This window comes from Hemiscyllium ocellatum, chromosome 32 (genome assembly GCF_020745735.1).
Source record: "Hemiscyllium ocellatum isolate sHemOce1 chromosome 32, sHemOce1.pat.X.cur, whole genome shotgun sequence".
In the NCBI taxonomy this organism is placed as follows: domain Eukaryota; kingdom Metazoa; phylum Chordata; class Chondrichthyes; order Orectolobiformes; family Hemiscylliidae; genus Hemiscyllium; species Hemiscyllium ocellatum.
In genome coordinates, this window is record NC_083432.1 from 12908642 (window position 1) to 12980730 (window position 72089).

A 72089-nucleotide genomic window follows, 5' to 3' on the forward strand; every position below is an offset into this window, starting at 1 on the left:
AACATTTCTGAGTACATTGACGTCTGGAGCAGCTGACAACTCAATGCCTTTAAATAGTGCCCAGGCCCCTGAGAGGGTCAAATGTCCCACTGCTATCCAGTCTGTGGCTGAGATTTGATCTTTCCACCTAGCTGTTGTAGATCCCTCTAATCTGTTGACAGATCACTCTTTCCAGAAGTTTGCTCCTTATCTCCTGTAGCCAATTTGCTGAGACCAAAATCTTTGACAAAATGACGTTCACATATTGATTTGCTTGGGTTCCTCCTGATAACAGCAGCCTGTCACTGACTGATATCAGGTTTCTTGAGGTGCCTTGTAGAAACATCTCCAATTTAAAGGCAGCATCTATTTATTTACTGTTTGCCTGCTCTGCTGCTCACATCCAGATATTGCCACTTTCCTTCATTGTCAACTGCAAAAAAACAGGAAATAAACTCAAATCTAATGAGGATTTCAGACCTTCCAGAATTGTTTTGGAGTTTTCAGGGAATTAAACTAAATCTCCTGAGCACTCTAGGAAACACAATTTACTGCTGTTTATTAGATGAACCCATTTATTCTATTGCTAATGTACAGTGGGCCAAATCCTCCAAATTCTGTATTCTCCAAACCTGCACTGAACCCAGGAGGTGTGTGTCAGCTCATGGCTGCTGTCAGGTTAAAACACCCAGTGAGCTAATTTCTCTGCCTGGGACTCCCCGTAACTACCTCAATCCCCAGACTCAGTGGCTCGGGACAGACATGCCGGACTAACCCAGGTATTCATGCCCAGGGAATGGCTAACATGCTTAATAACCAGACAAACTTAGTGAATACTGCAACTGAACCAAGTGTTATAGTCAACACCCAATCAACTCCCTGACCCAGCCCTCACTCTCCCACACCCCTGACCCAATCCTCACTCTCCCACACCCCTGACCCGATATGACCTGCTTACAATCTTTCTCAACAGTCTCCAGATCTGGCTGACCCCCAGGTAGCACCCATTCCCATCTATCCATTCATTCATCCATCCCCGATCCTCTCACACTCTTCCACCCACTCACTTTCACTCTCACTCACTTACCTATTCTACCTCTCATTCACTCACTCACTCACCTACTCACTCTCACTCAATCACCCACTCACTCATTCATCCACTCATTCACTCCACTCTCACTCATTCACCCATTCTCTCACTCACTCACTGACTCACTTTCACTCACTCACTCACCCATTCACTAATCCCTGACTCACTCGCACTCAGTCATTCACTTACTCATGTATTCATCCATTCACTTCCACGCCCTTACACACTCCCATCCATTCACCCACCCATTCTCACACATTCACTCACCCATCTACTAACTCACTGACTCACTCACACTTACTCACTCATTCACTAATTCAACTGTTCATTCATTCACCCCCATGTGCTCACACACTTCCAACCCACTCAATCACCTATCCTCTCAGCCACAAACCCACCCAACTCATCCTCTCATTAACCCAACCACTCACTCATAAACCCACCCACTCATACATCCATCCCCTTACCTACTCGGTCTCATTTACTTAGCCACTCACTCTCATTACCTCTCACACCCATGTACTCAACTTTCACCTATCCTGTCACCAAATACTCACACAATTGTCCATTCACCTGAGACATTTGAAATTCAATGAGAGGACAACTAATATTGTAAAAAGCCATGTATGTCCTCTCTTTCCCACGTTCTCCTGAACTTGAGGGTCTTCCATGGGAATTGCTGCACGGATCCCTTGGCCCTGCAGCTGGGATGATGAGGCTCAGCTGAAACAACTGAAAATGGCCAACATCAACGCGACTTGGTTAATATCACGGATGAAGCCTCCAAGAAATCAGCCAGGGTTGGCAACCTTGAACTACATAGAACATAGAACATAGAAGGATACAGCGCAGTACAGGCCCTTCGGCCCTCGATGTTGCGCCGACCGAATCCTACCTAACCTATACTAGCCCAATAACTTCCAAATGCCTATCCAATGCCCGCTTAAATGACCATAAAGAAGGAGAGTTCACCACTGATACGGGCAGGGCATTCCATGAACTCACAACCCGCTGTGTGAAGAATCTACCCCTAACATCTGTCCTATACCTACCACCCCTTAACTGTTCTGGAAAAGATCTTTGAGTTTAACTTGATTCTATCCAGCCTTTTAAAACGCCTCCTTATATTTGACCCTCTCTACCCAGGTGATGAGCCCAGCACTAAATAGTCGTGTGAGCTATATTTAGCCTCTTGCACAACATCAACTTTGTACAGTGAACCTCAGAGCCTCTCTGAGTTATGTTGACAAATGCAGACCTTAGTGAATACTCCTTGCCTTTTTAATAATCATGCAACCATTTTCTGATTTGGAGAATTTCCAATTTACAAACAATTGGAGATTCTAATTGTTGTTGTTTACTCATGGGATGAGGCCATAATTGGCTAGACCAGCATTTATTGTCCATCCCTAATTGCCTAGAGGGCAGTTAAGAGTCAACCACGTTGCTATGAGTCTGCCGTCACATGTAGACCAGACAAAGAAAGGATGGTAGTTTCCATACCTAAAGGACATTTGTGAACTAAATGGGTTTTTCCAACAGTCAGCAATGGATGGATGTTTATAATTAAACTCTTAATTCCAGGCTTGTATTGTATTAAATTCCACCAGTGGATTCAAACCCAGGTCCCCAGAACATTGCCTGAAATTTTGGATCACTTCCCCAATTGGGACTATTTTTGCTGGGAAACATTTTTAGAAATGATTTTGATCATCTCATGTCGCTGATATCTCAGAAAGGTGCAAAATTCAGCATTTTAGTGCTCAGTAGCTGTTCCTCCTCAGTTATCCACCATTTCTGTGGACTTCTACCTGTGCTGGATTTCATTCTAATGACCGTGATAGCATATAGGCAGGGAACCTTCACTGAAATATGTTGATGGGCAGATTAGCCAGTGTGTAATGCAGATTTGATGCCAGCTCTGCTACTTTTATACACTAATTCAAATCATGGCAGAGCAGGATGCTATCTTTCCCACTGTTGTCCAAGTCAGCATGCATTTTGGAGCTCAACACTTCAGTTAACACATCACTTGAACACATAGAAGGCTATGGGCCAAGTGCAGGAGAATGGGATTAGAAAAGTTACATGTTTGCTTTTGATCAGTAAAGCACTGATGAGCCAAAGGGCATTTATCTGTATTGTAGACCACCTTGACTCTATGACACACAGAGCTGAAATATGATCAGCAGCAAGACGGATCCACAAAAGTTATGTGGAAGAATTAAACTCTTCTCATCTCAGTTGCTGTTCGGTTTCTATTTGGTATATTCACACCATCCACATTTAAAATGCTGTTGAAATGGAGGTGACCTGTTTGCAAAGCCACACCCTGCACAATTGCCTTGACTGTGATGGAGGGGCCATGCCCTGTCCCATCAGTAAAGTATCCAAATATTCACCTGGGTGAAGTCAAACCCTTAGATAAAATCACTTTGTCAAGATGACCATGGCTAGGGGTGAAATACTCAGCTACATCCAAATGACAATTGAAATTAAAATCAAACATCCTGGTGAAACTCAACTGATTTGGCAGCATCTTTGGAGAGAAAAACAGAGTTTTGAGTCTGATATGATTCTTTTTCTTACCTAAATTGAACAAATGCCTTAATAAAATAATAATAAAACTATTCAGGAACATATTTGGTTCACTGAGCATTTAGTGAGAGACTATCTTATAACAAGTTAACTCTTTGACTCCCTGTGCTCTTAATTTTTCTGCATAATGGGACAAATGACAGAGATACTGCAGGAAAAAGACCCTGATGTATTCCTTGTCCTGCTGTGTTTCTCTATCCAATCTTTTGAACCCTGACTGCTGGTTTTGACTGTTCAAGTGCCACAGAGATGTTAAAAATGTTCGATCCAGTGCTGTTGTGTCCAGCAACACAGATAAATATTTAACAACATTTTTAAACTGCTATGATGCTCAAAATGCTGAAACCACAAATTTCAACATTAAACTGGAGAAGTCAGCAAACTTCACAAGCTCACTCTTTCATTTTTCTAGATTCCAAGTTATGTAATCTCTCCTCCTACTCTGGTTTGTGTCTATGTAAATGAGAGAGAATTGGAGGATTTTATTTTTTTTTACTTAGACTGTGTTTTATGCAAAAGAAATTTTGCTTTTTACAAATTCAGGGGAATTTGTCTGATCATGTATGCATTAGGGCAGCATGATGGCTCAGTAGTTAGCACTGTTGTCTCACAGCATCAGGGACCCAGATTTGATTCCAGCCTTGGGTGGCTGTCTGTGTGGACAATCTCTCTCTGCTTGGATTTCCTTCGGGGGCTCCAGTTTCCTCCCACAGTCCAAAAATATGCAAGCTAGGTGGATTAGCCATGGGAGATGCAAGGTTACAGGGATGGGAAGGGTCTGGGTGAAATGCTCTTCAGAGGATCGGTGTGGATTCGATGAGCCGAATGGCCTGCTTTCACACTATAGCGATTCTATGTATGGTCACAACGTGTAACTAGTTAAACACTCATGGAATTTATGGGTATTTTATTCTGTTACAAAAACCTTTTGTAGTCAAATGTGGAGAGGGCAAATACCCCTCCTGACCTGGTCCCAACATCTCCTTTGCAGAGAGGTGAATGTTGCCACACATGAGCGATTGAAGGATTAAAAAGATCCAATTTAAACCACACCTGACGCACAATGAAGAATGAATAGTTATGAACCAAATTATAGATCTTTTAGAAATAAAATAAGCACCAGAAAGCTAACCATCCTGTCGTTTTACACTGAACCCAATCCAACATCTCATACCTCTCCAAATCCTCCCTCACAAGAAACATAGCAAGTTGTCACTTGGAACCATTTCAACTGCCTGTTTCAGCCATCCTCTCCAGAGATGTATATTACCCACTCCCCTACCCCAGGGTTGATGATGTATATTACCTAATCGCTAACCCAGGGATGAGGATGTATATTACCCACCCTCTTACCCCAGGGATGATGATGTATATTACCCACTCCCCTACCTGAGGAATGATGATGAATATTACCCACTCCCCTATCCCAGGGATGATGTTATATATTACCCACCCGTGTATCACAGGGATGTGATGTATATTACCCACAACACTACCCCAGGGATGATGATATCTCTTATACACTCCCCTACCCCAGAAATGATGATGTACATTACCCACTCTCCTACCCCAGGGATGATGATGTATATTACCCACTCCTCTACTCCAGGGATGATGATGTATATTACCCACTCTCCTGCCTAAGTGATAATGATGTAAATTACCATTCCCCTGTCCCAGGGATGATGATGTATATTATCCTCTATCCTACCCCCAGGGATGATGATGTATATTACTCAACCCCTAGCCCCAGATGAAGATGTATATTACCCACTCCCCTACCCCAGGAATGATGATGTATATTGCCTACTCCCCTAATCCAGGATAGATGTGTTGTCCCAGTCGAAATGGTGGTTTCTTTCATCCGTGTGTAGGGCTACGAGGGAGAGAGGGTCATGTCTTTTTGTGGCTAGCTGGTGTTCGTGTAGCCTGGAGGCTAACTTTCTTCCTGTTTGTGGCAGTCCTTGCATGGAATTTTGTAGATGATGTTGGTTTTGTCCATGGGTTGTACTGGGTCTTTTAAGTTTGTTAGTTTTCGTTTGAGAGTGTTGGTGGGTTTGTGTGCCAGAAACCCTAACCACTTTACCATACATCAAAGAAGTTTCAGAAATGACAGCCAGACTACTAAGACTCCCCAGAATCCTAGTAGCACACAAACCCACCAACACTACGTAGGACAATCTATCCTGGGACAGGCCAGAGAATTCCTAGAGGCCTGGCACTCCAACCACAATGCCATAAACAAACACATAGATCTAGATGCCATCTATCAACCCCTCAAAAACAAACAGGAAATGTCATCACCACAAACCCCAGGAACCCCAGGAGAAAGATATAAATAGAAACCAGGAAACAACAGCTTTGCTTCACTTGGAGATCGCCACTGATGATGTTACCTAGCCAGGTAATGAAACGTCTGGATATCAAACCTACAGCTCAGTGAGCAAACCTACACCCTAAACCTCAACCTGAGCTACAAACCTTCATAAACCTTGCAAAAATGTAATGTATATTACCAACTCTCCTACATCAGGGATGATGATGCATATTACCCACTCTCCTACCCCAGGGATGATGATATATATTATCCACTCTCTTACACCAAAGATGGTGATGTATATTACCCACTACCCTACTCCTGGGGTGATAATGTCGGTTACCCACTATTCTACCCCAGGGATGATGATATATATTACCCATTCCCCAACCCAAGGGATGATGATGCATATTACCCACTCCCCTACCCCAGGGATGATGATGTATATTACCCACTCGTTACTCCAGGGATGATGATGTATATTACCTATTCTCCTACCTCAGGGATGACGATTATATTACCCACATCCCCTATCCAGGGATGTGATTTATATTATCCACTCTCCTACACCAGGGATGATGATGTATATTACTCACTCTCCTACCCCAGGGATGATGATGTATATTACCCACTATCCTACCCCAGGCATGATGATGTCCATTACCCACTGTTCTACCACAGGGATGATGATGTATATTACCCAGCCTGCTACCCCATGTATGATGATGTATATTACCCACTCCCCAACTCCAGGAATGATTATGTTCATTACCAAGCCTGCTACCCCACGTATGATAATGTATATTACCCACTCCCCTAACCCAGGGATGATGACGTAAATTACCCAACCTCCTACCCCCGGGATGTGATGTATATTACCCACAACACTACCCCAAGGATGATGATGCATATTTCCCACTCCCCTGTCCTAGGGATGATGATGTACATTACCCTCTATTCTACCCCAAGGAATGATGATGTATATTACCCAGCCCCCTATCCCAGGGATGATGATGTATATTACCCACTCCCCTACCCCAGGAATGATGGTGTATATTACCCACTCTCCTACCCCACATATGATGATGTGTATTACCCACTCCCCTACCCCAAAGGATGATGATGTACATTACCCACTATCCTACCACCAGGGATGATGAAGTATATTACCTACTCTCTTACCCCAGGGACGATGATGTATATTACCCATTCTCCTACCTCAGGGATGACAATGTATATTAACCACTCGTTACTCCAGGGATGATGATGTATATTACCCATTCTCCGACCTCAGGGATGACGACGTATATTACCCATATCCCCTATCCCAAGGATGTGATGAATATTACTTATTCTCCTACACCATGGATGATGATGCATATTACCCACTCTCCTACCCCAGGGATGATGATATATATTACCAACTCCTCTACCCCAGAGATGTTATGTATATTACTCACTCTCTTACACCAGGGATGATGATGCATATTACCCACTCTCCTACCCCAGGGATGATGATGCATATTACCCACTCTCCTACCCCAGGGATGATGATATATATTACCAACTCCCCTACCCCAGGGATATGATGTATATTATCCACTCTCTTACACCAAAGATGATGAGATATATTACCCACTACCTACCCCAGGGATGATGATGTCTATTACCCACTGTTCTACCCCAGGGATGATGATGTATATTACCTATTCCCCAACCCAAAGGATGATGATGATGTATATTACCCACTCCCCTACCCCAGGGAAGATGATGTATATTACCCACTCGTTACCCCAGGGATGATGATATATATTACACACTCTCCTACACCAGGGATGATGATGTATATTACCCTCTCCAATGCCCCAGAAATGATGATGTATATTTCCCAGCCTGCTACCCCCATATGATGATGTATATTACCCACTCCCATGCCCCAGGAATGACGATGTTGATTAACCATTGTGCTACCCCACGTATGATGATGTATATAACCCACTCCCCTAACCCAGGAATGGTGATATAAATTACCCACCCTCCTACCCCAGGGGTGATAATGGATATTACCTACTCCCCTATCGCAGGGATGATGTTATATATTACCCACCCGTCTATCACCAGAATGTGATGTATATTATCCACAACAGTACTCCAGGGATGATGATACATATTACCCATTCCCCTGACCCAGGGATGATGATATCTCTTATGCACTCCCTACCCCAGGAATGATGATGTACATTACCCACTCCCCAAACACAGGGTTGATAATGTATATTACCCATTCTCCTACCCCAGCGATGATGATGTATATTACCCACTCCCCTGTCCCAGGATGATGATGTATATTACTCTCTATCCTACTCCCAGGGATGATGATGTGTATTACCCACCCCCCTAGCCCCGAAATGATGATGTATATTACCCACACCCCTACCCCAGGAATGATGATGTATATTATCCACTCCCCTACCCTGAAGGATGATGTTGTATATTACCCACTATCCAACCACAAGGGATGATGATGTATATTACCCACTCCCCTACCATCAGGGATGTTGATGTATGTTACCCACTCTCTTACCCCCAGAAAGATGATGCACATTACCCACCCTCCTACGCCAGGGGTGATGATGTATAATACCCACCCTCCTACACCTGGGATGATGATGCATATTACCCACTACCCTACCCCAGGGATGATGACGTATATTACCCATTCTCCTACCTCAGGGATGACGATGTACATTACCCACTTGGTACTCCAGGGATGATGAGGTATTTTACTCACTCTCCTAGACCAGGGATGATGATGCATATTACCCACTCTCTTACACCAAAGATGACGATGTATATTACCCATTACCCTACCCCAGGGATGATGATGTCTATTACCAACTGCTCTACACCTGGGATGATGATATATATTACCCATTCCCCTGACCCAGGGATGATGATATCTCTTTTGCACTCCCTACCCCAGGGATGATGATGTATATTACCCACTCGTTGGCCCAGGGATGATGATGCATATTACCCACTCCCCTACACCAGGCATAATGATGTATATTACACACTCTCTTACACCAAAGATGATGATGTATATTACCCACTACCCTACCCCAGGGATGCTGATGTCTATTATCCACTGTTCCACGCCAGGGATGATGCTGTATATTACCCTCTCCCATGCCCCAGGAATGGTGATGTACATTTCCCAGCCTACTACCCCACATATGATGATGTATATTACCCACTCCCATACCCCAGGATTGACGATGTTCATTAACCACTGTGCTACCCCACGTATGATGATGTATATTACTCACTCCCCTAACCCAGGGATGATGAAGTAAATTACCCACCCTCCTACCCCAAGGTGATGATGTACATTACGTACTCCCCTATCGCAGGGATGATGTTATATATTACCCACCCGCCTATCACCCGAATGTGATGTACATTATCCACAACACTACTCCAGGGATGATGATACATATTACCCACTCCCCTAACCCAGGGATGATGATATCTCTTATGCACTCCCTACCCCAGGAATGATGATGTACATTACCCACTCTCCTATCCCAGCGATGATGATGTATATTATCCTCCCGTCCCAAGGATAATGATGCATATTACTCTCTATCCTACCCCCAGGGATGATGATGTATATTACCCATCCCCCTAGCCCCAGAATGATGATGTATATTACCCACACCCCTACCCCAGGAATAATGATGTATATTACCCACACCCCTACCCCAGGAATAATGATGTATATTACCCACTTCCCTACCCCACATATGATGATGTATATTGCCCACTCCCCTCCCCCGAGGGACGATGATGTATATTACCCACTCCCCTACCCCGAATGATGATGTTGTATATTACCCACTATCCAACCACCAGGGATGATGATGTATATTACCCACTCCCCTACCCCACATATGATGACGTATATTACCAACTCCCCTACCCCGAGGGATGTTGATGTATATTACCCACTCTCTTACCCCCAGAAAGATGATGTACATTACCCACCCTCCTACGCCAGAGGTGATGATGTATAATACCCACCCTTCTACTCCTGGGATGATGATGCATATTACCCACTCCCCTACCCCAGGGATGATTACGTATATTACCCACTCGTAACCCCAGGGATGATGATGTATATTACCCATTCTCCTGCCTCAGGGATGACGATGTATATTACCCACATCCCCTATCCCAGGGATGTGATGTATTTTATTCACTCTCCTACACCATGGATGATGATGTATATTACCCACTCTCCTACCCCAGGGATGATGATGTATATTACCCACTACACTACCCCAGGGATGATGATGTCTATTACCAACTGCTCTACCCCAGGGATGATGATGTATATTACCCATTCCCCAACCCAAGGGATGGTGATGCATATTACCCACTCCCCTACCCCAGGGATGATGATGTATATTACCCATTCTCCTAACCCAGGGATGACGATCTATATTACCCACATACCCTATCCCAGGGATGTGTTATTATATTCACGAGGTAAAAACAATGACTGCAGATGCTAGAAACCAGATTCTGGATTAGTGGTGCTGGAAGAGCACAACAGTTCAGGCAGCATCCAAGGAGCTGCAAAATCGATGTTTCTGGCAAAAGCCCTTCATCAGGAATCCTGATGAAGGGCTTTTGCCCGAAACGTCAATTTCGCAGCTCCTTGGATGCTGCCTGAACTGCTGTGATCTTCCAGCACCACTAATCCAGAATGTGATATATATTACCCACTCTCCTAACCCAGGGATGTGATGTATATTACCCACCCTCCTACACCAGGGATGATGATATATATTACGCACACCCCAAACACAAGGTTGATAATGCATATTACCCATTATCCTACCACCAGGGATGATGAAGTATATTACCTACTCCCTTACCCCGGGGATGATGATGTATATTACCCACTCCCCTCCCCCGAGGGATGATGATGTATATTACCTACTCCATTACCCCGAGGGATGATGATGTATATTACCCACTCCCCTCCCCCGAGGGATGATGATGTATATTACCCACTCTCTTACCCCAGGAAAGATGATGTACATTACCCCCCCTCCTACACCAGGGGTGATGTGTATTTTTCACACTCCCCTACTTTAGAGATGATGATGTGTATTACTCAGTCGCTACCTCAGGGATGATAATATATTCATTCCCCAACCCAAGGGATGGTGATGCATATTACCCACTATCCAACCCCAGGGATGATGATGTATATTACCCACTCGTTACCCCAGCGATGATGATGTATATTACCAATTCTACCTCAGGGATGATGATGTATATTACCCATATCCCCTATCCCAGGGATGTGATGTATATTACCCACTCTCCTAACCCAGGGATGATGATGTATATTACCCACTCTCTTACCCCAGGAAAGATGATGTACATTACCCACCCTCCTACAGCAAAGATGATGATGTATATTGCCTACTACCCTAAGCCTGGGATGATGATGTCTATTACCCACTACTATCCTACCCCAAGGATGATGATAGATAATACCCATTCCCCAACCCAAGGGGAATATATTTGCCACTCCTCTACACCAGGGATGATGATGTATATTACCCACTCTCCTACCCCAGGCATGATGATATATATTATCAACTCCCCTAACCCAGTGATGTGATGTATATTACACATTTTCCTACACCAGGAATGATAATGCATATTACCCACTCTCCTACAACAGGCATGATGATGTATATTATCCACACTCCTACCCCTGGGATAGTGATATATATTATCCACTCTCTTACACCAAAGATGATGATGTATATTACCCACTACCCTACCCCAGGGATGCTGATATCTATTACCCACTATTCTACCCCAGGGATGATGATGTATATTACCGACTCCCCTACCCCAGGAATGATAATGTATATTAGCCACTCCCCTACCCCAGGAATGATGATGTTCTTACCCACTCCCCTATCCCACGGATGATGATGCAAATTACTGATCCTCCTACCCCCGGGTTGATAACATTGATTATGCACTCCCCTACCCCAGGGATGATGATGCATATTACCCTTTCCCCTACCCCAGGGATGATGATGTATATTAACCACTCTCCTACCCCAGGGATGATGATGTATATTAACCACTCTCCTACCCCAGGGATGATGATGTGTATTACCCAATCTCTTACACCAAAGATGATGATGTATATTACTCACTACCTTATCCTAGGGATGATGATGAATATTATCCACTCTCCTACACTAGGGATGGAGATGTATATTACTCACTCTCCTATCCCCGGGGATGGTGATGTACATTACCCACCCTCCTACCCCAGGGACGATTGCCGGCATTGTAAAGTTTTCCTTGTACTCATGAAACCCTATGCAAATGATAATAAAACCTCATTCTACATCCTCAGCTCGCCTTCTGCCCAGGAAGGAGTTCAGTCTCTAACATTTCCTCATCATTGACAATTCAGGTACCAGTGCAATGAATGATTTCGGAGCGATACTTTGTAATTAGTCTCATTTATTACTGTGTCTAATTTTGTTTCTTTCCTCATGTAAACACTGGCTGCTAGACACTTTCATCAACAGTAATAAGATCATTGTCACCAATTGCACTGTGATCATCAGTATTCACTTCAACTATTGGCTTTAAAACAAAATCAATATACACCAGAACACCAGGCAAAACAGCTGCACTGACACCTTCTAAACAAAAGTGTTCCAGTCGGGGAACACTTCAGACTCCGATCCTGGGGTATGCATTCTCCAAGGCAACCTTCAGGATATACAACAACGCAGAATCGCCAAGCAGAAACGGATAACTAAGTTCCGTACTCATGAAGGTGGCCTCAACTGTGATCTTGGTTCATGTCGCGCTACATGTAACCCCATCATACTGTTCTGTATCTGTAAAATCTTCCTTATTGTCCTATTTTGACACCATCGCCTTGATAACTTGTTATGATCACTTTACTTTAGTTGGTTTGAACAGTTTTGGGTTACTTGTTACTTTGGTTAGATCCTTGACATGTGACTCTTATAGCTATCGTTATTCCAGTAATTTGATTTGTCTCCAGCACCACCTTATTTTTAATTTTTTGTAATCATCTCTCTGTCTTAATTAATCAGATTACAGATCATCCCTTCACTTGCTATTCAGCTGTTAACATTTTACTCACGTTGTCTGACATTCTTGATCACCTGCAGAGACTTATTACTGATCCTGTCCGTGCTCCACTCACACTATTTGCCTGATCTTTTGACCTTTCTGATTATAAATTCTGTGCCTGTGTGTCTTCTTCTCACTTCATCTGATGAAGGGGCAGCACTCCAAAAGCTTGTGATTTCAAATAAACCTGTTGGACTATAACTTGATGGTGCGTGACTTAAGACCATAAGACCATAAGACATAGGAGTGGAAGTAAGGCCATTCGGCCCATCGAGTCCACTCCGCCATTCAATCATGGCTGATGGGCATTTCAACTCCACTTACCCGCATTCTCCCCGTAGCCCTTAATTCCTCGAGACAGCAAGAATCTATCAATCTCTGCCTTGAAGACATCTAGCGTCCTGGCCTCCACTGCACTCTGCGGCAATTAATTCCACAGGCACACCACTCTCTGGCTGAAGAAATGTCTCCGCATTTCTGTTCTGAATTGACCCCCTCTAATTTTAAGGCTGTGTCCATGGGTCCTAGTCTCCTCGCCTAATGGAAACAATTACCTAGCATCCACCCTTTCCAAGCCATGTATCATCTTGTATGTCTCTATTAAGTCTCCCCTTAATCTTCTAAACTCCAATGAATTCAATCCCGGGATCCTCAGCCGTTTCTCATATGTTAGACCTACCATTCCAGGGATCATCCGTGTGAATCTCCGCTGGACACGTTCCAGTGCCATTATGTCTTTCCTGAGGTGTAGGGACCAAAACTGGACACAGTACTCCAAATGGAGCCTAACCAGAACTTTATAAAGTCTCAGTAGCACAACGGTGCTTTTATATTCCAACCCTCTTGAGATAAGTGACAACATTGCATTCGCTTTCTTAATCATGGACTCAATCTGCATGTTTACCTTTAGAGAATCCTCGACTAGCACTCCCAGATCCCTTTGTACTTTGGCTTTACGAATTTTCTCACCATTTAGAAAGTAGTCTATGCTTTTATTCTTTTTTCCAAAGTGCAAGACCTCACATTTGCTCATGTTGAATTCCATCAGCCATTTCCTAGACCACTCTCCCAAACTGTCTAGATCCTTCTGCAGCCTCCCCACTTCCTCAGTACTACCTGTCTGTCCACCTAACTTCATATCATTGGCAAACTTTGCTAGAATGCCCCCAGTCCCTTCATTCAGATCATTAATATATAATGCGAACAGCTATGGCCCCAACACTGAACCCTGTGGGACACCGCTTGTCACCGGCTGCCATTCCGAAAAAGAACCTTTTATCCTAACTCTCTGCCTTCCGTCAGACAGCCAATCCTCAATCCATCCCAGTAGCTCATCTCGAACACCATGGGCCCTCACCTTGCTCAGCAGCCTCCCGTGTGGCACCTTATCAAAGGCCTTTTGGAAGTCTAGATAGATCACATCCACTGGGTTTCCCTGGTCTAACCTACTTGTAACCTCTTCAAAGAATTCCAACAGGTTTGTCAGGCATGACCTCCCCTTATTAAATCCATGTTGACTTGTTCTAATCAGACTCTGCTCTTCTAAGAATTTAGAAACCTCATCCTTAATGATGGATTCTAGAATTTTACCAACAACCGAGTTAGGCTAATTGGCCTATAATTTTCCATCTTTTGTCTTGATCCTTTCTTGAACAAGGGGGTTACAACAGCGATCTTCCAATCCTCCGGGACTTTCCCTGACTCCAGTGACTCTTGAAAGATCTCAACCAATGCCTCCGCTATTTCCTCAGCCACCTCTCTCAGAACTCTTGGATGTTTCCCATCGGGGCCAGGAGATTTATCAATTTTAAGACTTTTTAGCTTTTCTAGCACTATCTCTTTTGTAATGGCAACCATACTCAACTCAGCCCCCTGACTCCCTTTAATTGTTGGGATATTATTCATGTCTTCCACTGTGAAAACTGAAGCAAAGTACTTGTTAAGTTCTCCTGCTATTTCCTTATCTCCCTTCACTAGGCTTCCTGCATCAGTTTGAAGTGGTCCAATGTCTACTTTTGCCTGTCATTTGTTTCTTATGTATTGAAAGAAACTTTTACTATCATTTCTAATATTATTGGCTAGCCTACCTTCATATTTAATCCTCTCCTTCCTTATTACTCTCTTTATTATCCTCTGTTTGTTTTTGTAGCCTTCCCAATCTTCTGATTTCCCACTGTTCTTGGCCACTTTATAGGATCTCTCTTTTTCTTTAATACATTTCCTAACTTCCTTTGTCAGCCATGGTTGTCTAATCCCTCCCCGGATAATCTTTCTTTTCTTGGGGATGAACCTCTGTACAGTATTCTCAATTATACCCACAAACTCATGCCATTTTTGCTCTACTATCTTCCCCGCTAGTCTCTGTTTCCAGTCTATTTTTGTCAGTTCCTCTCTCATGCCCTCATAATTACCTTTATTTAACCGTATCACCATTACATCTGATTTTGCCTTCTCTCTTTCAAACTCCAGACTGAACTCTACCATATTATGATCGCTGCTTCCAAGGGTTCCCTTACTTTAAGATCTTTTATAAAGTCTGGTTCATTGCAAAGCATTAGGTCCAGAATAGCCTGCTCCCTTGTGGGCTCCATGACAAGCTGTTCCAAAAAGCCATCCTGTAAGCATTCCATGAATTCCCTTTCTTTGGATCCACTGGCAACATTATTTACCCAGCCCACCTGCATATTGAAGTCTCCCATGATCACTGTGACCTTGCCTTTCTGACATGCCTTCTCTATTTCCCGGTACAAGTTGCGCCCCTGGTCCTGACCACTGTTAGGAGGTCTGTACACAACTCCAACTATGGTTTTTTTGCCTTTGTGGTTCCTCAGATCCACCCACACAGACTCCACATCATCTGACGCTATGTCATTCAGTGCCATAGATTTAATTTTGTTCTTAACTAACAAGGCAACCCCACCCCCTCTGCCGACCTCCCTGTCTTTTCGATAAGTTGAAAATCCTTGGAGATTTAACTGCCAGTCCTGACCCCCCTGTAACCAAGTCTCTGTGATGCCTACCACATCATAATCATTCACTATGATCTGTGCCATTAGTTCATCTGCTTTGTAATGAATGCTACGAGCATTCAGGTAAAGTGCCTTAATGTTAACTTCCTTATCATTAGAGATATTGGAAGTCATAAGATGTCCTAAGTTATCCTTCCTTTTTTCTGCATTCCCAGTCTGCCTCAACTTTAAATCCGGCTGGACACATGCTATCCTGCTGCTTATCTTTCCATTTAATGCCATACTCCCTGTCGCTTTCACTTTCCCTTCCCATCAACTCAGAAGTTTAAAGTCCTACTGACCACCCTATTTATCCTCTTCGCTAGAACATTGGTACCTGATTGGTTCAGGTGGAGACCATCCCAATGGTACAGATCCCTCCTGTTCCAAAACTGATGCCAATGCCCCATGATGTGGAATCCCTCTTTCCCACACCAATCTCTTAGCCACATGTTTACTTGCCTAATTTTCTTGTCCCTATGCCAATTGGCACGTGGCTCGGGCAGTAATCCGGAGGTTATGACCCTTGAGGACCTGTTCTTCAATTTCCTGTCTAGTGCTTCGTAATCCCCAAACAGGTCCTCCACCCTAGTCTTGCCTATGTTGTTAGTACCAACATGGACCACAACAACTGGATCCTCCCCCTCCCATTCTAACATCCTTTCAAGCCAGTCGGAGATGTCCCGCACCCTGGCACCGGGCAGGCAACACACCATGCGAGACTCCCGATCTGGCTTGCAAAGGATACTGTCTGTCCCCCTAATTATAGAATCCCCTATAACCACTAGTTGTCTATTAGCTCCCCCCTCTTGAATGGCCTTCTGCACCATGGTGCCTTGGTCAGTTGGCTCATCCTGTCCAGAGCCCGTTTCCTCATCCGAACAGGGAGCAAGAATCTCGTACCTGTTGGACAAGGTCATGGGCTGAGGCCCCTCCACTCCTGCACTCAGGTTCCTCCTACCTGCCTCACTTACAGTCACACTCTGATGTGCCTGATCACTAGCTGAATGTGAATTACTTAATCTCCCAGGTGTGACTGCCTCCTGAAACAAAGCGTCCAGGTAACTCTCCCCCTCCCGGATGTGCTGCAATGTTTGAAGCTCAGATTCCAGATCATCAACTTCCAGCAACCAACACTTGCCGCCTTCCTGATTTATATTCTCACTGCTTTCCTTCCTGGCTGCCCCTCTGGTAGCCGTCACTTCCCCTGCTGCTCCCGCTCTTTCTGTGAAGAGAGAGAAAAAAAAACACCGCTGCCCGCTACAGGTAAGTAATTTTAAAACAAACTGTCTTACCTTAGCTGTAATCTTCTGGGTTCGTTTTTACTCAGCCGCTGCTCCCACTCAAATCTGACTTCTGACCTCTTTAAAAAAAGGATAAAGTTGCCCTAGTCCTAGCAGATCATAAGGCTGCTCTCAGCTGTTGTGAGGGTTACCTCAGCTGTTGTGAGAATTGACGTCACTTTACATTGAAAATGAGCTGTCCAACCAACTGAGCTAACCAGCCCCCTAACATCTTTACAAGACCAGCAATAGCAACCATTGCAATACCAACATCAGCAGCTTATACCTGAGACACCCATCAGCTGCTACCTGCACCAATTTTCCAGCTTATTCAATGATGCAGCATGGTAGCCCAATGGAGAATCAATGGATGCCACTGTTTAAAAAGGGCAGTATTCAAAAGATGTGGAATTATAGACCGGTTAGCTTAACTTCTGCAGTGGGGAGGATACTTTAGTCTATTATCAAGGAAGAAATAGCAAGGCATCTAGATAGAAATTGTCCATTGGGCAGATGCAGAATGGGTTCATGAAAGACAGGTCATGCTTAACTAATCTTTTGAAATTCAGTGAAGATATCGCTAACATGGTGGACAACAGGGGACAAATGGGTATGGTGTACCTAGATTTCCTAGAAGCCTTCGACAAGGTGCTGCATTAGAATCTGCTGCATAAGATAAGGTGTTATGGGTAAAGTATTAGCATGGATAGAGCATTGGTTGACTTACAGAAAGCAAAAAATGTGGATAAATGAGTGCTATTCTAGTTGGCAATCAGTAACTAATTGGGTGCCTCAGGGATCAGTGTTGGGACTGCAATTATTCACAAGTTATATAGATTATTTGGAGTTGGGGATCACGTGTAATGTGTCAAAGTTTGCAGATGACACTAAGATGAGTGGCAGAGCAAAGCGTGCAGAGGACAGGGAAACTTTGCAAAGAAACATAGTTACTTTGAGTTGGCAAAGGTTCAGCAGATGGAATACAATGATAGTAAATGTGAAGTCATCCATTTTGGTAGGAGTAACAGTAAAAAGGATTATTACTTGAACAGTAAAAAGTTGCAGCATACTGCTATATATGGGACCTGGGTGTCTTTGTGCATGAATCACAGAGGGTTGGTCTGCAGGTACAGCAGGTAATTAGGAAGGCAAGTGGAATTTTGTCCCCTCATCGCTAAAGGGATTGAGTTTAAAAACAGGGAGGTTATGTTACAGCTGTACAGGGTGCTGGTGAGGCCACACCTGGAGTACTGAGTGCAGTTTTGGTTTCCTTACTTGAGAAAGAATGTACTGGCACTAGAGGGGATGCAGAGGAGGTTCACTGGGTTTATTGCAGAGTTGAGAGGTTTGGCTTATGAGGAGGGACTGAGTAGACTGGGAATATGTTCATTGGAATTTAGAAGAATGAGGGGAGATCTTTTGAAACAAATAAAATTATGAAAGGAATGGATAAGATACACGTAGTCAGGATGTTTCCACTAGCAGGTGAAACTCAAAATTAGGAGGAGCAGATTTAGGACTGAAGTGAGAATGAACTTCTTCACCCAGCGGCTTGTGAATCCATGGAATTTCCTGCCCAATTAAGTAGTTGACGCTACTTCAGTAAATGGTTTTAAAGATAAGATAGATTTTTTTTGGAATGATAAAGGAATTAAGAGTTACGGTAAGGGCGGGTGAGTGAAGGTCATGGAAAGATCAGCCATGATCTTATTGAATGGCGGAGCAGGCTCGAAGGACCAGACAGTTTATTCCGTTTCTAGCTCTTATGTTCTAAAAGTAGGGAGGTTTTGATAAAACTAGATAAGGCACTTATCAGACCACAACTGCAATACTGTGGTCAGTTTTGTGCCCTTTTTGTCAGGAATTATATCCTGATATTGGAGGCAGTCCAGAGAAGGTTCACTGGATTGATCTCAGGCACAAAGGAATTGTCTTATGAGGAGAGGTTGAGTAGGCCTGTATTCATTGGAATATAAAAGATTGAGAGGTGACGTTATTGAAAATTACAAGATCCTTAGAGTGGGTGACTCAATCTGAAATATAAACTCTGCTTTCTCTCCAAACATGCAGCCAAACCTACTGAGTTTCTCCAGTAATTTGTGTTTTTGGATATGATTCTTCGAGTACTTGACAGAGTAGATGTGGCAAGATAGTTTCCTCTTGTTGGAAAGTCATAGATAAGAGGGCACAATCTCAGAATAAGAGTTCATACATTTAAGGGTTTTATAAGGGGGAAACAAATTTCAAAGTCACAGAAGATTAACATAGGATAGAAATATCAACAGAAGATCAGCTTGGGTCTTATGTTAATGATTTGATGTGACTAGATGCTGGAACATTCCCGGGTATGAGTGTAGTTAAGGCTAGGATCAAATGGTGATATCTGAAACATTGCAGCTGAGACTGATGATATTCTTGAGATCCAGGCATGTATTAGCCTGCTGCCACTCAGCCGAGACTCAAACAGGAAGCATGGCATTTGACCTGACATTGAATGATAGTTGTTCCAGGTGGAGTTGGACTCAGTGCTTTCTTGTGAAGAAACACAGAAATTGGAGGAGGAAAAGGAAAACATAATCAAAGCTTTGTCACAGTATAATCTTGTGTGACATTAAATACATGATTTCTCCTGTTCTGTAATGTTACCAAAATTAGACAGAAGTACAAGTGGGTGTAGGTGCCAGCAGGAGATGAGTACAGAATGTTCGTTTCTGTCTATAACATTGGCCAAATACACTGAACAAAGATTGGTGAAACAAACAAGAATAAACCATTTTCGCTTGGAAACAAAACAGCAGTTTGTAACTGGGTGATGATTTTAGAGTTGCTCAGAGAGGGGAACCTGCAGGAGAATTATGAAGTAACAGCATGAAGTAATGGCAGCTGGTGGAACTTAAACTGAATTAAAGAATCTGAAACTGAAAGCAAGTCTCAATAATCATTTACCAGTTGTTGATTGTCACAAAAACACATCTGCTTAACTATTGTCCTGCAGGGAAGGAAATATGGCATCCTTTTCTACTCTGGCCTATGGTGTGACTTCAAAATAGAATGCAACAATGCAGAAGTGAGCTTTATTTATGGAATAAATATTGCCTCCCGGCACCAGGGACCCGGGTTCAATTCCACCCTCAAGCAACTAGCTGTGTAGAGTTTGCACATTCTCCCTGCGTCTGCGTCATTTTCCTCCAGTGCTCCAGTTTCCTCCCATGGTCCAAAGATGTGCAGATTAGATGGATTGGTCATGCCAAATTTCCCATAGTGTCCATGGATGTGCAGGTTAGGAGGATTAGCTATGGGAAATGTTGGGATACAAGGATAGAGTAGAGGAGTGGGTCTGGGTGGGATGCTCTTCAGGGGGTTAGTGTTGACCCGATGAGCTGAATGGCCTGCTTCCACATTATAGGTTTTCTATTATTCTAAGAAATGTAGTTTAACTAATAATCCAGAGCCCCAAGCTGCAGATATGCGTACAAAATACCACCATAATAGTGTTAGCAATCCTCCCTGCCTTTGTCTAATGCCCCTGTGATTGGTATGATACCTGGCGAAGGGGGAGGTGATGTATATAAATCACAACCAACTGGGACAAAAAAACCAAGTGTCTATAGAAAGGGAAGGATGCAGTGGGTGAGGGTGGATTATACTGAGTCTGTAACATGGAGTTCAACTCCATGTTACACATTTAAGGACTGGCATGAGGTTTGTTTATAGTAAACAAACTATATTGTAACTTTCTTAATAGAACAGAATGGAGAAAAAACTGCAGGATGATGCTCTAAATTAGATTAAATATTAAGTTGATACGTTAACTTTGTAATAAACAATTTAAATCAATGGCTGTTTGGAAACCGAGAAGTTAGCAGAGATGTGATTCTTACCTCATTGATCATGTGAATACTGAGGAGCAGATAATTAGTTTTCTAAGATAGCCAAAAACATGGTGAGGCTGCTAAAAGGGAACTGTCCAAACACAGGGCCTCACAAGGCAATCTCAGCTTATCTGGAGCCGATCATGCAGGTTGCAAGCATTGAGCTGGGTACAAAGAACTGAGTCCCGACAGAACTGTTAGCTCAGGTTGATACGGTCTGGATTAGAGTGGTGCTGGAGAGGCACAGCAGGTCAGGCAGCATCCGAGGAGCAGGAAAATCGGCATTTCACCCAAAAACCCTTCATCAGGAATGGAATTGATACAGTCTGGTTTACCACTGTACTAGGAGACCAGAAAGAGAAATCTGATCATTCCCTCTATTAGATGAGCTCATGCAACCTGGTACTTGGGGACGTGTGAGTATCAGTCTTACCGAGTGTGAGTTTATGTTCAAGCAGCGAATAAAGTTGCAAACTGTAATTTGTGAGTCTTGGGTTATTGGTACCCAGAGTTAATGATCAATGTGGATGAGTTGTAGCTGCCCTCTGGGCAATTAGGGATAGCCAATGCAGGGTTAGCCAATAACACATCCCATGAATGTTTTTTTTTAAAAACTTGCTTTGAAAACAGCTGGACATATCAGACGAAGCGAGAATGCAAAGTAGCAATAAGCAGGAGGTTAAGACTTGAATAAGAACTCAAGCCTTGAGGAGTAGCTAGGCATGAATGAGAAGTATGGAGGCTGTTACTAAGATGTGCAGGCTAGCGGCTTGTAAAGATTTGTATGGCCTGTTAGGCATTTAAATACTTCATCAGTGAAATAACTCCACAGAAGCAAATATCCTGTCACCCAGTCGACCTTTATTTACATGTGAAATGTCCTTGACATTCATCCTGCACCCTCAGAGCCAACTCTCAAAGTGAGCAGAACCTCTGATATTTCTGTTTATTTCATTTGTTTTTCTTTCTTTTCCTCAGAGTGAACAGGATGTCCGACACTCCTGTTCTTTTTTTCTCCCCACCCCCACACTACCACCTAATTGCGGTAGTGCTTATATTTTCCCCAGCACCCATGTTGTGTGTGTGTGCAGGTGTGAGACACAGTGAAAGACATAAAGGTGCACGAATCTTTATTCAAATTTCCACCACCAGGAAGAAAGGAAACACCCAAGTGGCCAGTGACAAGCAGTGCCCTTCACATCAAAGGGCAATGCTGTGTGATCAAACAGAGGAGGGAGGGCAGGGATTAAATCAAAATAGAGTTGGAGGGGGAAAATGATGCACTCTACTCCCTGCGGTGCCCGCCTCTCCCTGAACAACTCCAGGGTGTTGGTGGACACCGCATGCTCCTTCTCCAAGGACACCCAGACTCTAACATAACCACGGAAGAGGGGCAGGCAGTCAGCCCTAACGACCCCCTCCACGGCCTGCTGCCTGGGCAGTTTTATGGCCAGTTTGGCCAGGCCCAGGAGCAGACCCACGAGGAGGTCTTCAGACCTGCCCTCCCTCCTGCGTACCGGTACCCGAAGATCAGGAGTATGGGACTGAAGTGCAACCAAAAGCAGAGGAGGAGGTTTTTAAGAAAATCAAAAAGGGAGTGCAAACGTCCACACCCAACATACACATGGTCCACGGACTCCACAGCACCACAGGGTATTCCTGTTTACTTGTTTTATTAAACAAATTACAAAACAGTTTACAAAAAACATTTACAGCTGTACAAGAGACAGCAATTTTACAAGGGAGAGGAGCAGCAAAGCTAGGTCCCAAACCCTACCGTTCAACCATTTTACAGGGAGATGGGGACAAACCTCAAATCCCAGTTCCACATATGACAAGACAGTGACAATGACATGTGTACATTAGACAATACTGTTACATACAAAAGTGCAGACAATACAGACCCAGCAAGCCCCCGTCCCTCCCAACTTCTGACCACTCTAAGGCAGCCCATTCCGACCCACCTTCCGGCTCTCGGTACACCCCATGCCCCTTCCAGTTCTTGGTCCGCCCCGACACATTTCGACCACCTCTAGGACAGCCCGCCCCGATACCCGCCTGGGGTGACAGCGGTCAGGACGGCCTACCCACCTTCCAGCTTCACTAACCACCCTCAGATCCTTCAGACGACCTCTGGGGCAGCCCGCCCTAGTACCTGCCCGGGGTGACAGCGCGGAGGATGGCTACCCACCTTCTGGCTCTCGGTCTGCCCCTACATACCATTGGGCTCTCACTCACCCCAATGCGCCATCCGGCCAGTGGGCTATCCTTGCACACCTTCCGGCCACCTCTAGGACAGCTCGTCCCCTTCCCTGGGACGAAAGCGTGCAGGTTAGCCCACAAGCCTTCCGGATCTCAGCCCGCCCCTATACACCTTCTGGTACTCTACTGCCCTGACACCTTTCGGCCACCTCTAGGGCAGCCCGTCCCGATTACCCCTTCTCGGGACGACAGTGCTCAGAACGGCCTACCCATCATCTGGCTCTCGGGGCGACTAGCATCAGGGTGGCCTACCCACCCTCTGGCTCTCAGGGTGACAGCTTTCAGGACAACCCATGAGCCTCCCAGCTCACAGCAAGACCTGCCAGACCCAGGGACATGCAAGACAGTGCAGGTAATAGACCCAGGAAACACCACAATACAGTTAGTTACCAAAATAAAACACAGCGTCCTTTCTGGTATGGTACACAGTCCAAATCGATACAGTCTTCAAAATATAGAATCCATTTCCAGGAAGAGTCCACTCCAGTATACAATGTGTATTGTCAGAAATAGAGTCCCCTCCAAACTGCAGAGTCTGTTGCTAAAAACAGAGGGCAGAATCCAAGGGCAGAGTCCACTCCTGAAGGCAGCAAATGCACACACCACAGCACACAGGTGTTCAGTCTCCATAGAGTCCTTGGAAAATGAGGACCACTCACAGGAACATTACATTGTACAAGTGCAGTTAACTCACAGGGGTTCAGTCCACTCTTAAAGGAAAGGAGTTCACCCAAACTCCAGGATACAGCAAGTGCTCACCTCCTAGCACACACACAGATGTTCAATCTTCAGAGGCCCAGTCCCAGGGCTAGGCCTCCCCACAGGAACAGCTCCTCTGGTGAAATGTATGTCTTCCACAAAGACTCAGTCCAACCACCAATAAAGAGTGAAGACACATACAAAAAAAAAACAAAGAAAACTAGAGTCCAAGGGTTAAGCCCTACCACAAAATTAACATTATCCTTTTCTCAAAAAAGGGTAAAAAAGAGCAACACACAGGCTATAACCGGTCAGTGAAACAACAATCCCCTAATGAGAACTGAGCTACACCTGAAACACATTATGTGCATCAGGAGTTTAACAATCATCCTCACCAAGAGGAATGCCAGTTAACAAACTGGCTAAATAATTCAGCCAGTTCAGTAATTGGGTTTCCACCTCCAAATAAAAAAGAGAAGCAGAAACTAACTGTAACACCAGTCAACCTAGAGTCAGTCCCCATTGAGGACACTCTGAATCTCCTGTTTTTATTTATTTTAATTTTTTTTCCTTACCCCCACACTCCTACCTAACTGCGGTAGTGCTTATTTTTTCCCCAAGCACCCCTGTTGTGTGCGTGAAGGTGTGAGATACAGTGAGAGACACAAGGTGCACGAATCTTTATTCAATTTCCACCACCAGGAAGAGAGGAAAACACCCGAGTGGACAGTGACAAGCAGTGCCCTTCACAAAAGGGCAATGCTGTGTGATCAAACACTGAAGGGGAGGGGAGGGCAGGGATTAAATCAAAATAGAGTTGGAGGGGGAAATAATGCACTCCACTCCCTACGATGCCCACCTCTCCCTGAACAACCTCCAGGGTGTTGGTGGAGACTGAGTGCTCCTTCTCCAAGGATACCCGGGCTCTAATGTAACCGCAGAAGAGAGGCAGGCAGTCGGCCCTCACGACCCCCTCCACAGCCCGCTGCCTGGACCTGTTTATGGCCAGTTTGGCCGGGCCCAGGTGCAGACCCACGAGGAGGTCTTCAGACCTGCCCTCCCTCCTCTGTACCGGGTGCCTGAAGATCAGGAGCGTGGGACTGAAGTGCAACCAAAAGCAGAGGAGGAGATTTTTGAGAAAAATCAAGAAAAGGGAGTGTAAACACCCACACCCAATATACACATGGTCCATGGACCCCACAGCACCACAGAACAGGCAGTTGGGCTAGGAGTCCGTGAACCACCGCAATCTGCGGTTGCAGGGGGGGCAGCTGCATGTAGCGCCCTCCACCCCAGATCCCCGAGAGAAAATGAGGGAGGGCTCCCGCGTAGAGAGCCCTCCACTGGGGATCCCCACTGTCCGGTGGCAAATGGGCACGCCAAGGCGTGTCCGGACGGTGGATGAGGGAGAAGAGGTGGACGGTGTGCAGCAGCAGTCTATACAGGGCCCGCCTTTTTAACCCCAAAAAGGGCACAAAAAAAAAATTAAAATTCCAGAGGCGGCTCCAGTTGTGGGGCACAGGCTCCCGCGGGAAGTACGGGACCTTGGGGCCAATGTGAAATTCCATCCGGGCTGGGGTGAGCGCGGACGGGATCCCACCGCACACCTGAGCGCCCTCCAACTGGTGCACTACGTCGGGGCTGAGCACCGCTGTATTAAGGCGTCGGATGATGGTGGCCACGTACCGGATGTCTACCGCTGCCCTGCTCGCTATGTCCTGTGGCAGCGTCCAGCCCAGGCCCCGGCACCCAGCACGTCCCCGACCCTGCTCACCCTCGCTGCCACGGCCCTCCCCTCCGACAGCCACTCGAACCCACGAGCACGGAGGTGCGGATTCCTGAGCAACGGCTCCCTGACGACAGCCACGACTCCTGCCGGAGGGTAGGCGCGACGCGATTCGACCATGTTCCAGACAGTGATCAAGTCCTGGTAAAAGACAGGCAGCACCTTGAGGGCGACCTCCAAACCGTCACGGTCGACGAACAGGAGTTGCATGTCGTAGTTGAGGTTACGCACCTGGCGGAAAAAAAAATGCCAGTGCCTCCTCCTAGGTGGTGCGCTCGATGTGAAGGTATCGCTGCAAGGTCTGAAGGCGGAAGGTCGCGACCTGGGTGCGGACGCACACCAGCGACTGACCGCCCTCCTCAATAAGGAGACTCAGAACCTGCGCAGCGACCCAGTGCATCTTTTTGTCCCAGAAGAAGTCGACCAACGTTCACTGGATGTCAGCAACAAAGCCAGGAGGAGGGACCAAAGTGACCAGTCGGTACCACAGCATGGCGGCCACCAGCTGGTTTATGACCAGCACTCGGCTCCTGTAAGATAGCACTCGGAGCAGTCCTGTCCAGTGGCCTAGGCGAGCCGAGATTTTGGCCTCCAGCTCCTGCCAGTTGGCCGGCCAGGATTCCTCGGTCGGGCTGAGGTAGACCCCCAGGTAGAGGGGATGGGTGGTACTCCAGCTGAACCCCTGAAACTCCTCCGGCAGGGAGTCCACCCGCCACGGACCCACCAGTAGCCCAGAACATTTGACCCAGTTGATCCTGGTGGAAGAAGCTGCCGAGTACACGGCCTGGCACTCGCGCACCCTCCCCAGGTCAGCCGGGTCGGTGAAAGTGAGGAGCACGTCGTCCGCGTAGGCCGAGAGGACCACCCCCGTGCCCGCGCCGCGCAGAACCAGCCCCGACAACCTCCTCCGCAAGAGGCGCAGGAAAGGCTCCACGCACAGGGAATACAGCTGGCCGGACAGGGGGCAGCCTTGACGCACTCCTCTCCCGAAGCGAAGGGGCGCCGTCAGGGACCCGTTAACTTTAACCAGACAATCTGGGGCGGCGTACAAAAGTCGGATCCGGGCGACGAACTGCGTCCCGAACCCGAATGCCTGCAGAGTCCCGAGCAGGTACTCGTGATCGACCCTGTCGAACGCCTTCTCCTGGTCCAGAGACAGGAAGGCGCTCAGCAGACCAGCCCGTCGACAGAAATGGATCAAGTCCCGCACCAGGTGGACGTTGTCGTGTATCCTCCGGCTCGGGACCGTGTAAGACTGGTGGGCCAGCACGGAAGCCAGGCAAGAAGACAACACCCTGGCGAAGATTTTGTAGTCCGTGCTGAGGAGGGAGACTGGACGCCAGTTCTTCAAAGAACGAAGGTCCCCCTTCTTTGGCAGCAGGACGATGACCGCCCTGCGCCAAGAAAAGGGCAGCTCTCCGGCATTTAGACACTCCCCCAGGACCTGTGCGTAGTCGTTCCCCAGGACGTCCCAGAACGCCCTGAAGAACTCCACAGTCAGCCCGTCCAGCCCCGGGGATTTACCCCTCGCGAGCCGGTCGAGGGCGCCGGTCAGCTCCTCTAAGGTGACGGGAGCGTCGAGCCTTCCGGCATCCTCCGGGCTGAGCTGCGGCATGTCCTCCCACAGAACTCTGTGAGCATCCTCGCTGGACGGATCCGGAGAGAACAGGGCCGTGTAATAGGATCGGACGTGGGCCCTGATACCCTCCGGATCTGCTGACGGGTGCCACGCCTTTTTTCCAGCGAGTAGAAGAAGGGGGAGCCGTGGTCCAGGGCCTGGAGAAGCTGGAGCCGCGACCACACGTACGCGCCCCGAGCCCCGACGAGCTGCAGGTCCCGGAGCGCGGCCTTCTTCTCTTTGTACACCCCGCGCAGGGCCGGGTCCGCGTCGGGCTGACCGAGGCGTGACTCCAGGTCGAGCATCTCCCTCTCCAACTCCCCGATCCTGGATTTCCGCCTCTTTGTCGACCCCCTCGCATACTCCTGACAGAAGACGCGGACGTGAGCCTTGCCCACGTCCCACCATAGCCTCAGGGAGGGGAAGCTTCCCCGCTTCCTTCTCCAGCCGGCCCAGAAACAACGAAACAAGTCCCGGAACCGCTCGTCCTCCAGCAGCAGGTTGTTAAAGTGCCAGTACGCGGAGCCCAGCCTGGCGCCGAACGGAAGGAGTTCCGCCCACACCAGGTGATGGTCCGTGCACGACACCTGCCGCGTGGAGGCTTTGGAAAACAGGAGACGTACGCCCGCGAAACGTACAGGCGGTCGATTCTGGACGCTCTGACCCCAGGCCTCACGAAGGTGAAGGCGATGGAGTCAGGATGGAGATTCCGCCAGACGTCCACCAGGTCCGAGGACTTGATCAAGTCCCCCAACCTCCTCCCCGACGCCGAACTCATGCGGGCACCGCCGTGGTCCCTGTCCTCGAGGACGCAGTTAAAATCTCCCCCGAGGACGACGCACTGGTTCTCGTCGATGGAAGCGAGATGAGCGGACACTTCTTCAAAGAAGCTCGCTTGCCTCGGCCCGGCCAGGGGAGCGTAGACGTTCACCAAGTGAAGCACCGCGCCCCCCAGCCGAACCGTCAGGTGAAGCAAACGGCCTGGCACTGGCTCCCTGACCCCCAAGATCTCCGGCTGAAAATGCGGGGCCAACAGGATAGCCACCCTGCCAGATCTGCGGGTGAGGTGACTCATGTAGACCCCCCCCCTCGCCACTCCAGGAGCCAGGTGGCTTCATCTCCCGGGGTAGTGTGGGTTTCTTGCAGGAAGCACACCACATACCTCCCGTCCCGAAGGACCGAGAGGGTCTGGAATCTGCGCTGTGACTCCCTGCTGCCGTTGATGTTGAGGCTGGCTATAGTTGTCTCCATGTCAGAAGCATAGTGCAACCACCACCAGTAAACAGTTAACAAAAACTATGTACATTTTCACTGGGAGGACGAGAGAGGGGCACAGAAGTCCCTCGCCCTCACCAGGAGTGCTCCCAGGAAGTTCCTGACTCGCTTTCACTCGTTCACTCGTTCACGTCAAGCCCGGGCACCTGGCGCGCAGCGTGGGCCGACCAGTAGACTCTTTCGAAGGAGCTCCAGCGGTCGAGCGCCAGTTGGGCTCTATCCCGGCGACTCCGAGTTTCCTCGACAAATTCCCGGAGTTCCTCTAGGGGGATGAGGGGGAGATTGGTGGGGGGCACCTAGGACTCGAAAATGTCGCTGGAGACGGACTCCGCGTCATCCCCAGTGTCTGCCACCGATCCCGAACCCTCCTTCGGGAGGTCGCCCTCGGTCACCGACCCCTCCCCCAGCGAGAGGATGGGGGCTGGTCTGGCACCGCCAACTGACCTCAAACTTCCAGCGTCCCCATCCCCAGGGTCACCAGTGGTACCTTCCTCGGCGCACCCCTTCCCAGAACGCCCCGAGTTTGGGTCGCCAGGCGGCAGAGGCTCGAGGCCCCGCTCCTCTCCCGACACCGGGACGCCCGGCTCCTCGGGGAAAAGGTCCTCCCACAGGGCCAAGGCCCCCGGAAAAACAGTCTGGGAGGGAGGAGCGAGGATAACACCTTCCTCGCCTCCACCGCTCGACGACCCAGCAGTGAATAGAAGTCTGTCGTCTGCACCATGGCCCGTGTTGTTATTAAAATCCTCCCCAGGGGTTGGAGGAGTTATGGCGGTGGAAGGCCCGGCTGTCACCCCTGGGGGTTTGGGCAGGTCGGACCATGGTGCAGGACAGTGGGGAGACACCGTCGGCTCATCCCCTGGAGAGGGGCAGTGCTGCCGGCGCACTGGCGGGATATCTCCCCCCTCCAAGGGCAGGCGCCTCTTCCCAGAGAAACAGGGGGGAATTTATGGGTCTTCCCCTCCCTGCCCGCTTTGGTGGTCATGGGGCCTGAGGTCCCGCCCCCCAGCCTTTCCCGCAATACGATTGGCTGGGGGAAGGCAGGGGGCGTAGCCAGGGTGGGGAGGGTCAGCCGTGTCACTTCCTGCCCAGCCCCTGGCTTATCAGGTGATGGCGGGCAGGGCAGGGCAGGGGTCCAGAGACACAGTTGGTAGAGCAGCGGTGGTTCCCCCCAGGTTAGTGCCAGGGGGTGGCTGGGTGGGGCGGGGCTCGGTCTCCGGGGGAGGGGTTGAAGCCCCAGGTGTTTCTGTAACGGGGTCGGGGTCGGTGGGACCAGGATCAGATTCGGGTTTGGGGGTTCTGGGGTCAGCGTTCCTGCGCCGGGGCGACGCTGGCACGGCCGCAGGGACATTGTCGTGCCAGGGTGGGGCGGGTAGTGGGCTACGGGGAGGGGGAGGGGATTGGGATAGGGTGGTCTCCCCGTGGGCGGGCTTGACGCGTTGCGTCTTCCTGGGCGCCTTCCGTCCGGTCGGACGCTCACCCCCCTCCCTGCCAGAGGCCGAGGCATTGGGAGCCTCCGGCTTAGCCCCCGGTGCCGGGGCTTGTGCTGTTGACTTTGGGGGAAGGGAAGAGGGAGAGGGTGCGGTGGCACCACCCGCAGCCGTTGGTGTGGTCTGGGCAGCCTTCTGGGTGGGGCAGTTTTTTCTAATATGCCCCACCTCATGACACAGGTGGCACCGCACACCATCCGCCGTCCAGAAGGCGCGATAGGCCTCGCCCTTGTGGAGGCTGGTAAAAGAGCATTCCGTGACCTCCTCCTGGGCCAGGCAAATGAATACCTAACGCAGAAGGAGTATATGTGCTAGAGGGTGGGGTCCTTAAGATCGAGCAGGAGCGGTTGAACGCCTGACCGAATCTTCCCCAAGTTGTTGAGATGGGGAAGAAGGAGCTCACTGGCAATGAAGGGCGGGACGTTAGAGATCACGACCCTCTGGGCCATGACCTCCAAAGGGTGAACGGGCAAATGTGTCCCGCCCACAGTGAGCCCCCTCTCCACAGCCAGGTGGACCGCCTGCTCAGTCTTAAGAAAGAAGACGGCCTTCCCGTACATCCGGGCAACAGCGACGATGGCCAGTGGGCCGACCACACTAGCCATGGCCTTACTGCAGGCCTCGATGGTCATGTTGGGATGGGGATAGGCCTTTACCCCCAGGCGTTTGGTCAGGTGCCTGAAGGGGGTTGCGTTTGCGGCTGGGGTTGGGACAGCCGAGCCTAAGGCAGCGGCTACCCCGGCGTAGGTCCGGCTGGGCCCTGCGACCTTCGGGCTCGCCATACTCCTTCGGCCCCCCGGCAGCAGCGGTGGAGGTGGGCCTCTGGCAGTAGTAGCGGAGGAGTTCTTGGGGAGGTGCCCAAGGCCAGTCACCCGAGGTGAGTCCTAGGCAGCGGTGGTGGAGGCAGGCCTCAGGCAAGTCCTCGGCAGGCCCTCGATTGCAGTGGGGGGGGGCAGGCCTGTTGGGGAGGGTCCCCAAGACAAGTCCCAGGCAGCCCCAAAATTGAGTCCTGGGCAGCAGCGGTGGAGGTGGGCCTCAGGTCACAGCAGTTGTGGAGGTTGTGGGAAGGGGCCTCAGGTGAGTCCCAGGCTGCAGTGGTGGAGGCAGGCCCTGTCGGGGCCCCAGGTCAGCTCAAACACTGACTTGACCTGGGCAAGGCCCAGGCTGCAGCTCCAAAAGTAGGCCCAGGACTCCAACCTCTCACCTCCTTCCACCACCACCTTCTTTCTTCTTCTTCTTTCTTCCTTCTTCTTTCACAGCCACACACTGACACTGGTCCAACTCCTGACAGGGAAAACACCCGAGTGGCCAGTGACAAGCAGTGCCCTTCATATCAAAGGGCAATGCTGTGTGATCAAAACAGTGAAGGGGAGGGAAGGGACTAAGTCAAAATAGCGTTGGAGGGGGAAATGATGCGCTCCACTCCCTGCGGCGCCCACCTCTCCCTGAACAACTCCAGGGTGTTGGTGGACACCACGTGCTCCTTCTCCAAGGACACCCGGGCTCTAACATAACCGCGGAAGAGGGTCAGGCATCTCCTGTTTATTTTTTATTTATTTTTTTAATTCAATTTCCACCACCAGGAAAAGTAGGAAAACACCCGAGTGGCCTGTGACAAGTAGTGCCCTTCACATCAAAGGGCAATGCTGTGTGAACAAACAGTGAAGGGGAGGGCAGGGACTAAATCAAAATAGAGTTGGAGGGGGAAATGATGCACTCCACTCCCTGCGGCGCCCACCTCTCCCTGAACAACTCCAGGGTGTTGCTGGACACCATGTGCTCCTTCTCCAAGGACACCTGGGCTCTAACATAACTGCGGAAGGGGGGCAGGCATCTCCTGTTTATTTTTTTCTCTTTTTTTTCTCTTTTTTTTCTTTTAGCAGTGCCCTTCACATCAAAAAGGGCAATGCTAATCTCCTGTTTTTTTTCTTTTTTAATTAACACCCACACTACCGCCTAACTGCGGTAGTGCTTATTTTCCCCAGCACCCATGGTGTGTGTGTGCAGGTGTGAGACACAGTGAGAGACACAAAGTGCACAAATCTTTGTTTAATTTACACCACCAGGAAGAAAGGAAACACCCGAGTGGCCAGTGACAAGCAGTGCCCTTCACATCAAAGGGCAATGCTGTGTGATCAAACAGTGAAGGGGAGGGCAGGGATTAAATCAAAATAGAGTTGGAGGGGGAAATGATGCACTCCACTCCCTGCGGCGCCCACCTCTCCCTGAACAACTCCACGGTGTTGGTGGACACCGCATGCTCCTTCTCCAAGGACACCCGGGCCCTAACGTAACCGCGGAAGAGGGGCAGGCAGTCGGCCCTAACGACCCCCTCCACGGCCCGCTGCCTGGACCTGTTTATGGCCAGTTTGGCCAGGCCCAGGAGCAGACCCACGAGGAGGTCTTCAGACCTGCCCTCCCTCCTCCGCACTGGGTGCCCGAAGATCAGGAGCGTGGGACTGAAGTGCAACCAAAAACAGAGGAGAAGGTTTTTCAGAAAATCAAAAGGGAGTGCAAACGCCCACACCCAATATACACATGGTCCACGGACTCCACAGCGCCACAGAACAAGCAGTTGGGCTGGGAGTCCGTGAACCACCGCAATCTGCGGTTGCAGGGGACTGCTGCGTGCAGCACCCTCCACCCAGATCCCCGAGAGAAAGGGGGAGGACTCCTGCATAGAGAGCCCTCCACTGGGGAACCCCACCGCCCGGTGGCAAATGGGCACGCCAGGGCGTGTCCGGGCGGTGGATGAGGGAGAAGAGGTGGACGGTGTGCAGCAGCAGTCGCTATAGGGCCCGACTTTTAACGTCCTTGAAGGGGACAGAATTAAAATTTCGGAGGCGGCTCAGGTTGTGGGGCACAGGCTCCCGCGGGAAGTACGGGACCCTGGGGCCAATGTGAAATTCTGTCCGGGCAGAGGTGAGCGCGGACGGGATCCCACCGCACACCTGAGCGTCCTCAGGCGTCCTGAGTGCACTACGTCGGGTCCGAGCACCGCCGTTTTAAGGCGTCGGATGCTGGTGGCCACGTACCAGACGTCTACCGCTGCCCTGCTCGCTATGTCTTGCGGCAACGTCCAGCCCAGGCCCCCGGCAACCAGCACGGCACCGACCCTGGTAACCCTCGCCGCCACGGCCCTCTCCTCCGACAGCCACTCGAACCCGCGAGCACAGAGGAGCGGATTCCTGAGCAACGGCTCCCTGACGACAGCCGCGACTCCTGCCGGAGGGTAGGCGCGACGCGATTCGACCATGTTCCAGACAGTGATCAGGTCCTGGTAAAAGACAGGCAGCACCTTGAGGGCGACCTCCAAACCGTCACGATCGACGAACAGGAGCTGCGTGTCGTAGTTGAGGTTACGCACCTGGCGGACAAAATACGTCGCCAGGGCGCACCACCTAGGAGGAGGCTCGACGTAAAGGTATCGCTGCAAGGTCTGAAGGCGGAAGGTCGCGACCTGGGTGCGGACGCACACCAGCAACTGACCGCCCTCCTCAATGGGGAGACTCAGAACCTGCGCAGCGACCCAGTGCATCTTTTTGTCCCAGAAGAAGTCGACCAACGTTCTCTGGATGTCAGCGACAAAGCCAGGAGGAGGGACCAAAGTGACCAGCCGGTACCACAGCATGGCGGCCACCAGCTGGTTTATGACCAGCACTCGGCTCCTGTAAGATAGCACTCGGAGCAGTCCTGTCCAGCAGCCTAGGCGAGCCGAGACTTTGGCCTCCAGCTCCTGCCAGTTGGCCAGCCAGGATTCCTCGGTCGGGCTGAGGTAGACCCCCAGGTAGAGGAGATGGGTGGTACTCCAGCTGAAGCCCCGAAACTCCTCCGGCAGGGAGTCCACCCGCCACGGACCCACCAGTAGCCCGGAACATTTGGCCCAGTTGATCCTGGCGGAAGACGCCGCCGAGTACACGGCCTGGCACTCGCGCATCCTCCCCAGGTCAGCCGGGTCGGTGAAAGTGAGGAGCACGTTGTCGGCGTAGGCCGAAAGGACCACCCCCGTGCCCGCGCCGCGCAGAACCAGCCCCGACAACCTCCTCCGCAAGAGGCGCAGGAAAGGCTCCACGCACAGGGAATACAGCTGGCCGGACAGGGGGCAGCCTTGACGCACTCCTCTCCCGAAGCGAAGGGGCGCCGTCAGGGACCCGTTAACTTTAACCAGACACTCTGCGGCGGCGTACAAAAGTCGGATCCGGGCGACGAACTGCGTCCCGAACCCGAATGCCCGCAGAGTCCCGAGCAGGTACTCATGATCGACCCTGTCGAACGCCTTCTCCTGGTCCAGAGACAGGAAGGCGCTCGGCAGACCAGCCCGTCGACAGAAATGGATCAGGTCCCGGATCAGGTGAACGTTGTCATGTATCCTCCGGCCCGGGACCGTGTAGGACTGGTCCGGGTGAATCATGTGGGCCAGCATGGAAGCCAGGCGAGAAGACAACACCCTGGCGAAGATTTTGTAGTCCGTGCTGAGGAGGGAGACCGGACGCCAGTTCTTCAACGAACGAAGGTCCCCCTTCTTTGGCAGCAGGACGATGACCGCCCTGCGCCAAGAAAGGGGCAGCTCTCCAGCATTTAGACACTCCCCCAGGACGTCCCAGAACGCCCTGAAGAACTCCACAGTCAGCCCGTCCAGCCCTGGGGATTTGCCCCTCGCGAGCTGGTAGAGGGCGCCGGTCAGCTCCTCTGAGGTGGCGGGAGCGTCGAGCTTTCCGGCGTCCTCCGGGCTGAGCTGCGGCAGGTCCTCCCACGGAACTCTGCGAGCATCCTCGCTGGACGGATCCGGAGAGAACAGGGCCGTGTAATAGGATCGGACGTGGGCCCTGATACCCTCCGGATCCGAGACGAGGGACCCGTCGTCGGCCAGCAGCACAAGGAGCTGCTGACGGGTGCCACGCCTTTTTTCCAGCAAGTAGAAGGGGGAGCCGCGGTCCAGGTCCTGGAGGAGCTGGAGCCGCGACCTCACGTATGCGCCCCGGACCCCGACGAGCTGCAGGTCCCGGAGCGCGGCCTTCTTCTCTTCGTACACCCCGCGCAGGGCCGGGTCCGCGTCGGGCTGACCGAGGCGTGACTCCAGGTCGAGCATCTCCCTCTCCAACTCCCCGATCCTGGATTTCCGCCTCTTCGTCGACCCCCTCGCATACTCCTGACAGAAGACGCGGACGTGAGCCTTGCCCACGTCCCACCATAGCCTCAGGGAGGGGAAGCTTCCCCGCTTCCTTCTCCAGCCGGCCCAGAAACGACGAAACGAGTCCCGGAACCGCTCGTCCTCCAGCAGCAGGTTGTTAAAGTGCCAGTACGCGGAGCCCAACCTGGCGCCGAACGGAAGGAGTTCCACCCACACCAGGTGATGATCCGTGCACGACACCTGCCGTGTGGAGGCCTTCGGAAAACAGGAGGCGTACGCCCACGAAACGTACAGGCGGTCGATTCTGGACGCTCCGACCCCAGGCCTCACGAAGGTGAAGGCGATGGAGTCAGGATGGAGATTCCGCCAGACGTCCACCAGGTCCGAGGACTTGATCAAGTCCCCCAACCTCCTCCCCGACGCCGAACTCGTGCGGGCACCGCCGTGGTCCCTGTCCTCGAGGACGCAGTTAAAATCTCCCCCGAGGACGACGCACTGGTTCTCGTCGATGGAAGCGAGATGAGCGGACACTTCTTCAAAGAAGCTCGCTTGCCTCGGCCCGGCCAGGGGAGCGTAGACGTTCACCAAGTGAAGCACCGCGCCCCCCAGCCGAACCGTCAGGTGAAGCAAACGGCCTGGCACTGGCTCCCTGACCCCCAAGATCTCCGGCTGAAAATGCGGGGCCAACAGGATAGCCACCCCGCCAGATCTGCGGGTGAGGTGACTCATGTAGACCCCCCCCTCGCCACTCCAGGAGCCAGGTAGCTTCGTCTCCCGGGGTAGTGTGGGTTTCTTGCAGGAAGCACACCGCATACCTCCCGTCCCGAAGGACCGAGAGGGTCTGGAATCTGCGCTGTGACTCCCTGCTGCCGTTGATGTTGAGGCTGGCTATAGTTGTCTCCATGTCGGAAGCATAGTGCAACCACCACCAGTAAACAGTTAACAAAAACTATGTACATTTTCACTGGGAGGACGAGAGAGGGGCACAGAAGTCCCTCGCCCTCACCAGGAGTGCTCCCAGGAAGTTCCTGACTCGCTTTCACTCGTTCACGTCGAGCCCGGGCGCCTGGCGCGCAGCGTGGGCCGACCAGTACAATCTTTCAAAGGAGCTCCAGCGGTCGAGCGCCAGTTAGGCTCTATCCCGGCGACTCCGAGTTTCCTCGACAAATTCCCGGAGTTCCTCGAGGGGGATGAGTGGGAGATCGGTGGGGGGCACCTGGGACTCAAAAATCTCGCTGGAGACGGACTCCGCGTCGTCCCCGGTGTCCGCCAACGATCCAGAACCCTCCTCCGGGAGGTCGCCTTCGGTCACCGACCCCTCCCCCACCGAGAGGTTGGGGGCTGGTCCAGCACCGCCAACTGGCCTCAAACCTCCAGTGACCCCACCCCCAGGGTCACCTTCAGTCCCTTCCTCGGCACACCCCTTCCCGGAACGCCCCAAGTTCGGGTCACCGGGCGGCAGAGGCTCGGGGCCCCACTCCTCTCCCGACACTGGGACGCCCAGCTCCTCGGGAAAAAGGTCCTCCCCCAGTGCCAAGGCCCCCGGAAAAACAGTCTGGGAGGGAGGAGCGAGGATAACACCTTCCTCCCCACCACCGCTCGACGACCCAGCAGAGAATATAAAACTGTCGTCTGCACCATGGCCCATGTTGTTGTTAAAATCCTCCCCGGGGCTGGAGGAGTTATGGCGGTGGAAGGCCCGGCTGTCGCCCCTGGGGGTTTGGGCAGGTCGGGCCATGGTGCAGGACAGTGGGGAGGCACTGTTGGCTCATCTCCTGGAGAGGGGAAGCACCACCGGCGTGCTGATGGGATTTCTCCCCCCTCCAAGGGCCAGTCCCTCTTCCCCAGAGAGACAGGGGGGAGTTTATGGGTCTTCCCCTCCCTGCCCCTTTGGTGGTCATGGGGCCCGAGGTCCCTCCCCCCAGCCTTTCCCGGAATACGATTGGCTGGGGGAATGCAGGGGACGTGGCCAGGGTGGGGAGAGTCAGCCGTGTAACTTCCTGCCCAGCCCCTGGTTTATCAGGTGATGGAGGGCAGGGCAGGGGCCCAGTTTCCTCTCTGGGACCCAGAGATACGGTTGCTGCAGGAAGAAGAGCAGCGGTGAATCCCCCCAGGTTAGTGCCAGGGGGTGGCTCGGTTTCCAGAGGAGGGGTTGAAGCCCCAGGTGTTCCTGTAACGAGGTGGGGGTCGGGGTCAATGGGACTGGGATCAGGTACGGGTTTGGGGATTCGGGGGTCAGGGTTCCCGCGTCGGTGCGGCACTGGCATGGCCGCAGGGGCATTGTCGTGCTGGGGCGGGGCAGGTCGTGGGCTACGTGGAGGGGAAGGGGATGGGGATAGGGTGGTCTCCCCGTGGGCGGGCTTGACGCGTTGCGTCTTCCTGGGTGCCTTCTGTCCGGTCGGACGCTCACCCCCCTCCCTGCCAGAGGCTGAGGCATTGGGAGCCTCCGGCTTAGCCCCCAGTGCTGGGGCTTTTGGTGTTGACTTTGGGGGAGGGGGAGTGGGTGCGGCGGCACCACCCGCAGCCGTTGGTGTGGGCTGGGCAGCCTTCTGGGTGGGGCAGTTTTTTCTAATATGCCCCACCTCGTGGCACAGGTGGCACCGCACGCCGTCCGCCGTCCAGAAGGCGCGATAGGCCGCGCCCTCGTGGAGGACAGTGAACGAGCCCTCCGTGACCTCCTCCCGGGCCAGGCAAATAAACACCTGGCGTCGGAAGGAGTATACGTGACGGAGGGCGGGGTCCTTAAGACCGAGCAGGAGCGGTTGGACACCTGACCGGATCTCCCCCCAAGGTGTTGAGGTGGGGAAGAAGGAGCTCGCTGGCAATGAAGGGCGGGACGTTGGAGATCACGACTCTCTGGGCCGTGACCTCCAAAGGGTCGACTGGCAAATACGTCCCGCCCACAGTGAGCCCCCTCTCCACGGCCAGGTGGACCGCCTGCTTGGTCTTAAGAAAGAATACGGCCTTCCCGTACATGCGGGCCGCAGCGACGATGGCCAGTGGGCCGACCACACTACCCATGGCCTTACTGCAGGCCTCGATGGTCATGTTGGGATGGGGATAGGCCTTTACCCCCAGGCATTTGGTCAGGTGCCTGAAGGGGGTTGCGTTTGCGGCTGGGGTTGGGACAACCGAGCCTAAGGCAGCGGCTACCCCGGCGTAGGTCCGGCTGGGCCCTGCGACCTTCGGGCTCGCCATACTCCGTCGGCCCCCGGCAGCAGCGGTAGAGGTGGCCCTCTGGCAGTAGTAGCGGTGGAGTCCTTGGGGAGGTGCCCGAGGCCAGTCCTAGGCAGCGGTGGTGGAAGCAGGCCTCAGGCAAGTCCTCGGCAGGCCCTCAATTGCAGTGCTGGGGGCAGGCCTGTTGGGGAGGGTCCCCAAGACAAGTCCCAGGCAGCCCCAAAATTAAGTCCTGGGCAGCAGCGGTGGAGGTGGGCCTCGGGTCGCAGCAGTGGTGGAGGCTATGGGGAGTGGCCTCAGGCGAGTCCCAGGCTGCAGTGGTGGAGGCAGGCCTCTGGCGAGTCCCAGGCAGGCCCTCAGTTGGGGAGGGACTCCCAGGCAAGTCCCAGGCAGCGCTGGTGGAGGCAGGCCTCTGGCTGCGGCAGAAGTTGAGGCAGGCCTCTGGCGAGTCCCAGGCTGGCCCTTGGTCCCAGCAGTGGAGGGACTCCCAAGCAAGTCCCAGGCAGCAGCAGTGGAGGTAGGCCTCAGGTCACACCAGTGGTGGAGGTTGTGGGAAGGGGCCTCGGGCGAGTCCCAGGCTGCAGTGGTGGAGGCAGGCCCAGGCGGGGTCCCAGAGACCAGCAGTGGGAGTGGGCCCCACTGCAGCTCCAAAGCTAGGCCCAGAACACACAGCTCTTACCTCCTTCCTCCACTTCTTCCTTCTTCCACAGGAACAACACTGCCACTGGTCCAACTCCTAACCGGGAAAACACCCGAGTGGCCAGTGACAAGCAGTGCCCTTCATATCAAAGGGCAATGCTGTGTGATCAAAACAGTGAAGGGGAGGGAAGGGACTAAGTCAAAATAGCGTTGGAGGGGGAAATGATGCGCTCCACTCCCTGCGGCACCCACCTCTCCCTGAACAACTCCAGGGTGTTGGTGGACACCACGTGCTCCTTCTCCAAGGACACCCGGGCTCTAACATAACTGCGGAAGGAGGGCAGGCATCTCCTATTTATTTTTTTTTAATTTTTAGCCAGCTTTCAGAGTGAACAGGGTATTTGACACTCCTGTTTTTTTTAATTACTCCCACAGTACCGCCTAACTGCGGTAGTGCTTATTTTTTCCCCAGCACCCATGTTGTGTGTGTGCAGGTGTGAGACACAGTGAAAAACACAAGGTGCACAAATCTTTATTCAAAATTCCCACCACCAGGAAGAAACGAAACACCCGAGTGGCCAGTGACAAGCAGTGCCCTTCACTCTGATTTTTTTTACACACACACTGATCCAGCTCCCTCAGAGCAAGGTCTCAGCGAGTGAACAGGATGTCTGACACTCCTGTTCTTCCCTTCTTTTACCTTCAAGGAGGAGAGTCCTTGCGTGCACACACTGGTCCAGCTCCCTCAGTGCCAGCTCTGAGTGAATAGACCCCCTAACATTAATCTCCTGCTTATTTTTTTTCCTTTTTTTTTCTTTTTTTTCAATTAACCCTCACACTACTACCTAACTACGGTAGTGCTTATTTTTTCCCCAGCGCCCATGTTGTGTGTGTGTACAGGTGTGAGACACAGTGAGAGACACAAGGTGTATGAATCTTTATTCAATTTCCACCACCAGGCAGAAAGGAAACACCCGAGTGGCCAGTGACCAACAGTGCCCTTCACTCCTGTTTGTTTATTTATTTATTTATTTTTTTTCTTTTTTTCCTTTTTTCTTTTTTTTTATTAACCCCCCACACTACCGCCTAACTGCGTTGGGGTTTTTTTTCCCCCAGCACCCATAGTGTGTATGTGCAGGTGTGAGACACAGTGACAGACACAAAATGTACAAATCTTTATTCAATATCCACCACCAGGAAAAATAGGAAAACACCCGAGTGGCCAGTGACAAGCAGTGCCCTTCGCATCAAAGGGCAATGCTGTGTGAACAAACAGTGAAGGGGAGGGCAGGGACTAAATCAAAATAGAGTTGGATGGGGAAATGATGCACTCCACTCCCTGCGGCGCCCACCTCTCCCTGAACAACTCCAAGGTGTTGGTGGACACCACGTGCTCCTTCTCCAAGGACACCCGGGCTCTAACATAACTGCGGAAGGCGGGCAGGCATCTCCTGTTTTTTTTTATTTTTTTATTTTTTTATTAACCCCACACTACCGCCTAACTGCGGTAGTGCTTATTTTCCCCAGCACCCATGGTGTGTGTGTGTGTAGTTGTGAGACATAGTGAGAGACGCAAAGTGCACAAATCTTTATTCAATATCCACCACCAGGAAAAGTAGGAAAACACCCAAGTGGTCTGTGACGAGCAGTGCCCTTCACGTCAAAGGGCAATGCTGTGTGATCAAAACAGTGAAGGGGAGGGCAGGGACTAAATCAAAATAGAGTTGGAGGGGGAAATGATGCACTCCACTCCCTGCGGCGCCCACCTCTCCCTGAACAACTCCAGGGTGTTGGTGGACACCGCGTGCTCCTTCTCCAAGGACACCCGGGCCCTAACGTAACCGCGGAAGAGGGGCAGGCAGTCGGCCCTAACGACCCCCTCCACGGCCCACTGCCTGGACCTGTTTATGGCCAGTTTGGCCAGGCCCAGGAGCAGACCCACGAGGAGGTCTTCAGACCTGCCCTCCCTCCTCCGCACTGGGTGCCCGAAGATCAGGAGCGTGGGACTGAAGTGCAACCAAAAGCAGAGGAGAAGGTTTTTCAGAAAATCAAAAAGGGAGTGCAAACGCCCACACCCAACATACACATGGTCCACGGACTCCACAGCGCCACAGAACAAGCAGTTGGGCTGGGAGTCCGTGAACCACCGCAATCTGCGGTTGCAGGGGACTGCTGCGTGCAACACCCTCCACCCCAGATCCCCGAGAGAAAGGGGGAGGACTCCTGCGTAGAGGGCCCTCCACTGGGGATCCCCACCGCCCGGTGGCAAATGGGCACGCCAGGGCGTGTCCGGGCGGTGGATGAGGGAGAAGAGGTGGACGGTGTGCAGCAGCAGTCGATATAGGACACACCTTTTAACGTCCTTGAACGGGACAAAGTTAAAATTTCGGAGGCGGCTCAGGTTGTGGGGCACAGGCTCCCGCGGGAAGTATGGGACCTTGGGGCCAATGTGAAATTCCGTCCGGGCAGGGGTGAGCGCGGACGGGATCCCACCGCACACCTGAGCGTCCTCCACCTGGTGCACTACGTCGGGTCCGAGCACCGCCGTTTTAAGGCGTCGGATGCCGGTGACCACGTACCGGACGTCTACCGCTGCCCTGCTCGCTATGTCTTGCGGCAACGTCCAGCCCAGGCCCCCGGCACCCAGCACGTCCCCGACCCTGGTCACCCTCGCCGCCACGGCCCTCTCCTCCGACAGCCACTCGAACCCGCGAGCACGGAGGTGCGGATTCCTGAGCAACGGCTCCCTGACGACAGCCGCTACTCCTGCCGGAGGGTAGGCGCGACGCGATTCGACCATGCTCCAGACAGTGATCAGGTCCTGGTAAAAGACAGGCAGCACCTTGAGGGCGACCTCCAAACCGTCACGGTCGACGAACAGGAGCTGCGTGTCGTAGTTGAGGTTACGCACCTGGCGGAAAAAATACGTCGCCAGGGCGCACCACCTAGGAGGAGGCTCGACGTAAAGGTATCGCTGCAAGGTCTGAAGGCGGAAGGTCGCGACCTGGGTGCGGACGCACACCAGCGACTGACCGCCCTCCTCAATGGGGAGACTCAGAACCTGCGCAGCGACCCAGTGCATCTTTTTGTCCCAGAAGAAGTCTACCAACGTTCTCTGGATGTCAGCGACAAAGCCAGGAGGAGGGACCAAAGTGACCAGCCGGTACCACAGCATGGCGGCCACCAGCTGGTTTATGACCAGCACTCGGCTCCTGTAAGATAGCACTCGGAGCAGTCCTGTCCAGCGGCCTAGGCGAGCCGAGACTTTGGCCTCCAGCTCCTGCCAGTTGGCCAGCCAGGATTCCTCGGTCGGGCTGAGGTAGACCCCCAGGTAGAGGAGATGGGTGGTACTCCAGCTGAACCCCCGAAACTCCTCCGGCAGGGAGTCCACCCGCCACGGACCCACCAGTAGCCCGGAACATTTGGCCCAGTTGATCCTGGCGGAAGACGCCGCCGAGTACACGGCCTGGCACTCGCGCATCCTCCCCAGGTCAGCCGGGTCGGTGAAAGTGAGGAGCACGTCGTCGGCGTAGGCCGAGAGGACCACCCCCGCGCCCGCGCCGCGCAGAACCAGCCCCGACAACCTCCTCCGCAAGAGGCGCAGGAAAGGCTCCACGCACAGGGAATACAGCTGGCCGGACAGGGGGCAGCCTTGACGCACTCCTCTCCCGAAGCGAAGGGGCGCCGTCAGGGACCCGTTAACTTTAACCAGACACTCTGCGGCGGCGTACAAAAGTCGGATCCGGGCGACGAACTGCGTCCCGAACCCGAACGCCCGCAGAGTCCCGAGCAGGTACTCGTGATCGACCCTGTCGAACGCCTTCTCCTGGTCGAGAGACAGGAAGGCGCTCGGCAGACCAGCCCGTCGACAGAAATGGATCAGGTCCCGGACCAGATGGACGTTGTCTTGTATCCTCCGGCCCGGGACCGTGTAGGACTGGTCCGGGTGAATCATGTGGGCCAGCACGGAAGCCAGGCGAGAAGACAACACCCTGGCGAAGATTTTGTAGTCCGTGCTGAGGAGGGAGACCGGACGCCAGTTCTTCAACGAACGAAGGTCCCCCTTCTTTGGCAGCAGGACGATGACCGCCCTGCGCCAAGAAAGGGGCAGCTCTCCAGCATTTAGACACTCCCCAGGACCTGTGCGTAGTCGCTCCCCAGGACGTCCCAGAACGCCCTGAAGAACTCCACAGTCAGCCCGTCCAGCCCCGGGGATTTACCCCTCGAGAGCCGGTCGAGGGCGCCGGTCAGCTCCTCTAAGGTGACGGGAGCGTCGAGCCTTCCGGCGTCCTCCGGGCTGAGCTGCGGCAGGTCCTCCCACAGAACTCTGCGAGCATCCTCGCTGGACGGATCCGGAGAGAACAGGGCCGTGTAATAGGATCGGACGTGGGCCCTGATACCCTCCGGATCCGAGACGAGGGACCCGTCGTCGGCCAGCAGCACAAGGAGCTGCTGACGGGTGCCACGCCTTTTTTCCAGCGAGTAGAAGAAGGGGGAGCCGCGGTCCAGGTCCTGGAGGAGCTGGAGCCGCGACCACACGTACGCGCCCCGAGCCCCGACGAGCTGCAGGTCCCGGAGCGCGGCCTTCTTCTCTTCGTACACCCCGCGCAGGGCCGGGTCCGCGTCGGGCTGACCGAGGCGTGACTCCAGGTCGAGCATCTCCCTCTCCAACTCCCCGATCCTGGATTTCCGCCTCTTCGTCGACCCCCTCGCATACTCCTGACAGAAGACGCGGACGTGAGCCTTGCCCACGTCCCACCATAGCCTCAGGGAGGGGAAGCTTCCCCGCTTCCTTCTCCAGCCGGCCCAGAAACGACGAAACGAGTCCCGGAACCGCTCGTCCTCCAGCAGCAGGTTGTTAAAGTGCCAGTACGCGGAGCCCAGCCTGGCGCCGAACGGAAGGAGTTCCGCCCACACCAGGTGATGGTCCGTGCACGACACCTGCCGCGTGGAGGCCTTCGGAAAACAGGAGGCGTACGCCCGCGAAACGTACAGGCGGTCGATTCTGGACGCTCCGACCCCAGGCCTCACGAAGGTGAAGGCGATGGAGTCAGGATGGAGATTCCGCCAGACGTCCACCAGGTCCAAGGACTTGACCAAGTCCCCCAACCTCCTCCCCGACGTCGAACTCGTGCGGGCACCGCCGTGGTCCCTGTCCTCGAGGACGCAGTTAAAATCTCCCCCGAGGACGACGCACTGGTTCTCGTCGATGGAAGCAAGATGAGCGGACACTTCTTCAAAGAAGCTCGCTTGCCTCGGCCCGGCCAGGGGAGCGTAGACGTTCACCAAGTGAAGCACCGCGCCCCCCAGCCGAACCGTCAGGTGAAGCAAACGGCCTGGCACTGGCTCCCTGACCCCCAAGATCTCCGGCTGAAATTGCGGGGCCAACAAGATAGCCACCCCGCCAGATCTGCGGGTGAGGTGACTCATGTAGACCCCCCCTCGCCACTCCAGGAGCCAGGTGGCTTCGTCTCCCGGGGTAGTGTGGGTTTCTTGCAGGAAGCACACCGCATACCTCCCGTCCCGAAGGGCCGAGAGGGTCTGGAATCTGCGCTGTGACTCCCTGCTGCCGTTGATGTTGAGGCTGGCTATAGTTGTCTCCATGTCGAAAGTATAGTGCAACCACCACCAGTAAACAGTTAACAAAAACTATGTACATATTTACTGGGAGGACGAGAGAGGGGCACAGAAGTCCCTCGCCCTCACCAGGAGTGCTCCCAGGAAGTTCCTGACTCGCTTTCGCTCGTTAACGTCAAGCCCGGGCGCCTGGCGCGCAGCGTGGGCCGACCAGTAGACTCTTTCGAAGGAGCTCCAGCGGTCGAGCGCCAGTTGGGCTCTATCCCGGCAACTCCGAGTTTCCTCGACAAATTCCCGGAGTTCCTCGAGGGGGATGAGGGGGAGATCGGTGGGGGGCACCTGGGACTCGAAAATGTCGCTGGAGACGGACTCCGCGTCGTCCCCGGTGTCCGCCAACGATCCAGAACCCTCCTCCGGGAGGTCGCCTTCGGTCACCGACCCCTCCCCCACCGAGAGGTTGGGGGCTGGTCCGGCACCGCCAACTGGCCTCAAACCTCCAGTGACCCCACCCCCAGGGTCACCTTCCGTATCTTCCTCGGCGCACCCCTTCCCGGAACGCCCCGAGTTCGGGTCGCCGGGCGGCAGAGGCTCGGGGCCCCGCTTCTCTCCCGACACCGGGACGCCCGGCTCCTCGGGGAAAAGGTCCTCCCCCAGGGCCAAGGCCCCCGGAAAAACAGTCTGGGAGGGAGGAGCGAGGATAACACCTTCCTCCCCTCCACCGCTCGACGACCCAGCAGTGAATAAAAGTCTGTCGACTGCACCATGGCCCGTGTTGTTAATAAAATCCTCCCCAGGGGCTGGAGGAATTATGGCGGTGGAAGGCCCAGCTGTCGCCCCTGGGGGTTTGGGCAGGTCGGGCCATGGTGCAGGACAGTGGGGGGGCACCGTCGGCTCATCCCCTGGAGAGGGGCAGCGCCGCCGGCGCGCTGATGGGATTTCTCCCCCCTCCAAGGGCCAGTGCCTCTTCCCCAGAGAGACAGGGGGGAGTTTATGAGCCTTCTCCTCTCCGCCCGCCTTGGTGGTCATGGGGCCCGAGGTCCCTCCCCCCAGCCTTTCCCGGAATATGATTGGCTGGGGGAATGCAGGGGTCGTGGCCAGGGTGGGGAGGGTCAGCCGTGTCACTTCCTGCCCCGCCCCTGGCATATCAGGTGATGGCGGGCGGGGCAGGGGCCCAGTTCCCTCTCCAGGGCTAGGAGAATCAGTCTCTGGAGGTGGTAGGGCAGCGGTGGTTCCCCTCAGGTTAGTGTCAGGGGGCGTATGGGTGGGGCGGGGCTCGGTCTCCGGACGAGGGGTTGAAGCCCCAGGAGTTTAAAAACCCTTTAAAAAAAGTGGTAGCAGACCCGGAAGGCGCGCTAGGTTACCTGGGTAAGGTTTTTTTTCTCTCTCCCCTTATTTAAACGCGTAGGCGAGTCACCCGAGGCACTACACGAGTAGTGCCTCCCACCCTTCCACCTCCTCTAACCTAATAATAAGACCAATTGTGACTAGCGGGTAAGTGCTGCATTTTCCTTGTTTGTTTCTTTAGATTTAGTTGGTTTTTGTTTTTTTTTTAAGGAAAGCTTACTTTTAGAGGGATGGCAGTGCAGAGAGGGCAATGTTCCTCTTGCAACATGTATGAGGTGAGGGAAGCCATTAGCGTCCCTGCTGAGTACACTTGCAAGAAGTGCACCCATCTCCAGCTCCTCCAAACCCGTGTTAGGGAACTGGAGCTGGAGTTGGATGAACTGCGGATCATTCGGGAGGCAGAGGAGGTCATAGATCGGAGCTATAGGCAAGTAGTTACTCCGAAAGTTCAAGATAGATGGGTGACAGTGAGGGGGAGTGGGAGGAGGAAGACAGTGCAGGGACCCCCTGCGGTCATTCCCCTCAAGAACAAGTATACCGTTTTGGATACTTGTGGGGGGGATGACTTACCAGGGGTAAGCAACGAGGTTCAGGCCTCTGGCACGGAGCCTGGCCCCGTTGCTCAGAAGGGTAGGGTGGAGAAAGGTAGAGCAATTGTTCTTGGGGACTCGATAGTGAGGGGTACAGACAGACGGTTTTGTGGGGGCGACAGGGACTCACGTTTGGTATGTTGCCTCCCAGGTGCAAGGGTACGTGATGTCGCTGATCGTGTTTTCCGGGTCCTTAAGGGGGAGGGGGAGCAGCCCCAGATCGTGGTCCACGTTGGCACCAACGATATAGGTAGGAAGAAGGGTGAGGATGTAAGGCAGGCTTTCAGGGAGCTAGGTTGGAAGCTCAGAGTTAGAACAAACAGAGTTGTAGTCTCTGGTTTGTTACCCGTGCCACGTGATAGAGAGTCGAGGAACAGGGAGAGAGAGCAGTTAAATGCGTGGCTACAGGGATGGTGCAGGAGGGAGGGATTCCGGTTTCTGGATAACTGGGGTCCTTTCTGGGGAAGGTGGGACCTCTATAAAAAGGATGGTCTACACTTGAACCTGAGGGGCACCAGTATCCTTGGGGGGAGGTTTGCTAGTGCTCTTTGGGAGGGTTTAAACTAACTCCGCGGGGGCATGGGAACCAGGACTGTAGCTTTAGGGTACAGGACCTTGAGTGTAGGGAGGTTAGGAATAATGCAGTGATCTCTAAGGAGGGTGCCTGTAACCAGAAAGGTGGATTGAAGTGTGTATACTTCAATGCCAGAAGTATAAGGAATAAGGTAGGTGAACTTGCAGCGTGGGTTGGTACCTGGGACTTCGATGTTGTGGCCATTACAGAGACGTGGGTAGAACAGGGACAAGAATGGCTGTTGCACGTTCCAGGGTTCAAATGTTTTAGTAGGATCAGACATGGGGGTAAAAAAGGGGGAGGCGTGGCATTACTTGTCAAAGACAGTATCACAGCAGTGGAATGGACGATGGAAGAGGACTTGCCATCTGAGGTAGTTTGGGCTGAGGTTAGAAATAGGAAAGGTGAGGTCACCCTGTTAGGTGTTTTCTACAGGCCTCCTAATAGTCCTAGAGAAGTAGAGGATAATATTGCGAGGATGATTCAGGAAAAGAGTGAAGGTAGCAGGGTGGTTGTTATGGGGGACTTTAACTTCCCAGATATTGACTGGGAGAGCTATAGCTCGAGTTCATTAGATGGGTCGGTGTTTGTCCAATGTGTGCAGGAGGGTTTCCTGACACAATATGTCGACAGGCCAACAAGAGGGGAGGCTATATTGGATTTGGTTCTAGGTAATGAACCAGGCCAGGTGTTAGACTTGGAGGTAGGTGAGCACTTCGGGGACAGTGACCACAATTCGGTGACTTTTACTTTAGTGATGGAGAGGGATAATCGTGTGCCGCAGGGCAAGAGCTATAGCTGGGGGCAGGGAAATTATGATGCAGTGAGGCATGACTTAGGATGTGTGGATTGGAAAAACAGGCTTCAAGGGAAGAACACTAATGAGATGTGGGGAGTGTTCAAGGAGCAGCTACTGCGTGTCCTCGATAGGTATGTACCAGTCAGGCATGGTGTAAAGGGCCTTGTGAGGCAGCCGTGGTTTAGTAAGGAATTGGAGTCCCTTGTGAAAGGGAAGAAGGCGGCATATGTAAAGATGAGGCGTGAAGGTTCAGTAGGGGCGATTGAGTGTTATAAGGTAGCCAGGAAGGAGCTAAAGAGGGAGCTAAGAGAAGCGAGAAGGGGACATGAAAAGTCTTTAGCTGGTAGGATTAGGGAAAACCCAAAGGCTTTCTATAGATATGTCAAGAATAAAAGGATGACTAGGGTAGGTATCGGTCCAGTCAAGGATAGTAGTGGGAAGTTGTGTGTGGAGGCGGAGGAGATTGGAGAGACATTAAATCAGTACTTTTCCTCAGTATTCACTCAGGAACAGGACACTGTTGCTGATGTGAATATGGAATCACAAATAATTAGAATGGATGCCCTGGAAATATGCAGGGAAGAGGTTTTGGGAATATTGGAAAGGATGAATATAGATAAGTCTCCTGGGCCTGATGGCATTTACCCCAGGATCCTATGGGAAGCTAGGGAGGAGATAGCAGAGCCATTGGCCTGGATTTTTATGTCGTCGTTGTCAACAGGAATAGTACCAGAGGACTGGAGGATAGCGAATGTGGTCCCATTGTTCAAGAAAGGGAGTAGGGATAGCCCTAGCAACTATAGGCCAGTGAGTCTGACTTCAGTGGTGGGCAAAGTCTTAGAGAGAATGGTAAGGGATAAGATTTATGAACATCTGGGTAGGAATAACGTGATCAGGGATAGCCAGCATGGTTTTGTGAAGGGCAGGTCGTGCCTCACAAACCTTATTGAGTTCTTTGAGAAGGTGACCAAGGAAGTGGATGAGGGTAAAGCAGTAGATGTTGTGTATATGGATTTTAGTAAGGCGTTCGATAAGGTTCCCCATGGTAGGCTAATGCTAAAACTTCGGAGGTATGGCATTGAGGATACATTAGAGGTTTGGATTAGGAATTGGCTGGCTGGAAGGAGACAGAGGGTAGTAGTTGATGGATTATGTTCATCTTGGAGCGCAGTTACTAGCGGTGTACCACAAGGATCTGTTTTGGGACCATTGCTTTTTGTTATCTTTATAAATGATCTAGAGGAAGGACTTGAAAGCTGGGTAAGCAAGTTTGCGGATGACACAAAAGTCGGTGGAGTTGTGGATAGTGAGGAAGGAAGTGGTAGGTTACAGCGGGATATAGATAAGTTGCAGAGCTGGGCGGAAATGTGGCAAATGGAATTCAATGTAGCTAAGTGCGAAGTCGTTCACTTTGGTAGGAATAACAAGATGATGGATTACTGGGCTAATGGTAGGCTACTTGGTAGTGTGGATGAGCAGAGGGATCTTGGTGTCCATGTACACAGATCTCTGAAAGTTGCCACCCAGGTAAATAGTGCTGTGAGGAAGGCATATGGTGTACTGGGCTTTATTGGCAGAGGAATTGAGTTCCGGAGTCCTGAGGTCATGTTGCAGTTGTATAAGACTCTGGTGCGGCCTCATCTGGAGTATTGTGTGCAGTTTTGGTCGCCATACTATAGGAAGGATGTGGAAGCTTTAGAACGAGTGCAGAGGAGGTTTACCAGGATGTTGCCTGGAATGGTAGGAAAATCTTATGAGGAAAGGCTGAGGCACTTGGGGCTGTTCTCATTGGAGAAGAGAAGGTTTAGGGGAGATCTGATAGAAGTGTATAAGATGATTAGGGGTTTAGATAGGGTAGATACTAAGAACCTTTTACCGCTAATGGAGTCAGGTGTTACTAGGGGACATAGCTTTAAATTAAGGGGTGGTAGGTATAGGACAGATGTTAGGGGTAGATTCTTCACACAGCGGGTTGTGAGTTCATGGAATGCCCTGCCCGTATCAGTGGTGAACTCTCCTTCTTTATGGTCATTTAAGCGGGCACTGGATAGGCATTTGGAAGTTATTGGGCTAGTATAGGTTAGGTAGGATTCGGTCGGCGCAACATCGAGGGCCGAAGGGCCTGTACTGCGCTGTATCCTTCTATGTTCTATGTTCTATGAGTTTCCGTGGCGAGGTGGGGGTTGGAGTCAGTGGGGCCAGGATCAGGTACGGGTTTGGGGGTTCGGGGGTCAGGGTTCCCGCGCCGGGGCGACGCTGGCACGGCCGCAGGGGCATTGTCGTGCCGGGGCGGGGCAGGTCGTGGGTTACGTGGAGGGGAAGGGGAAGGGGATGGGGATAGGGTGGTCTCCCCGTGGGCGGGCTTGACGCGTTGCGTCTTCCTGAGCGCCTTCCGTTCGGTCGGACGCTCACCCCCCTCCCTGCCAGAGGCTGAGGCATTGGGAGCCTCCGGCTTAGCCCCCGGTGCCGGGGCTTGTGGTGTTGACTTTGGGGGAGGGGGAGTGGGTGCGGCGGCACCACCCGCAGCCGTTGGTGTGGGCTGGGCAGCCTTCTGGGTGGGGCAGTTCTTTCTAATGTGCCCCACCTCACGGCACAGGTGGCACCGCACGCCGTCCGCCGTCCAGAAGGCGCGGTATGCCGCGCCCTCGTGGAGGACGGTGAATGAGCCCTCCGTGACCTCCTCCCGGGCCAGGCAAATAAACACCTGGCGTCGGAAGGAGTACACGTGACGGAGGGTGGGGTCCTTAAGACCGAGCAGGAGCGGTTGAACACCTGATCGGATCTCCCCCAAGGTGTTGAGGTGGGGAAGAAGGAGCTCGCTGGCAATGAAGGGCGGGACGTTGGAGATCACGACTCTCTGGGCCGTGACCTCCAAAGGGTCGACTGGCAAATACGTCCCGCCCACAGTGAGCCCCCTCTCCACGGCCAGGTGGACCGCCTGCTCGGTCTTGAGAAAGAAGACGGCCTTCCCGTACATGCGGGCCGCAGCGACGATGGCCAGTGGGCCGACCACACTAGCCATGGCCTTACTGCAGGCCTCGATGGTCATGTTGGGATGGGGATAGGCCTTGACCCCCAGGCGTTTGGTCAGGTGCCTGAAGGGGGATGCGGTTGCGGCCGGGGTTGGGCCAGCCGAGCCCAAGGCAGCGGCTACCCCGGCGTAGGTCCGGCTGGGCCCTGCGACCTTCGGGCTCGCCATATTCTGCTGCTGGAGGTGGGCCTTTGGCTGTAGCAGTGGCGGAAGTCCTGGGGTCGTGCCCAAAGCCAGTCACCCGAGGAGAGTCCCAGGCAGCGACGGTGGAAACCGGCCTCAGGCAATGGCAGGGGCAGGCTTCGGGCGAGTCCCAGGTAGGCCCTTGGTCACCGGTAGGGGCAGGCCTGTTGGGGAGGGTCCCCAAGACAAGTCCCAGGCAGCCCCAAAATTAAGTCCTGGGCAGCAGCAGTGGAGGTGGGCCTCGGGTCGCAGCAGTGGTGGAGGCTGTGGAGAGTGGCCTCAGGCAAGTCCCAGGCTGCAGTGGTGGAGGCAGGCCTCTGGCGAGTCCCAGGCAGGCCCTCAGTTGGGGAGGGACTCCCAGGCAAGTCCCAGGCAGTGGTGGTGGAGTCAGGCCTCTGGCAGCAGCAGCAGCAGTTGAGGCAGGCCTCTGGCAAATCCCAGGCTGGCCCTTTGTCCCAGCAGTGGAGGCGGACCTGTTGGGGAGGGACCCCCAGGCGAGTTCCAGTCAGCAGTGGTGGAGGTTGTGGGAAGGTGCCTCAGGCAAGTCCCAGGCAGCGCTGGTGGAGGCAGGCCTCCGGCAAGTCCCAGGCTGGCCCTTGGTCCCAGCAGTGGAGGTAGGCCTCAGGTCACACCAGTGGAGGAGGTTGTGGGAAGGGGCCTCAGGCGAGTCCCAGGCTGCGGTGGTGGAGGGCAGGCCCAGGCGGGGTCCCAGAGACCAGCAGTGGGAGTGGGCCCCAGGTCAGCTCAAACACAGGGCCCAGAACACAAAGCTCTCACCTCCTTCCTCCACCTCCTCCTTGGTCTTCTCTCTTCTCTCTTCTCTCTTCTCCCACAGGCACGACACTGCCACTGGTCCAACTCCTTACTGGGAAAACACCCGAGTGGCCAGTGACCAGCAGTGCCCTTCTCAACAAAGGGCAATGCTGTGTGATCAAAAACAGTGAAGGGGAGGGCAGGGACTAAATCAAAATAGAGTTGGAGGGGGAAATGATGCACTCCACTCCCTGCGGCGCCCACCTCTCCCTGAACAACTCCAAGGTGTTGGTGGACACCACATGCTCCTTCTCCAAGGACACCCGGGCTCTAACATAACTGCGGAAGTGGGGCAGGCATCTCCTGTTTATTTCTGTCAGACAATGCTCCCTGATTGGACCAGATTAACAGCCCTGATCAGAAAAGTCTTATTCTAAGAGATCCATCTGGCTGACCTTATTACTATCACTACAGTCGGTAGCAATTTAATAGTCCATGAACCTTCCACATACTCACAGAAGCTATCTTAAAAGAAGATGAGCATCAGACATCTGGAAGAAGAGTTGGGTTGGACCCAAAACATTACCTCTGTTTCTCTCCTCTCAGATGCTGCCAGACTTGATGAGCTTCTCCTGCACTGTCGGTTATTGTTTTAGATTTCTGTACAGGTAGAAGGTCCTTTATCCGAAATGCTTGGGACCAGCTATTTTTCGGAATTCAGAATTTTTTTGGTTTTCAGAATACTGACAGTTTAATGGTGAAGTTTTAAAAAATCTTACGTGGAGGAGTAGACTTCCTAGCAAGAACGTGCTTGGCCACACCTCCACACGTCGCATCTGAGTGACACACATTAAGTGGGTATTGACATGAGTTAACTGTTTGCTGCCAGACAACCTTGTTGATGAGAAAAAGACTTCACAAAAAAACTTCCGAGTTCAGAGCGTTTTGGTTTTCGGTTGTTCGGAGAAAGGATCTTCTACCTGTACTACCTTGTTTTTACCTTAGGAGTCACAGTGTTTGTCCTTTCTCAACAGAACAATGAGCAAATACAATATTTAATGAAATATGGTTTAATTTCAGTGTGCAGTGATGACAGTGTTTCATTGGGCTGTTTGCCTCTTGAATTATGTGGGTTTCTTTCACTGTTGGCTGTCAGGCAACCATCTTCGTGGGTCTCCCAAGCAACAAGTGCATTAACAAACTTTGCAACAGCTCCAGGAGTTTGCTGACTTGTGACAAGTCACAATCAAGTGTATCACGGGGCACTGTTGTATTGCTGTTTATAAAGCTTTGGTGGAATGACATTGTCTAGGATTGCACTCTGCAACTGGTCCTCACTGGTTCCTAAACACAGAAAACTATCTCCCAAAGAGATTCAACTTTAGGGATCTGGAAAACAGTATAAATACAAGTTGAGTCTGCAGTGATATCTCTCAATGTTGGGAGGTACAGGAATGAAACTTACTCTATCAGTATTGAAGCTTCTGCTGGGACAAGACCATTAATTTTCTAATTGAAACCAAAGGGTAAACATCCCAGAGGAGGAATTACCCACCGTCTCCAACCCTTGGCTGGTAATACCTTCCATTTTATGTCAAACAGCCTGTGGTGATAGATATTATTTTGATTTGTTTTGGGATGTTGGCATCTCTGCCCATTTAATGCCCATCCCTAATTGTCTAGACAGCAGTTAAGAGTCAATCATATTTGGGTCTGGAGTCACAGGTAGGCAATAGTTTCATTCTTGAATTAGAAAAATTAGTAATTTTTATAAATCACTTCATGGACATCATTAGAGTTGCAATGTCAATTTTTAAAATTGAATTTAAATTTTGCTCTGAATGAAATTTGAACCCAAGCCCCCAGATCACTTAGATCACTAGTCCAACTACAATATCACAAGGCCATCATCTTCCCCTCCAGTAATCAGCAATATACAACCTCTTCCTTCTGCTCAATCTCTAAAGCTCATAAGTGCCAATGACTTTGGAAGCCTGGATCTTCATGTTAAGGACCTGGGAGCAATCATATGGTGGCCATTGGGACTGCAAAGCTGCTGGCCAGTCAGTCAGTTCTCTAGGGTGGATTTCTTGTTTCTTTAGGCTCAAAGATCTACTCTGACACCTCCCTCAGCACACTATCAGAGGCAGTGGCCTTGTGGTATTATCACTCATTGATTAGTTTGGTTTTCCTTACTGTAACCAGGTAAATGTTCTAAGAAACCAGGTTCAAATCCCACCATGACAGATGGGGCAATTGAATTCAAAGTAAACAGGAATTAAGGATCTAATGATGACCACTGTTGATTGTTGGAGAAAAACCCAAACAGTTTGCTGATCTGCTTTAAGGAAAGATACAGATGTCCTTTCTTGGTCTGGCTTCATAGCAATATGGGTCACTCCTAGCTGCCCTTGAAATGACCATGTTGTATTCAGGAGCATTCATATTAAATTCCCGTGATCCTTCCTAATATGAGCTTGGCCTACCTTGCAAAACCCAGTTAGGTTTTGGGGATTGGGTCTACAGGAGAATTAGGTTGGTGATCAGGTTGGGGAAGAGGTCAGGGTGTTGAGGTGTCAAATTTTAGACGTATAGAATGTACGTTAAAATGGAGTTTGCGATCTTGGGTACTGCCTCAATGGAAATACAAGAGCCCCTTGAAGGAGATAAACCTCCTTCCTACCAATCAGCTTCCTGTGCAGTGAAAGCCAATGGCTTCTTGTCATTTCTTTGCCTTCCCCACAGAACGTGTGGTGGAGGGTGGATTGAGGCTGTTAATTGGTCAGACAAGGGCCTCAATCTGTCTATGGGTGAATGGACAGTCTTAAAACTTAGCAACAGACTCTAATATGAGCGGATGGTAGGGAACAATAACGTGGTGGAATAGTCACCCTCCTCATTGTTGTGGTTCTGTTCGCCGAGCTGGAAGTTTTTGTTGCAAACGTTTCGTCCCCTGGCTAGGCGACATCATCAGTGCTTTGGAGCCTCCTGCAAAGCGCTTCTTTGATGTTTCTTCCAGTATTTATAGTGGTCTGTTCTTGTCGCTTCCGGTTGTCAGTTTCAGCTGTCCGCTGTAGTGGTTGGTATATTGGGTCCAGGTCGATGTGTTTGTTGATGGAGTTTGTGGATGAGTGCCATGCCTCTAGGAATTCCCTGGCTATTCTCTGTCTGGCTTGCCCTATGATAGTGGTGTTGTCCCAGTCGAATTCATGTTGCTTGTTGTCTGTGTGTGTGGCTACTAGGGATAGCTGGTCGTGTCGTTTCGTGGCTAGTTGATGTTCATGTATGCGGATTGTTAGCTGTCTTCCTGTTTGTCCTATATAGTGTTTTGTGCAGTCCTTGCAAGGTATTTTGTACACTACATTAGTTTTGCTCATGTTGGGTATCGGGTCCTTCGTTCTAGTGAGTTGTTGTCTGAGCGTGGCTGTTGGTTTGTGTGCCCTTATGAGTCCTAAGGGACGCAGTAGTCTGGCTGTCAGTTCAGAAATGCTCCCGATGTATGGTAGTGTGGCTAGTCCTTTGGGTTGTGGCATGTCCTTGTTCCGTGGTCTTTCTCTTAGGCATCTGTTGATGAAACACAGGAATTCTTGGACATCATCAGAAATATACACACAGACAAAGAAGAAACCATGATCTCATTCGATGTGACGGCACTGTTCACTTTGATTGACAAAACCCTAGCCAGAGAAACAATAGCCAACCTACTGGACATACAGAACAGAAAACAGGACGCGGAACCTATCAACAAAGACGGCTTACTTAAACTACTTGACTTGTGCCTCACTACACACTTCACATTCAACAGCCAGATATACGAACAAATCAACGGAACACCCATGGGATCACCAATCTCCGGACTCATAGCAGAGGCAGTTATGCAAAGGTTAGAACAAACAGTCCTACCACAAATTCAACCCAAACTCTGGGTCAGATATGTCGATGACACGTTTGTAATCATTAAAAACACGGAAATAGAAAAAACACACCGGATCATCAACGCCATACTCACAGGAATCCGATTCATGAGAGAAGAAGAAAAGGATAGCCAACTCCCATTCCTAGACGTGATAGTACAGAGAACACCGAATGGAGAATTCACCACAAGGGTATACAGGAAAGCAACACACACAGACCAAGTCCTAAACTATGAAAGTAACCACCCCAACACACACAAACGAAGCTGCATCAGGACACTATTCAAAAGGGCCACAACACACTGCAGCACACCAGAACTGCAAAAAGAAGAAGAGGAACACCTATACAAGGTATTCGCCGAAAACGGATACCCGCGCAACTTCATCAACAGATGCCTAAGAGAAAGACCACGAAATGAGGACATGCCACAACCCAAAGGACTAGCCACACTACCATACATCAGGAGCGTTTCTGAACTGACAGCCAGACTACTGCGTCCCTTAGGACTCATAACGGCACACAAACCAACAGCCACGCTCAGACAACAACTCACTAGAATGAAGGACCCAATATCCAACGTGAGCAAAACTAATGTGTACAAAATACCATGCAAGGACTGCACAAAACACTATATAGGACAAACAGGAAGACAGCTAACAATCCGCATACATGAACATCAACTAGCCACGAAACGACACGACCAGCTATCCCTAGTAGCCACACACACAGACAACAAGCAACATGAATTCGACTGGGACAACACCACTATCATAGGGCAAGCCAGACAGAGAATAGCCAGGGAATTCCTAGAGGCATGGCACTCATCCACAAACTCCATCAACAAACACGTCGACCTGGACCCAATATACCAACCACTACAGCGGACAGCTGAAACTGACAACCGGAAGCGGCAAGGACAGACCACTATAAATACTGGAAGAAACATCAAAGAAGCGCTTCGCAGGAGGCTCCAAAGCACTGATGATGTCGCCTAGCCAGGGGACGAAACGTTTGCAACGAAAACTTCCAGCTCAGCGAACAGAACCACAACACGAGCACCCGAGCTACAAATCTTCGCACAAACCTTGATCACCCTCCTCATCTTAAGTCCTGCCCCCTACTACCACAACTGAGTCAGTGGATGGGAGACATATAAATCACTCACAGGTCTGAGACCAGAGCGCTGGGGACAACCTATCAGTAAAGGAAGGCTAGTAATCCTGAAATTCCTTAGGCATGTCATCAGGCTCCCTGTGTAATAGGTCAGGTAATCTAGTTCAGAGAGATGGAAACATTTACGTGCGTTGGATAATCCAGAACAAGGGAATAGGAAAGTAGGAAAACTGTTGGAAAAAATTCTGAGGGACAGAATTAAGTTCCACTTCAAGAGCCAATCAAGGATAGTCCACATGGCTTTAGAATCATAGAATGCATGCAGTGTGTAAGCAGGCCATTCAGCCCATCGAGACCACACTGATCCTCTGAAGAGCATAGAACCTAGACCCACCTATCCCCATGTGCCACATTACCCCCAGCTAACCCAGCTAGCCTGCACACCCCTATGGGCAATTTAGCATGGCCAATCTACCTAACCTGCGTGGATTTCCTTCAGTGGGAGGAAACTGGAGCACCCGGAGGAAATCCACGCAGACACGGGGAGAATGTGCAAACTCCTCACAGACAGTTGTCAATGGTGGAATCGAACCTGGGTCTCTGGTGCTGTATTACTAACCACTGGTTTTGTCAGGGGGAGATCATGTTTGACAGGTTTGAGTTTTTTGAAGAGGTTAGCAGGAGTGTAGATGAGGATTATGAAGTTAATGCAGTCTATATGGACATTAGTGAGACTTTTGACAAGGCTTAACATAATAGATTTGTCAAAAAGTAAGAGACTATGGGATCCAGGACAATTTGGCAAATTGGATCCAGAGTTGGATTAGTGGCAGGAAGCCTATGACTAGTGGTGTACCACAGGGATTTGTGCTGGGTCCCCTACTATTTGTTGTTTACATTAATGCGCTAGACATGAATGTAGGAAGCATGATCAGAAAGGTCACAGATAAGACAGAACTTGGTCCTATAGTTAATAGCAAAGAGGAAAGACTTAGATTACAGGATGATTCAGACAGGCAGAACAGTGGTAAATGGAATATAATCCTGAAAAGTGTGAGGATGATACATTTTGCAGAAATTACAGGGCAAGGGAGCAGATACTGAATAGTAGTAATCTAGAAAGTATAGAGGAACAGTGGGACCTTGGCACAGATATTTAAAGGCAAAAGGAAAGATGATTAGATTGTTAAGAAGGCAGATGGAAACATGTCTTTATTAGTGGAGGCTTTGAATACAGGAGCAGAGACAATATGTGGAGTTGTATAAATCCTTAGTTGGGTCATAGCTTGGGAACTGTGTACAGTTCTGGTCTCCACACACTAGGAAGAATATGATGGTACAGAACAGACTCACCAGACTGTTGCCAGGGCGAGAGTGTTTCAGCTATGAAGAGGGGTTGGATGTTTTTTTTATTATATTTATTAGATTCCCTACGGTGTGGAAACAGGCCCTTCAGCCCCACACTGACCCTCCAAAGACCCATTACCCTCTGACTAACACACCTAACCTATGGGCAATTTAGCATGGCCAATTCACCTGACCTGCACATCGTTGGACTGTGGGAGGAAACCAGAGCACCTGGAGGAAACCCACGCAGACACTGGGAGAATGTATAAACTCCACACAGACAGTTGCCTGAGGCCGGAATCGAACCTGGGACCCTGGTGCTGTGAGGCAGCAGTACTAACCACTGTGCCGCCCTGTGCTTAAAGCAGAAAAGGCTGAGGGGGGCCGTGATTGAGGCCTATAAAATTATGAGAGGTATATACATAGGGTAGAGAGGGTAAAACTTTTCCCCCTAGTTGAGGGATCAATAACGAGGGGCATAAATTTAAGGTAAAGGGCAGAAGGTTTAGATTGGATTTAACGAAGATATCTTTTACTCAGTGGGTGGCGGGTATCTGGAACTCACTACCTGAAAGGGTGGCAGAGGTGGGAATACCACAATATTTAAGAAACATTTCAATGATAATTGAAACACCACAGTGTACAAGGCTAGGAGCCAAGTTCTAGAAATAGGACGAGAATAGTTAGTTACTTGATGTCTGGTGCAGACGCAGTGGGCCAAAAGGCCTTTTTCTGTGCTGGAAAATTCTACGAGTCTAAGACGTTAAAATTAGAGCTGAGTCATTCAGGAGACATTTACACAATACAAGTGGAAATGTTTAACTCTCTCCCCAGAATCATAGAGTTCCTACAGTGTAGAAGCAAGCCATTCAGCCTACCAAGTCCACAGCGACCCTCCGAACAGCATTCCACCCAAACCCAACCCACCACCCTATCCCAATAACCCTGCATTTCCCATGGCTAACCCTTCCAGCCTGCACATCCCTAGATATTATGGGCAATGTGGCATGGCCAACCTACCTAACTTGCACATCTTTGTTGGTGATTATCTCAGGTAAAAATAAAACACAGGTAAAGTTTAATTACGTGCCAGCAACCATCAAATTCAATAATGGAACAGATTTAAGGAGCTAAATGACTATACTCAGTTTCTGTGGGGCTATGGTGAGAAACATTCATTATTACAGCAAAGTGGCAGGAGTACACTTACCTGGGACTCCAATATTTTGGCTGATATTTCCGGGAAGTTTCCTTGATGTGTTATGAGTGGAGATATTTCTGGCCACCACACTGTGGAAACTCTACATCCAGGATGCAAGAGCAGTAGGTGTGGAATTGGAAAAGTACTAGGAATCCTGGCGGATGTAGACCTCACATTGGACACTGAGCCTGACAAATGGCCTGGGTAGTCAAAGAATTTAGAACTACTCCCCACCCCACCCAGCCCTGTTCAATCCTCTTTCCCACTGGACACATATGGGCACAGTGTTTCTGGAAAGCATGGAAAGACAGGATCCAAAGAGGAGCTTGTTCTCATTTACCCCATTCTAATGTAGTACCCTTCTACTGACCCTGACCATGGTGGTTTCTCCAGCTCAGAATGGAAATCCAAAAGCATATCTCAAATTGTGTTTCAGAAAGGAAAGCTTTCATGTGAAAGATTGTACGTGACATGCCTCCTGCTTTAGGAAAGGATGCAATAAAGATTAGACTGGAGAGTTTGAGTTATAAGGAGAGGCTGGATGGGCTGGGGCTTTTTCCCCTGGAGCTTAAGCAGCTGAGCAAGAAACTTCGAGGTTTATAAAATCATGAGGGGCATGAATAGGGTGAATAGCCAAAGTCTGTTCCCCAGGGTGGGGGATCACGAAACTAGAGGGCATTGGTTTAAGATGAGAGTTCAAAGATTTTAAAGGGACCTACAGGGCAACCTTTTCATGCAGAGGATGGTGCGTATATGGAACTAGCCTCCAGAAGAAATGGCAGAGGCGAGTGCAATTACATTTTAAAGATATTTGGACAGATATATGGATAGGAAAGGTTTCGAGGTATATTGGCCAAGTGCAGACAAATGGGACCAGTTCAGTTTGGGAAACTTAGTTGGCATGGATGAGTTGGGCCAAAGGGTTTGTTTCCATGCTATATGATTCTATGACTCAATGACATGAAAGACAGATAGCAGGTAATTTATATTTTAGAAACTCACAATATTGGATAAGCATAGACTCCGTGACTTTTGATTCCTATCCAATTGGTAAAGGCGAGAAGTGTTTTCTGGTGCATATAAGGATGCCATCTGAAGTGATAGCTATCTTTACTGCCCTGTGTACTCCAGGCGTTTACACAGACAGAAAGCCTTGACATGATCTCCAACGAAGTTCAAGCTGTTAGACTATTTTTGTTTCATTACAATGTTTTCAGAGCTGGCGCAGGAAGACGCTCCATTTCAGCAGACCAACATGAACATAAAGACTTCACAGGTTGGGGTTGTGACATTAGATTTGTTTTTCTATCCCTGACTGTCTGTGCTGGTTTACAATAAGTTTGAAAACTCAGTTCCAATTAGAACACAGTCAGTTTGTGTCCTGTTTGATAAGTCTTGGATTGTGCTGGCAACAAGCTATTTTCAGCTCAGAGTCTAGAATAGCAGACCTGCAGTACTACGTTGACTGACCCTTGGGAGATTGATTAATCGATGGGGAGCTTTGTGAAATACTATCTTGTTCCATCTGTCTGAAAGATCATGCTGGGCCTAGTGTCATCAATAGAAACAGAAGAGAGAGTATGAGAATACTGATGGCATGATCGCCCTTCAGAACATTTATATATGGCTAAATATGATACATGCATATCAGGTTGGAGGGTGTGAGCTATAGGGAGAGGCTAAATAGGCTGGGACTGTTTCTCAAGAGCGTCGGAGGCTGAGGGGTGACCTTGTAGAGGTTTATAAAATCATGGTGGACATGGATAGGCTGAATCGGCAAGGTATTTTCTCTGAGATGGGCAAGTCCAGAGCTAGAGGCATAGTTTTAGGGCAAGAGGGAAAGATTTAAAAGGGATCTAAGGAGCAACTTTATCATGAAGAGGGAGTTGCGTACATGGTATGAGCTGCCAGAGGAAATGGTGGAGGCTGCTGCAATTACAACATTCAAAAGGTATCTGGATGGGTATATGAATAGGAAAGGGTTATAGGGATATGGGCCAAGTGCTAACAAATGGGACTAGATTAATTTAGGATATTTAGTCAGCATGAGCAATTTGGACCGAAAGGCCTGTTTCTGTGCTGTACATCTCCGTGGCTCTGTGATTCTTGTATGCACAACACTCCCTTTTAAACAAATATACTGCTAGATGCTGGCCTCTGGGCAGTTGTACTGCACCATGGGTAACCTGGAGACTGATTGGAAAATTCCTAAAGGTCTCCTTAATCCCTATTCAACAAGGCTCCTAAATAACACTCTCCTGGAAGTGTGTGCCCTTCCTAGGACTCAGTTCATTGTTCACTTAAAGAAGGAAGCTTGCCATCTTTGCCTGCTTTGGCTGACATGTAACTCCAGATCCACAGTCATATGTTTAATACTGAGCAGCCCTATGAAATGGGCTTAACAAATAAGTCATATAAAAGACAATTAAGCATGAATAATAATTACTGGTCTTGTCAGTGATGTCCACATCATATGACTGAAATAACTATGCATCAGTTAAAATGGTGGACATTGGGAATGGGGTCATCAAGTTGCCACACAGGTTGTGTCCACGTTCATTTTCCTTTTTAACAGGTCTTGAAAATTCACCCTTTAGTGTCCTTCTTGCAACTTATTTCCAAATATAACTTCATATCATCAGCCAACATGGGTACATTACATTCGGTTCCTTCATACAAATCATCTGTTCAGATTGTAGTCCCAGCACTGACCTTTGTAGCACTCCAGATAACAGCTTGCCAACTGGAAAATGATCCATCTGCTTCCCCAGTCTGTTTTCCGAACCAGTGAGTGGTGTAAGGAACGCAGAATGAGACTGATATCAACTCTCTGTGTGGAACTTGGTTTCTGCTTTCACTGCCCTGATTTCCAGCTCCAGGATTTCACCTCTTGCAAGGGGTCAGAGATTGAAGGTTCTCCTTTTTCATAGGTTTGCATCATCTTGTCATGTGCACCTTGTCTGTGCAGCAGAGATGTGCCAAGATATTGGATGTTTGTAGATTACCGGACTGAGACCAAAAAGAGTATTGTTGGGGAAGTGATGGCCTAATGATATTATCACTAACACCTAGTAATCTGGAGATCCAGGTAATACTCTGGGGACCTGAGTTCAAGTCCCACCAGCAGATGGTGGCATTTGAATTCAATAAAATTTGGAATTAAAAGACTAATGATGATGACCATGAGTCAATTGTGAGGGGAAAATCCATCTGATTCACTAATGTCCTTTATAGAAGAAAACTGCCATCCTTACTTGAAACATTAGCTTGCTCTCTCTCCAAAGATGCTGTCTGACCTGCTGTGATCTCCAGTATTTGTTGTTTTCGATGGATTCCAGCATCTGTAGTAATTTGCTCTGCTGTTCTTATCCAGTCTGGGCTTCATGTGACCCACAGCAATGTGGTTGATTCTAAACTGCCTTCTGGGTAATTAGGGATGGGTCTATCTGGTGATCCCCTCATCCTGTGATAGTATAAAAATCACAGTGTCAGTGAACAATAAACATGCATTACATGAGGAGAATTGGCTTGTTTTTATCATCATAATAATTCTAGTTTGCAAAGTGTCTCTGGCAGCAAAAAGGACAGGGATATGAAAGTAAAATATTCTGCAGGGCTGTCTCATTGTCGCACGTGTGGCTTCAGTCTGGGAATGATAGGTCTAAGTCCTGCTCTTCGCATTGAGAAATACTGGACTGTTTTATTCTGGCATTTATTCTCATTGCCATTAGTAGGCAATGTTAATGTCACCCATTCTCAACCAGTTGTCCATTCTCAACCATCCTCAACTGATTGATGAGGTGAGGGGAGCAGTGAGGCATCACAGGAGGAGAAGAATGAGGGGAGAAGGAAGAGGAAAGGAGAGGAATGGTAATGGAAGGAGGGAAGTGGGAGTGGATGGGAAGGAAGGAGAAAAGAGAGGAAAGAAGGGAAGAGAGTGAGGGGAAAAGTGAGAATAGACAAAGGGAGGTGTTGGAAGTTGAGAGGGAAGAAAGGTGAAGAAAGATGAGAACGTGTGAGAGGATGGAGTGGGAAGAAAAAGGAGGTGAGGAGAGACAAAATAAAATCTGCTTGATTCAATCATATGTTAAAATTTTTAAAGGGACAAATGTTTTATAAAAGCAAACAAAAAAATAACCAATTTCTAGCATGAGTCAAACATTCAAAGACTTTAAACTAACTGTGGGTGGTTTGATAATAGGTGAATTTTGAATAAATTTCTTGTACACAGCTGTAGCGAAAAGATAAGATTTGCAGATATATCAAAATATATCACTGTAACCGATTAGCATATTCCAGACTTCAAAGGTATCAGACCACATCCTCAGGAGCAGCACAGTCCACTCTCAGTTCAAACATCTAGAAAGAGCCCAACCTGATTCATCATCACATCATGGATGGCCCAGGAAGACAGGGAGCTTGACTTTCCTGTGTAGGAGTATCAAGTCCCCTCCCGTTCTCCCACAATGGCCCAGCCCCTATCAACTCCCCTCCTCCTCCACAGTCCAGGCCCCATTAACCCCTCTTCCCCTTCTCTCAACAGCCCAATTCCCCATCAACTCTTCTTTCCCTTCTCCCAACAGCCCAGTCACCATCACTTTCCTCCCCCTCAACCTCCCCCCCCCCCCCTCCCCAACAATGGCCCAGCCCCCATCAACTCAAGTCCTCCTCCCTTCAGCCACAGCCCAGCCCCTAATACCTCTCCTCCCCCTCAACTACCCACTTCCCCTCTCAGCTCAGCCCCCATGACTACCCCTCCCCCTACAGCCCGTGTGCTCTGGCCAATACTTATGTTTAAATTCCACACTAAAACAGGTCTTTATTGTTTGTTGCTTTTAAAATTCACAGTATGTAAATTAACTGCTACTATTCTTGTGCTCTGACATTACAACAGTGTCTATACGTCAAAGCACTTTATTGACTATGCAGCACCCAAAGGCTTAAACTATGTGTGTGTGTGTATATATAATAAGAGAGAGAGAGAATGCTCATTCTTTTTTAATATTGAGAGCAGCTGACCCTTTTTACAGATACCAAAGTTGCCAAAACTCCTTATTTTTAAAATAAGTTCCCTAAATTATTCACATCTTTTAATCTGTTTCTTAAAGCTTCCTTTCTCAGAAGAATGAGGTAAATAAGATACTTTAGACTTATTTATTTGCTTTTCTTTATTTAATACTTTATACTGAAAAGAACTGGAATGTTGTACTTCTAACTTATTTCTTTATTTTTCTACTAGTTCCTAAAATATTGTACCTCGTACGATGTACTTAAGATGGCACTGGGAGTCATGACTTTACACACATTTCACTGTACTTCTGTCCTTGAGTACACATGACAATAAAACCTAATTCCTAACTTCTAGGCTGATGCATTGAATTGTGATTCTGACCTCATATCTGTATCGCTACTAAATGCAGTCTGCAGAAATCCCCAGCTAAGGGATTTGCAGAATAATATGACTTAATGATGAAAGGTTATCTAGTCGTTATTGTAAGGGTCTGACTCTACATTGAGATTTTCCAGAAGATCACGCACAAAACTGGGTATTGAATACTCAAAGCTTTCTTTCAAGCAAATACAATAGACATTCATGTCATTTTATTTTCTAAACTGTTTGTAGACACACAAGCCCTGCGATTACAGCCAGGAATGTTTCTTTGTGATGGGGAGCAAAGAAAACAGGGATGATTGCTGCCTGAATATTTTTCTTGAGTTAAGACGTATCTTCAGTTTTGTTTTGAGTGACTCATATCCAGCTGTTATAAAAATCAAAAGCAAATCCTTAGATATCATTTCCCAGCATTAGAGTTCAGAAAGCAAGGCTGCAGATCTGGGTTTGTTGCTATTGATGGTTTTGGAGTCTGGACAGTCTGAAAATGAAAGCCTAACCAGGATTGAGAGAGGTGTGCGTGCACTAGAGCAAACAGTATGAACACATCCCAGTGCACCTCTGTCTATTGCCAATTTTTTAGCCCCTCACATAGAATCCCTACAGTGTGGAAACAGGCCATATGGCCCAACAAGTCTGCGCCAACTCTCTGAAGAGTAACTCATCCAGACCCATTCCCCTACTCTACATTTACCTCTTAACTAATGCACCTAATATGGACAACTTAACATGGCCAATTCACCTAACCTGTACATCTTTGGATTGTGGGAGGAAACCAAAGCAGACATAAGAAGAATGTGCATACTTCACACAACATCAGGTTATAGTCCAACAGGTGAAGGAGCATCGCTCCGAAAGCTAGTGTGCTTCCAATTATACCTGTTGGACTATAGCCTGGTGTTGTGTGATTTTTAACTTTGTACACCCCAGTCCAACACCGGCATCTCCAAATCATGCATACTTCACCCAGACAGTCACCTGACGTTAGAATTGTACCCAGATGCAGTGAGGCAGCAGTGCCAGCCACTGTGCCGCCCATGACGTATTAATGTCAGTAGAGCCACACTAGTGGAGATATTCGCTGTCTGAATTCCTTGTAATTACCCTCTCTTCAAGATGGACATGGACACTGGGTGGCACAGTGGCTCAGTGGTTAACATTGTTCGATTTCACCCTTGGTCTGTGTGGAGTTTGCACATTCTCCCTGTCTCTGTGTGGGTTTCCTCTGCATATTCTAGTTTCCTCCCATAGTCCAAAGGTGTGCATGTTAGCTGGATGGTCATGCTAAATTGCCCATAGTGTTCAGAGATGTGCAGGCCAGGTGGATTAACTGTGGGATATGCAGGGTTCTCGGGTGGGGGTGGTGGGTCTTGGTGGGATGCTCTTTGGAGGTATGAAGTGGATTTGATGGGTCGTAGCAGCATGGTGGCTCAGTTTTTAGCACAGCTGCTTCACAGTGCCAGGGACCCAGCTTCGATTCCAGCCTTGGGAAACTGTCTGTCTGGAGTTTGCACATTCTCCCTGTGTCTTTGTGGATTTCCTCCCACAGTCCAAAGATATGCATGTTAGGTGAATTGGCCATGCTAAACTTCCCATTGTGATCAGGGATGTGTAGGTTAGGTGCAGTGGTCAGGGGATATATAGGGGAATGTGACTGGGTGGTTTACTCTTTGTGGGTGGAGGCGAGGGTAGGGTGTGGATTTGTTGGGCCAAAGGGCCTGCTTCCACACTGTCAGGATTCTCTGATTTTAAATGCCTCTTTGACACTTTAAGGATTCTCTGTTTTCCTAACAGCATTCTTTAAAGATATCACTGTGGGATCCTCAAGCAGGACACTTTCTATTTCCTGTTTCGGAAGTACTGCAGACTGAGTTGTTGGAAGAACTCAGACAAGTTGTTAGAATCAGAAAGATGTGGCATTGGATTTTTTCAGGGAATCCAATGGAGTTTGAAGGTCTTTCAAGATGAAAGCCTAACCTGAAAAAATAGCTGAATGGAATGGTTCTGCCTGGCTGCAACATTGAAGGGAGACAGAGAGCTGTGTGCAAGGTGAGAAAGTAGATGCTCACATCCAATACAATTTTATATAAATTCCAAAATATTCAGACAGTACATCTCCTCGCCTTTTTCAACAATGAGCAGTAATTGAGGTGGTGATGATGTACTAAGGAGGTAAAGCCATAAGATCTAGGAGTAAAATTAGGACATTTGACCCATCAAGTCTGCCCCACCATTCAATCATGGCTGATATGTTTCTCAATCCCATTTTTCTGCCTTCCCTCTGTAACCCTTGATCCCCTTACTAATCAAGAATCTATCTATCTCTCTCATAAAGACACTCAATACCTTGGCCTCCACAGCCTTCTGTGGCTATAAGGTCCTCGACTTTCCTACTAGTGAGAACATCTTTTCCAATCTAGTTAGCCCTCTCTGTTCTTCATATGACAAGCCCTTCATCTTTGGGATCATTCTTGTAAACCTCATCTGGACTCCCTTCAATACCAGCACATCCTTCTTTAGATATGGGGCCAAAAACTGATATTCCAAATAGACATAGAACTATTGCAGCTCCTCTGAAAGAACCTGCAGTTCTTAAGATGGATAAAAATAAAAATGCAAAATTTAGGTGAAGGAATAGGTAGGCCATTCAGCCTGTCAAGCCTGCTTTGTGACTCAGTAAGATCATGGTTGACCTGGCAGTTATCTGAACTCCACTTTCCACTAACCTATTAGATTAGATTTCCTACAATGTGGAAACAGTCCCTTCAGCCCAATAACTCCACACCGACCCTCCAAAGAGCAACCGACCCTAACTGATGCACCTAACATTACAGGCAATTTAGCATGGCCAATTCGCCTAACCTGCACATCTTTGGACTGTGGGAAGAAACCGGAGCACCTGGAGGAAACCCACACAGACACGAGGAGAATGTGCAAACTTCACACAGACCATTGCCCGAGGCAGGAATTGAACCCGGGTCCCTGGCACTTATAAACCTTGATTCCTTGTCAATCAAAAATCAGCTGAACTCCAGCCTTAAATAAAGTCAATGATCTAGACTCCATTCCAAAAAAGAGAAAATGCTGGAAAATCTCAGCAAGTCTGGCAGCATCTGTAAGGAGAGAAAAGAGTTGACGTTTCGAGTCTAACTGACCCTTTGTCAAAGCTTTGATAAAGGGTCAGTTAGACTTGAAATGTCAGCTCTTTTCTCTCCTTACAGATGCTGCCAGACTTGCTGAGATTTTCCAGTATTTTCTCTTTTTTGGTTTCAGATTCCAGCATCCGCAGTAATTTGCTTATATCTAGACTTCACTGACTGCAGGGAAAGAAAATTTCAAAGACCATTTTGTAGGGAATTCCAAAAACTTCTGGGAAAAGTAATTTCTCCTCATCTACATCGACACCATATTGTGAAGCTATGCCCCTCGATCCAGATCCCCCTTGAAGGAATTCTCTTAGAATCCACTCTGCAAAGATCAGCTGGAATCCTATGTGTTTCAGTGACATCAACTCTCATTCTTCTAATCTCCAGTGGGTATGAGGCTAACCTTCTCCTCCTTTCCTCAGAACATTCATCAGACAAGATAACCATGGAGTAGGGCTTCTCATTACAGCTCATCTGTTCTGACTGCCTTTTTTCTTCTTCTTTCTTCTTTCATGCTTTTTTTTTCTATCTTTCTTTTAGTTCTTTAGTCTTTCGAGCTCAGTCATGGAGGCAGCAGCAATGTGTGGGGGACTTTGAGATTGGCCATGAGGCGGCTGGTCACCATTGGCAGCATCGCAGATTCATTGATGTCTGGAGCGATACCAGCGCGGGACTCTGCAGTGAGGCAGCTAACGCAACAATGGAACATGACAGCAGCTGGGGCCCAGCGTGAGCTTGCACGGCAGCAGCAGTGACAGTCCTCATCTTCCACCCCACCAACCTACGCATAAATCACATCATCCGCCGACAGTTCCGCCACCTACAAATGGACCTCACCACCAGGGATATATTTCTCTCCCCACCCCATCCGCTTTCCGCAAAGACCACCTGGTCAGGTCCACGTCCCCTAACAAGCCACCCTCTCCTCCTGGCACCTTCCCCTATCATCGCAGGTATTGAAAAACCAGCGTGAACATCGCCCCCCATCCCCCACCTCCATCCAAGGCCCCAAAGGAGCCTTCCACATCCATCACCTACACTTCCATTCATGTCATTTATTGAATCCGTTGCTCCCGATGCAGTCTCTTCTACACTGGGGAGACTGGACGCCTTCTCACTGAGCGCTTTAGAGAACATCTCCGAGACACCCACACCAATCAACCCCACCAGTCCGTGGTTGAACATTTCAACTCCCCCTCCCACTCTGCTGAAGACATGCAGGTCCTTGGCCTCTTCCATCGCCACTCCTAAATCACCCGAAGCCTGGAGGAAGAACGCCTTATCTTCCCCCTCAGAACCCTTGAACCCCGCGGCATCAATGTGGACTTCACTGGTTTCCTCATTTCCCTCCCTGACCTTACCCCAGTTCCAACTTTCCAGCTCAGCACCCCCCCTCATGACCTATCCATCTTGCTTCCCACTTATCTGCTCCACTCTCCTCTCAACCTATCACCTTTACCCCATCTCCATCCACCTATTGCACTCTCTGCTACCTTCTCCCCAGCCCTACCTCTCTCCCATTTATCTCTCCCGAGGCTCCCAGCCTCCTTCCTGATGAAGGGCTCCGGCGCAAAACATCGATTTTCCTGCTCCGCGGATGCTGCTGACTTACTGTGCTTTTCCAGCAACATACTCTCAACTCTGATCTCCAGCATCTGCAGACCACACTGTCTCCTAGCAACAGTGAAACAACAATTGTGGCCAAAGCCTTGCAGGCAGCAGTGAGGCCTACCCTGCCCAATGGAGGTCAGCAGCAGAGGTCAGAGGTGAAGATGGCTGGCAAGCATGGGTACAGCGCAGGGGGGAGCAAGCCCTCTTGGGAAAAGCCCAGCTTTGGTCGGTAATGTTTGACTTTTTAACTTTATTTCTTTATTTTCCATTTTTATACCAAGAAAAGTATAGTGCTGAACTTTTTAAATAATTTCTTTATTTTTCTACTACTATAACTAAGATTTTGTACTGAGGTACTTTGTACCCAAGATGGTGCCGTGTGTGGCGACATTATATACATTCCACTGTGCTCCTGTACCCTGTACTTGAGTACACAAGACAATAAAACCTAAATCTAAATCCAAATCTAAGTTCCTTTCATTCCAGGAACCAGCCTAGTTAATCTTCTCCAAACTATATCCTGTGCAATTTTAACCCTTCTTAAGTAAAGTGACCTAAAGTGTATGTCTCACCGTAGACCTATACATCAATAGTAAAACTTTCAAAAATGTATTCGTTCATGGGACATAGGCTCACAGGTATTGTATTCCCTAATTACCCAGAGGGCACTTAAGAGTCAAGCCTATTGTTCTGGTTTTGGAGTCACATAAAGGCCAGGTCAGGTAAATATGGAAGTTACCTTTCCTCGAGAACATTAGTGAACCACTTGGGTTTTTAACAACAGAAAGAAATGGAAGCATGGTTACCAAGAGGCTAGCTTTTTTTTATTTCAGGTTGTTGCTGAATTCATATTTCACAATCAACTTGTGAGTTTCGAACCCTTATACCGACAGCATCAGCTGCATTTCTGGATTGCTAGTTGGGTGACACTATCATCTCCCCCACTATTATACTTTATCCCACTTGCAATACAGGCCAAATTTCCACTTGCCTTCCTTGCTGCACTTACACACTGACCCTTTGTGTTTCAGTTACAAAGACATCAAGATCCCTCTGTATTGCATCTTTATGTAGGCATTCTTCATTTAAATAATATCCATACTTTCCATTCTTCCTGAAACGAGACCATCTCCTTATTTCTTACATTATACTCCAGCTGATAATTTTCTGGCACTCTTTTAAGCCACCTAATTTCCCTTTGCAGATTCTTTGTGTTCTCCTCAAAACTTGCTTTCCTGTCAATCTTTGTATCTCAGTGAATTGAGGATGGTGTTGCCAGTGATCATACTTTTGCCCTCAATCTCTATACCTCAGGACCTCTTTCAAACTGGAAACAGCAACATTGCCATTTACTATATCAGGGAGACTGCAACAGGCCCCCTATACCAGGAGAAGGCACTTCTTGGTCTTCCTTCAATACAGAGATAGAAGACAGACTTGGATGTGACCTTCAAGGAACTCAGGATTCCCAATGCATCAGGGAATCAACATCTCTACCCATATGCCTTTACAGTCAACACCGCTCAATGGAGAAGATAGACAGGACCACAAAGAGATCTACTCCCTTACAACATTTAAAATGCATCTGGATGGGTATATGAATAGGAAGGGTTTAGAGGGAGTTTGGTAAAATGCTGGCAAGTAGGACTAGATTAGGATATCTGTTTGTGTGGACGAGTTGGACTGAATAGGCTATTTCCATATGAATGATTCTATGACTCTATCCACAACCCTCTGGGGTACAGAAATCCAAAGACACTCAATCCATTGAGTGTAGAAATTACTCCTCACCTCAGTCCTAAATGTTTGTCCCTGCGTCTCTATGTTCTGGATTCCCCAACTAGGGAAACAATCTCTCAGTGTCTACCTTGTCAAGCACCTTCATAGACTTATTTGTTTTGATAAAATCTCCTCCCATTTTCCTAAATTCCAGAGAGTGGAAGACAAATGTATTCATCCACTCAATACAGTCTTATCCCAAGGACAATTGTAGCAAAACTCCTTTATTCTTGTTCGCCAATTTCGTTGTAACAAATTCCAACATACCACCTGCTTTCTTCATTGTATTCTGTAC